We start from the raw sequence: 72,089 nt of genomic DNA on the forward strand, positions 1-72,089 counted from the left end.
AATTTACACTCTAATCTCAACCCCAGCCCAGAAATGTCTTCCCTTAAAATCATCTCCCCTAAGAATCTACCAGTTCCCTCAGGAACCCATCCCTCACAGACTATCTGCCCTCAGAAGTTGGAGGATTTAACAATTCACCTTAAGTGGTTACAACTTCAATATTCTTGGAAAAGGAATGTCATACTACATTGTATTTTTTTCCAAGAAATTGTTTAATCTATATAAGTTATTTGACTCGGTCATTAGCGATCTTTGTGCCAAGATAGCTCCTAATCAAATTCTGGCAGAATATAAGTACCATTGAAAAGAAAGCATACAGATCTTTCTTCTGAGAAGTACGTATTTTTCTTTCTGGTTGAGCAATGTTATGCAACAAATGCTTCCAACTGGCTTTCTATCAAGGAAAATCATTAAAGATGAAATGCTCTAAGGGACATGATCATAGGAGCCTGAGATGCTTGTAAGTAATTACATTCATGCTGATAATTAGAAGAAATAGTCTGTGTAGTGGATATAGTACAATCACCTTTCACCACTGGTCTTGGATTTGATTTCTCCAAGGAATGCCAAGAAAAGCCTTTATTTAGCTGCAGTTTATGCTTCACTCAATCCACTTATTTTGTAATGTAAAAAGGAGAGTCTGAAAAAAGAGAATGGGCACCTTGACATTTTAACTGCTTTGTTTTTAATGAAAATTTTCTTCTTTGAAGTGAATATAAAGCAGGTTTGGGCAATAAGCCAGTAGGTGCTTATTTATCACCTCATAGCCTTCCATGTCCTGATACGCCTTAACCCAGTCTTTAAAATGCTAGCCTATACACCATCCATAGACAATGAGAGCATTTCTCAATGGCCAAAACAGCAGCATATGTACACAGGAGAGTATGTGCCCACACCATTGGGACCAGGTCCCTGTGCTCAGAATTGAAGAAAATTTGTCTCCAATGCCATCACCAGGTCAATGTGCATACATAGATAAAGCAATTTATCAGAATTGGTGTTTCTCCCTCAACAGCACATTGACTGCAGTGAACTTGGAATAAAATTGACAGTAATTCTCCTTTTTATTTTACAATGAATCTGTTGCCTGTAATCACTGTGGACGAAAATTTGTTATAATTTCACTTCTTAATCAAATGGACGTCCAAAGAGCAGAGAGGGCACTAAACCAAAGAGACACTTCTAGGTCCTTAGCCTGTCGAAAATAGCTAATACTGTTGCTCTCCCCTCTGCTCCTTGAATCTCTACTTTGGATTTCCAGTGGTTATCTTCGCGGTCTTTCCTAGTTCTTGTTTCTCTTTCTCCCCTTCACTACCTCCCACTGCCTGACCCTGACGCACAAAAGTTCCTTGAAGGTTTTCCACTTTAGTCCTTCTCTTATGCTATACTCTCTTCCCAGGAGGAGGCAGCATCTTCCACTGAAATCAAATACACGTAGGTGCAAATCACCATGCATCTCAGAGGTGACCTTGGGCCTCAATTTCCACTCAAAACTTTGCTCCCTGGGTCTATGTGAGGCTTAAGTGACAGATTGGATATTTAAACACTGAGAAGAAAGCCTTGCTCATGAAGAGGTCGTAGGAGAAATGTCTTCCCATCATAGGTTCATAGCTGAGTCCCTTATGACAACAGAATATAACAAGAGAAAAGCATACAAATATATTTAATATAAGTTTTATGTGACTTCAGAGCCTTCATAAATGAAGATCAAAAATAACAAGTATATTTTTATGCTTAGGATAGATGAAGAAGTGGATAGTCATGGATAAATACGATAGGACAGAGGGGATAGGATCTAAAGGTGATAAAGTCAGGGCAATTTAGCAAGCCCTGATGTTCAGACTCCTCTTGCCACCTCTGTGTCTTTTCCTGTATTGGAAATGAGGATCTTGTGACCTGCTTTCCGGTAGAAAGATGAGTGGAAGGAAGAGTGCACTTCCTGCTTCTGCTTTGTCCTCAGATGCCAATGTGTCATGTGTTGGATGGTGTGTCCTGAATCTTATCATAGTACTTGATAAATTTACACTATTCCTTTTTCTCTTCTTTCCCAAATATTTCCAGAACTCCAAAAGAATTCCAGAGAAAATTCTTCAATACACGGGTGTTCTCTATAAGTAGATGATGACCAAATCTAAGCATTCAGTTCAAATCCCCATGGCCATCCGTCTGCTGGGATTAGACCCACGGGAACCTAAAACTTGGCGTATCCAAAATCGACCGTTATCATCTCACCCACCCTACTGTTATGAGTTAAATTGTTGCTCCTCTTCCCCCAACCCAGATTCATATGCTGAAGTCCAAACCTTCAGTATCTCAGAATGTGACCTTATTTGGACACAGGATCATTGCAGATGTAATTATGAGATCATACAGGAATAGGGTTAGCCCTAATACAATATGATAGGCATTCTTATAAAAAGGGGAAAATTACACACACACACACACACACACACACACACACACACACACACACACACGGAAGAACACTATATGAAGATAAGGGTTATATTGCCACAAGGAAATTCCAGAAGCTCTGAGTCAGTCTTGGAACCATATCTTCCCTAGCACTCTTAGAAGGAACAAACCATATCTGGCACCTTGATAATGAACTTCTAGCCTCCAGAACAGGTTGATGATAAATTTAAACCACTCAGTTTGTGGTACTTCATTATAACAGCATGTATGTACAATACTGGGTACTGAGCCCAGGAGCACTCCTCCACTGAGCTACACCCAGCCCTTTTTATTTTTTGAGACAGGGTCTCTCTAAGTTGTCCAGGCTGTCCTCAAACTTACAATCCTCTTGCCTCAGTCTCCTGAGTAGCTGGGCGCCACCTCACCCTACAAGTTCCTCACTTAAGTGACAAAACATAATGTCATTTCCCCAGTCACCTAAACTTGAGTCACCTTTGACTCATTTTTCTGCCTCTATCACCTCATCCATCTTGTACCAAATCTTTTCAAATCTACTCAGGAAATAATTTTATTAGCCTCTTCCCTATTCCTATTGACATGGACAGTCTGTCTTGTCATCTCTCATCAGTCAAAACATCAGTTTTCTGACCTTATTGTACTTTCTCCTCTTTAATTCCACTTCCATACTGCCACCAGAGTCACTTTTCAAAATCACAAATGCAGATCATTAGGGCCTTTTACAATTTGACTCAATCTATCTCACAATGTCCTCTTTCTAATCTCTCCTCTCACCTTGTAGTCCCCACTTAAACATGACATCACATCTCCAGACACTCTGGGTAACTCTGCTTTATTGGAATATCCTGGGTCTTTCTTCTTCAAAAGTCAAAATATTATCCAATTCTATCAAGAATAGGGACAAGAAAAGAAGTAAAGGTTGGACATTAGGGAAAATCCATCAGTGAGCAACAGTTAGAAGTAAAAGATGGTTGAGAGGTTTTCATTTTGATTGTGTCATGGAGTGTCTTTTAAACACTTAAATCTCTACTATCACTGGGATATTGTCCTTGTATATTACACTCTATACATTAGCCATCTGTGATAGTATGTCTTAGTTCATACTTAGATGACACTCACTGAAATATTAAGTATAAGATGTCTCTGCTCATCCATTGGCAAAACCAAGAAGGGAGAATTCTAATATGGCTAGCACTTAACAAATGCCTGGAGTGAAATACACCTCCTAGTTAGCAGGGCAGAAGTCTATTTGTCTAATTACAAAATAGCAAGTTTACTCTAATCTAAGAATATTTCATTATCATAAAAATATAAAATCCCATCAGACACAGTGGCCACCTGCCTGTCGTCCCAGCAAAACTCAGAAGGCTGAGACACGAGGATTACAAATTTGAGGTCAGTGCAGGTAACTTAGAAAGATCCTTTCTCAAAAAGAAGGGGTGGGGATGTAGCTTATGATACAGTGTCCTTGATTTCAATCCTCAGTACCACAAAAGAAAAAAATTATAAACAGTTATGTGTGTGTGCATGTGTGTGTGTGTAATTAATCACTCTTTATGTTTCATTTTCATAGGAGTCCTTCATTTTTAGTGTTAATTTTTTTGTTACTATAACAAAATACTTGAAGTGAGAAAACTTTATAAGGAAAAGAGGTATATTTAGCTCATAGTTTTGGAGATTTGAAAGTTCAAACAGCAATAATGCCAATTCCATTGAGGGCCCCCCTGGAAGCATCACATCACGATGGATGACATCATGGTAGGACCATATATAAGAAAAAGAGGTCACATGACAATATAAGAAAACAAAGCATGGGGAAGGGCTCTTTTAATAAAAACTCACTCTCATGAGAATTAACTTAGTGTCACATAAGAATTACATTAATCCCTTCCAAGGGCAGCACCCCCAACAACTTAATCAACTTTCATTAAGCCCTTCCTCTTAAAAGTTCTACCACCTCCCAACATCACCAGACTGGGAACCAGTCTTCCAACACATGAACCCCTGAAGGACAAACCATGTCCAAACCATAGCAGGTTTCATCCTCATATTTATGACATTTCCCCCAAACTCTGCCAATTACAAGGTTTTAGCACATTCTCTTTTAGGAACATCTGGAAGTTGTTTTGCCAAGGACTCTTTTACTCCCACTGTCAACAACTCCATCTCTCTCTTGACATTAATAAAAAGTATAAATGTGCCTGAGGTGGTGGCTCACACCCAGAAAACCCAACTACCTGGGAGACTGAGGTAGAAGGATCACAAATTTGAGACCAACTTGAACAATTTAGCCAGACCCTGTGTGAAAAATTAAAAAGGTTAGGGATGTACCTCCATGAAACAGCACTTGCCTAGCACGAATGAGGCCCTGGTTCAATCCCTACTACAAAAAAAAAAAAAAAAAAAAAAAACCCTGCTATATCTAAAATCCAGACTAGTTTATTAACTTAAGTCCCAATTTATGCTATAGAACCCAGGTGGACTTCTTCCTAATACTGAGCAATTTCATGTCATGGATTCAAATTATGTTAACTCTAGAGTCATTGAAAAATATCTATGAATATGCACCTGACATGAACACACACCAAAAAAAGATTTGACACTCACATTCCACAAGCAGCATGACCGAGTTCCAGATTCAGCTCTAAACCCTCCAAATTGAAATATAATCATTTTCCACTGGAAAAAAAAAATGAAACCACTGATATTGTCTTGCTCTTCACTAACCTCCTCCCCAGCACATGCACCTTATGTGGCCTTTGCCCATCTACTTCTGTATACTCCTGATTCCCTGCATGATTCAGTGCCAGTAATTCCCTTTTGCCACTCTGATAAGAGAGGGGGTAAGGACTAAAAAAAAACTATTTTCAAAAGTAATTTTTCAAAGTGGCACAGGCAAAGTGGCAAAAGGTAACTATTTATTATAATTATGGTAATAAAGAGCATTATTACACTGTTGACCTTTGAGAAGCTTTCAGCCTACAAACATGAACTAATGAACAATGAATTTCAAAACCATGTGTTCTTCTCACACTCCTATCCCTGGACCCCATGCCAACGCTCGTTTTCCTCTTATTTGTTAAAGTTCAAGTGGGGGTAGCATTGTCGGCTTAGATTTGGTGCAAAATAAAACAGACATTCTATTAATTGCAAAATTAAAAGCTCTTCACTGAAGAGGAGTCCACCATTTTCACTCCCACCATCCTCCTCACTTCCCATAATGCAGAGCCTGTTAATGTGGCTCCACAATCTTTCCCTCTCTTCCTTCGTCACTTAACCTAGAGTGCAAATCAGGAGGAATACTTTTCAATTCAATAAATTTCAATCATTTAATTTTTTAATTCAAGTGTTTTAACTTTCAAAATCGATTTTAAAAGGTTTTTTTTTCCTGAGTTTTGAATACAGGTTTTATCATATTTTTAAGCAGATCTTGCTTTCTAAATTGTATAATATCAGCTCATTTGCATACAGGCCACCACAGAGCCACCAAGAGAAACAAACCTGAAATGCACAATCACCTCACCATGAGGTAGTGAGCATGAGTACTTTGGATGTATATCCACACACATGTGCACACACATATACTCATCTCAGTGGCATGTTTAGATGCCCCAGAGTTTTTTTAAAAATTTGCTTAGGACTCAAAAGGTACTAGACTTCACACCTAACACTTAAATTTCTAATGTTGAAGACACAAATCCAAATACAACAATTTTTAAATTGCTAGGATTTAAACATATGCTTACGTCAGACCTCTTATTACCTCAATAGGCCTCTGTTGATCTGTAAAGCTATTTTCCCTTTCTCCATTTCTCTTCCTACCTGCTGATGGGTGGAAATTAAATACAAGTACTCTGTTTAAAAAGACAACTATGCCATTGTGCTAAAGTACTCAGAAATGGTTGATTCCTTTTACTTCAATCTTTCCTTCAAATTTACTTTCTCCTGTATGGTGAGACATGGTTTTTTATTTCTCTCAGCCCTAGACTGCAGGGACCTAAATTGCAAGAATTAGTTATAAGAGGGCATTTAACAGTATTGAAGTTTGCTTTCATACCACACTCTACATCAAAGCACCAATCTTCAAGGGCCGGCTATATTCCTATTATATAAGTTTATGAATTGTTCTACATTTTGTTATATCTTCAGTTTTAAATGCAACAATTTCCTCATATAAAAACACTGAGTGGTCTGTGAAAAATGTTGAAATATTCAAGGTATGATTGTTCGTTGCCAAGCATGAGACTTGTGTATACTTTGAACTTATTAATATTTTTTTTCTTCCAACAGAAAATGGGATTTTTCTTTCTTAGTATAAAATAAAATAAACAGACCCATATGAGCACCATGTGATAATATATGTCTGAAAAAGAGACAAATACAAAATGATAAAACATTTTAATGTCAAACATTAAAGGCAACAATTTAAAGTGAGACCAATGAAAACTAATGATACATATTATTATCTCCTTCTCCAATGAACAGTAAGCCAAGTACAGGGTCCTTTGTACCCACAGAGGTTACACATATGTGAGGATGTTCCTATTAGAAAAGTTAAAAACTAAGATCAAGAACTAACAGGTAACTGGAATTTGAACCTTGACATTTTGACTTCAAAATTCAGAACTCTATTAGCCACAAACAATAAATACCCTTTATTGTTTTCTGTGACCCAAACCAAGATTATCTCACATAATCCATACAATAATCTAATTATATAGTTATCATTATCCCCATTTTGCAGATAAGGAAAAATGAGACTTAAGATAGTTTGGGTAACTACTCAGCATCCACAACTCTTTCCGAATAGCATATCAGTGCCTTTTTGAAGAATTACATTTGCAGAATGTAAGCACCCTGGGGGCAAGAATGTTTTCTTGTTCTTCAACATATTCCCAGTGCCTAGAACAGAGGTAGATAAAGGATAATCAATGTTTGCTGACATGAGGTGTATACACTGTTCTTAAAACAGCAAAGGTCCTAGAGCCTCGCTTGCTCACCCTCAAGTCCTTCCTCCACCACCAGCGCAAGAAGACAGGCAAGCAGCACACCACCTAAGTTGGTACGCTCCTGGAACTTTGAGTCTTACATAGGATGCCACAACACTGAAAAACCAGGCCTGACCATATCCATGTTGTCAGCCTGACAAAAAGTATAATGGCCATGATTTTTGTATAGGTTCTATTTTGATTACAAGCTTCTGTCTTAATTTTAAGCCTTTTATTACCTCTATGAGCTTAGATTGTGGTATGGTTTATATATGAGGTATCCCCCAAATACTCAAGTATAAGACAATACAAGAAAATTCAGAGGTAAGATGATTTGATTATGAGAGTTGTGAACTAATCAGTGGATTGAACCCCAGAATGGACTCACGGGGTGGTAACTATAAGCAGCTGGAGAATGGCTAGAGGAGATAGGTCACTGGGGGCATGTTTTGGGGGTTTATATTTTGTCCCTGGTGAGTAGAGCACTATCCTGGCTTTCTGGTTGCCATATCCTGAGCTACTTTCTTCTCTCATGCCTTCGGCCATGATGTGCCTTCTACTTCAACTGGGACCCAGAGCTATGGAATTGGCTGACCATGAATTGAACCTCTGAAATCATGGGCCAAAATAAACTTTTCCTCCTCTAAATTATTCTTGTTAGTTATTTTTGTCACAATGACACAAATCTAAGCTTTAATAGATAGATAGATAGACAGGTCAAGGGTTCCCAAGACCATCTTCAAGTCTAATGATTTGCTAGAACTCAGAAAAGCTGTTATACTCATGGTTATATTGGTTTTTTTTGTTTTGTTTTTTTTTTCTTCTTTTTTTTATTGGTTGTTCACAACATTACAAAGCTCTTGACATATCATATTTCATACATTAGATTCTCATGGTTATATTGTATTGTAGCAAAAGGATACAGATTGAAATCAGCAAGGGAAAAATGCATACAAGACAGATATCCAAGAAGAATCAGGCACACAAACTTTAAGCTGCTCTCTCCCTCAGTGGAGTTGCATGGACATAACTTAGTTCCCCTATTCAGGATGTGACAACATATGAGAATTGCTGCCAAACAGGGAAGCTTGCCCATGTCTTGGGGACCAGGTTTTTTACTAAGGATAGGTCACATAGATATGTGGCACCTGCATGGCCAATCTTAGCTACCAAATCTCCAGATGCCCAGAGGGATAGTGGTACCAAGGCCTCAGGAATAAGACACACTCTCATCAGGCAGGATATTCCAAGGTCTCCAAGGTTATATCTCAGGACCCTGTCAAAGGCCAGTCCCCTAAAGATAGCCTTTCTTTGTAGTATTCAGGGCTCAAGCATCTTGGGTTTGCTGAGTTAACCTTTTACCGAATAACATCAAATAAATCTCTTTAAATTCAGTAGAATTTATTCTTGATTCTTTCACCTGAAGAATCTACACAATCACACAGTAATTGCAAAAAAAAAAAATTCAGATTTCCTGATTCTAAAATCTATGGCTCTAAAAACTGGTTGTTAATGAGGCATCATATAGGGTAGGAATATATCAGACTGAACCCTAGTGGCCTATGAAAGTTAAGGCAACACTCAGCATTTCCACCGCTCATAATTAATCCTAAAGAGGAGTGAATACACTACGATGACAAACACATTTGTTGCACTATTATTTGTATGGCACAAAATTAAAAATGATCTACATTCCCAACCAAAATGATTGGTTAAATCATAAGTCAGCAAACTTTCTGTAAAGGGCAATATATCAAGTACTTTTAGCTTTGCGGGTTATATAGTCTGTTAGAGCTGCCCAACTCTGCCATTGTAAGGCTAAAGGAGCCACAGACAACATGTAAATAATGAGTGTGTCTGTGTTCCAATAAAACTTTATTCACATGAATAGGTGAGGGAAGGGGGCAGAATTTGGCTTCCAGGCAATAGTTTGCCATTATATTATAATAACTGCTGTCATTCTCTCCTTTCTTCTTCTCTTCTCCCCCCACCCGCCCCCACCCTTAATCTCAGTACTGGGAATCAAAACCAGGGCCTTGTGCATACTTGACAAATGTTCTACCACTGAGCTATACCTTCAGCCCATAACAGGAAATTTTCAGAATATTTACAAGTAAGTGAATAAAACATGTGAAATTATACTATGTATATAATCTCCAAAGAAAAGATTTCTGTGTACACAGAAAAAAAATGTTGAAATGATATGTGTAAGACTGTCAATGGTGATTTTTTCTCGAAGGTTGAAATTATGGGGGATTTTCACTTGCTACTTCATACATTTCTATATTGTTCAAAGGTTTTTATTATAAACATGTATGATATTTACAATCAAACAGAAAAATCTATTTCAGGGGGAAAAAAAAGGTATAGCTACAGTCAGACAGACCCTACTTAATCCCCTACTAAATTATTCAAGCTTCAAGTAAGTAAGAAATCTTGAATACAAGATGGCATCTGTTTGAGGTAGCTCTCCCAATGTAGGCATTAGTGGCAAGACTCCTTAAACTTCCTTCCATGCCAGGGTTCTAGAGGATTCTTTTAGAATCTTAAACCCAATCATCTTTTTCCTCTTCCAATCACAAATAAATATCCCACCAATAGCGTAACAGTCTTTTCTCAAATGAATAGTGTTTTAACAACTCCAGAAATACATGCACGCTTACAGGAGAAGTATTGTTTTGTGAACGTGAGGAATACTTTTTGCTTACAGCTTTGTCACCCTACCAATTCTAGGAATTCCAGTTAAATACTTATATTCCATTTCTAAAATATTATGCAGATGCCTGAAACCAACTTATTAGACATTAACAGACAAGCAGCACTGAGACATTCAGAGGCTTTAGAAGATAACAATTATAATACTTTCTTGAGTTGAATATATATGCTCCATAAATGTAACCATATGGTACAATACACAAATTTTCCAATGTTAGGTTTCTTGGGATAAACAAAGACAGATACAAACACACACAATCTTGTCTATTTCTCACTTTTACTATTACTTTTTTTTTTCTTTTTGAATGACTGCTAACTTGGTTAATAGCTTATAGAGAAGGACCATCAAAACCCTAGCCTTTCACAGACCTTGTTTATTTCCAAGGGGTTGCTTTGCATCAGTAGTATCTTTCATAAACTCTTGTCAGTCACTGCTCACAGGAGCCTGAGTTTCTTTTAACCACACTATCATATAATTTTATACTAATAAACCATGTTCTAGAATTACCTGCATTAGATATTCTATCAGGAAATGGTCTTATATTGAAGTGTTTTTTCAAAGATTGTTCCTAACTTTATTATGTGTCAAAAGATGACAGCTTAGTTTCTCTATGTTATTAACATAAGAAAACTGATTTTTAGATAGGTTGCTCAGATCCAATCAAAGGAAAACTCCCTTTCTGTTAATTGGATAATTAATAGCATTTCTAAAACTAGCGCTGATCCAAGTACCTTTTATGCTCATTGGCAGATTGATTATCCATGAAGAAGTTCTCTGTTATCTTTATTATCCATTTGGATGGGAAGGAAGGCCTTGGGGAAGGGACAAAAGGATTAGCTTTGTTTACTCCCCACTCTACCCTTTCACATTCAGCCTCCTTTGTGAGTTGGCTGTGATTTGAGTCTTAGGGAGAAGGGATGAATCTTGATAAAAATCTTTAACAGAATTAAAATCTATTTCAGGCATCAAAAATAGAATTTTGATTATGTCTGTGCATTCATGGTTTCTTGGTGGGAGGGGGAATATAAAACTCTTTGCCCATTTGCCTGTATTTATCTGCCAAGCCTTTTTTCTATATCCCTATCTCCTCACCCCCGCCTCCATAGCTCTCATATTTCCAGGACTAAAAGACAAAACCAGGGGCTGGTTACTGCAACAGTATCATTTATTTGTGTTCTTCAAGCAGCCTGCAACACAGCCAGAAGATAATGGACACCTCATTTATTCAAGCTCTGAATGATCATATTTAATTCCCTGTGACAGCTGTCTTCCCCACATTAGCATTGCAAATAAGTTTGGTTTTGTAATGGCCTTCTATTGAACATGATTCAATTATGTGTGGTCCGTATCGAGGCAGGATACGGTCTTAGTATCTATAGCAATATTTCTGCAAGCTGCTGCTCTTTACACTGCTCACATTTAATCTGGCTGTTTACCACAATGCTTTCCTTGAACTATATTGAACTCCCTACACTTTCAAATAAAATAAAGAGGAATGAATGTAATTTGAAAAAGCAGTTACTGGGCATATAGATATTGCATATCTCCTCCCCTTTACATATGTAATCAACCTGGAAGCACTTTGAAAAAATTGCCCGATTGTCCCATTTTAAAACCCAGATAATAAAATCATTATGGCCAATTAAACGATTAAACAATGCTAGACACACTGGGGTTCAATGCCTGGTTTTGCATATCACTAACAACACACTGTCAAGCATTGAGGCAATCAGTCTGAATTCAGAGTCGTTTTTATGCAATGGAGGTGAGAAACCTATGCTTGGAAGAAAAGCAGTTTCTCCATGGACTGAAGGAAGATTCCAAGGCAACCTGATCTGAGTGAAGGCTGGAAAGGCAGCCCTCTCTGCTCAAAAATGTACTACTCACCAATTGGCTCCTGCCTCCAGAAGTTCATCTGCAGATGTAGCACCACCTGCATTTCCAAGAGGTTCCTCAAACTTGGCAGCTGTGGAACCAGCATGTTTTGTAAAAACAAAAGAAGCAGCTGGGTAGAACAGAGGGATATCCATCCAGAGTCCACAAGATGTCATTGCAGACCCTATGTCCCAATGACCTGAGGTCATCTTGGCTGGCTGGGGACAGTTTTGTCCAGTGTGACTTCTGGACAAAAGCTCTGAGGTTTTTTATAACTGATGTTATAAAGGAGCACTACCTCCTGACACTTAAAATTTCCAGGTGGTGTTACCAGACTCCACCAGGTGTAACGATCAGGGCTAGTCACAGGGCTAGTTTTCCTCAGCAAGAATGAGTAAGTGGCAGGTAGGGTTAGAAGCAGAATCTGACAGTCTTGGCTCATTCCTTTCCCCCCCCTTTGGCTCTGCCTGCTTGCAGGGAGGGTGCATTAGGGTCTGATGTCCTGGTCATGTATGGAACTTAGTTCAGCAGAGCTGCCAAGGAGGCCTGACATTTATGAGGTTATGTTCAATTCAGGGAAGGGTTAATAAGCACGCTTGACACCACCTGGTCATGTCCAGCTTTTCTCAGTTTAAAACACAAACAGCAACAATAATAAAAAAAAGTTGGTGCAGTATTCTTTCAGGAAGGAGAAGAGGAAGGAAGAGAAGGTAACCAACAGGGAACCTCTTACACCTGGCAGGTAAATCCTTCACCTGGTATTTGACATTAACTTCATGTGGAATAATACTTCTCAGATTTCAGCATGTATGCATATCCCCTGGAGAGCTTGTAAAAATGTAGATTTTTTAATTAATAATCTTGGATGCAGCCTGAGAATCTACATTTCTAACAAGTGCTTAGGTGATGCCAATAGTACTGTCCTTGGACCACACTTTGGTAGCAAGAATTTAAAATGTGGTATTCAGAATTGGGAGAACTCAGGACAGACCCAGGTGCAATAGAGGGGGAGGTAGAATATTCTATACCTTATTCCTTTTCCTCTTAATGTGGGGCTCTTCAATTTTTAGTATGGATTAGAATCACTTGCAAAGTTCATAAACTCCTTACTGAGACTTACTACCAGAAATTTCTCTTCATCAGGTCTAGGATAACACCCAGAGATCTGCATTTTTAAGAAGACTTTTAACATATAGTTTAGCATGTTATTCTCATGCATATAGTTTTCCAATTACATTATGCACTGGCTAAGCAGTCAGAGGATTCTTGTCTAGAAATATTCAACAATAATGCTACCCTTGCTTTCATATAGCCCCTTACATGTTACTAAGTACTTTCACATCAATGATTTGACTTGATCTTTAAATAGCAAGTGTGCCTCTAGTTAAAAGACACAGCAGGTTTAATACATGTTTAAGGCCACATGGCTACTTACTAGGTTCAACCAGCTCAATACAAGAACTGGTTCAGTTTTAGCACTAAAAATCATGTGTCCTGGAAATGCCTTCAGTCCCAGCAAACTGGGACTGTTAGTCACCTTATTCCTTAGTCACATGGCTAAAAGAAAAACCCAGGTTCTTCTCAATTCAATGTGGTAAACATGCCAGACACAAACACAATAGTAACAGAAGATGACTGGTTTGAACAGAAATGGAATTTATTGGAAGACACTGGATAGTTCACAAAGTTCCAGGGAAGACTACAAAACCAAGATCCGAAAATGAGCAGGAATAAGGATGACCAGGAAACCAGAACCACTGCTACATAAACCCTTACAACAAAACTCACCAATGACAGCATACTAAGCCATAAATGCCCCAGGTTACTCCACCCAAGGCCCTACTGTCCCTATAAAGCAGATCTTACTATCACTGTTCCTGTTGACCCATGGAACATCACTTTCCCTGATTCTCTTTTGTTTGTTGCCCAATTTGAATGAAGATCAGGGCAAGTGCACCTGATTGGCCAAGCCTCAGTCACAAGTCTGTATCATATTGGCATGAAAAGCTGAGAAATTAAGTATCAATCATTTTCAACTTTGAGAAACCTCCTATAATATAGGAAAGGGACTCCAATAGTAGAAGCCAAAAAAGAAAACAACAGATATATTCTCTGGCATTAGAAAGTCAATCTAATGATGAAAAGAATACTATGATTCTCAAAATTTACCTTTAAAGGTACACCTTTTATATATCCAAATGAAATGAAATTAGGATGTCAAAGAAATATTTGCACTGCTGTATTTATTGTAGTACTATTCACAACAGCAAAGATACAGAATCAACCTAAGAATCCATCCATGGATGAATGAATAAAGAAAATATGGAGTATAAACACAATAGGATGGTATTTGGCCTCAAAAATGAAGGGAATTCTGTCATTTGTGATAATGTGAATGAACCTGGAGGACATTATGCTAAGTAAAATAACCCAGGCACAGAAAGACAAATATGTGCATGATTGCACTTGTATGCAGAATCTAAAAATGTCACTCTCATGAAAGCAGAGTAGAATGGTGGTTGCAAAAAAACTGTATACATCAAAACTTCACACTGCACACTGAAAATACATGTAATTTTTATATCATTTATACTTTAGTAAAGCTGGGGGTGGGAGAGGAAAGGAAGCAAAGAAGCAAGCTGGGTACGGTGGCACACGCCTATAATCTCCACTATTCAGGAGGCTAAGGCAGGAGGATCATGAGTTCACAGCTAGCCTGGGCAACTTTGGGAGATCCTACACCAAAAAATAAAAAGGGCTACAGAGGTAGCTCAGTGCTAGAGCACTCCTGGAAGCAATGCTTAGAACTAGAAAAAGAAGAGAGAGAGAGAGAGAGAGAGAGAGAGAGAGAGAGAGAAAGAGAGAGAGAATAAGAACGAGGAGGAGGAGGAGGAAGAGGAGGAGGAAGAGGAGGAGGAGGAGAAAAAAAAAGAAAACCACCTATTATTTTTAAATCCGCAAATTTGACATCAATGAAAAAGTTCTATAATAGTTTTCCCAAATTGCTACTTATGTTCTCCAAAGACATCAGACAAAAACCATGGCCATAGATTTTCTTTTCTGCCTTTGACTAGAGAAGCTCACTAGGGAGGGAAGGATACTGGTATCTTAAAAAGAACAGTTTACAGGCTGGGGGTGTGGCTCAGTCATAGAGCACTTGCTTGGCTTGTGTGAGGCACTGGGCTCAATCCTCAGCACCACATATCAATAAATAAAATAAAGGTCCATTAACAACTAAAAAAGTATTTTTTTTAAAAAAAACAGGTTATAGTTCAACCCACAAAGAATTACAGAGATGGAGGCATCATAAAACAGAAAAATGAGTGAGAATGTGAGCCCCTTCTCTTTAATCATAGAGCAAGGATAAATAAGAAAACAGCATACTCACTGAGATGAACTTAATGTTGATAGTTCACTAAACACTATACTCACTGAGGGAATTTTTCATCTAAAACACCAAGTCTATCATAACAGATGTAATAGCTCTCTTGTTGCCTCTTAGGCTTGAGGAATCCTTTGGCAGATGCCTCCCCATTGTATCTCAATTCTTCACTGGTCCCTTTGTTGATTCTCTGTAGCCATTTTCTCAGGAATATGAAGTAAATCATTCTAGTTTCTTCCTCCAGGCATCTGCTGATAGGTCTACTCCAACTCATTCATTTTCCCAAAGCTTTACTACAATTCTTAAAAGAATATTTGATTTTCTTTCCCTTCTTTGTTTTTATTTTGTTTTGGCTTGTATCTCCCAAGTGGCACTCTTGGGATTCTAATGACACGCTCTCTTGTTAGCTTCAATGACACCCCTGAGCTCAACCCACCCTGTACTTTCATCTCTGAGTTTTTCACATGCCAGGATGATATCACTCCAGTGCCTGGAAAGATACATAAACTAGTCTCTTCTTCCTTTGGAGAAAAAAACTTCTTGTTCTTTTTTTTTTTTTAATTGACACAATATCTTTATGCTTGTTTGTTTATTTTTTTAGGCGGTGCTGAGGATCGAACCCAGGGCCTCACACATGTGAGGCAAGCACTTTACCACTGAGCTATAACCCTGGCCCCAAAAAGAGACTCGAAAGAAAATTAAACATAGTTCCAACATGAATTAAGGCAGGATAAACCCAAAATATTGTTACCATGTCCTTCACCACAGTGTCTTAATCTGTGCAGCTATAACAAAATACCTGATGCTGGGTAATTTATAAATAGCATGAAATTATTTCTGATAGTTCTGGAAGACAAGAAGTCTAAGATTAAGACACCAGTAGATTCATTTGCTTCCTTTGCCCAATATGGTACCTTTTTTGCTATATCCTCACATGGAAGGCAGAAGATCAAGAGGGTTTATTAAAAAAAAAAAAAAAAAAAACACTTAACTCCCTCCCATAAGCACCTTTATAATGACACCTAATCCCATTCATGATGGCTTGGCATCGTGACTTAATCTACTTCTGCAGACCCTACTTTTTAATTCTATAACCTAGTTGATTGGGTTCAACATCAAGAAACTAGGAGAATGCATACATTCAGACCACAGTACATATCTGGGACACCCATATTCTCCAATAGCTACTATGGTCCAGTCATCCAGAGTCCCTACTCTCCACCTGGTCTTAGTGAATTAAGCTGTTAGCCAAATCAAAGACTCAAGATAAATATAGTCACTTCTTAAGTGTAGCTTAGTAAAAAGCATCCCTTTTGTCCATTTTCATTAGCAAACAGAAAGCACAATACCAAAAAGCAGTTTGTCAAGTAAAAAATGCAGAAGTCATCACAGAGAAAGTTCTAAAATCCTGCATTGTGTGGATAACCCTCACTCTGTAAATACAAAGGCACTTTGATTTTACCCCACCCAGTCAACCCTTCCCCCAGCTGGCTGCAGCAAACCCTGGCAACTTTACCACATCTCCCGTTCCTTTTAATTCTTTACACTCTCCCAAGATACCTGAACTCCATTTCTGTGGCTTGCAATTATGGATTTTTGTGCCCTGGAAGTGACCTGACTAGATTGTTTTCCAGATTCATCTCCAGACTTTGCACTTTCCTTACTGAAACCCCTTTTCCCAGGGCCCCCATTCCTCCTTCACAGTTCTCTCTCAGCCACAGGAGGTGAGCTGCACCTCCTCTTCCCACACAAAAGCCATCTGCAACAGAACCTGGCATGAGCACAAAGTCTCACTTCAGAAACTTCTGCAGAGGCCAGAGGAGGCCCTGACCGTGACTGTGAGTCTCTGGGGACCCCCAAACCACTTCAGAATACTCCAAACCAATCTTTCAGGCACTTCTCAGGAGGCTGGCTCCACTTCAGAAAAGTACCCTGCACTGAAAGACATATTTTCCATTGGTAACTAGTGCCGTTAATGAGAGAGCTGGACACACTGGCACTACAGAAATTAGCCAGAATTTAATTCTGCCAATAAATTGCCTTGGGCTTGATGGTGCACCATGTGTATCCCTTAGGGGCTACTTTAAATTGTAGGTATGTTTTTAAGTCTTCAGAAATCAGACTGAATTGGTTGGAAGGCTGCAATAAAATGTCTTTGCTATAATAAAGCTAAATCTGTTCAGCACTTGGCATCTCTTCTGCAACAATTTGACACACCCCAACACATGCCTGTTTGTAAGGGAAGTAAGATGAGCCACACAATGGCAATCTGTGCTGCATACTCCTTTCTTTCTTGTACATTCTGCATTTTTATTTCTTACATTGCCATCTTTAGAATTACCTATTAATATGAGTAAATGTGATTTGTTTGACTTAAAATCAAGTAGATTTTTCCAGAGATTAACAAATCATTGTTTATATTCATCACTTAAATTCTCTTGTTTTGAATAGTTTTTTTCTGATTAAGTGCATTTTATCCAGGCTTCAAACATATAGTGTTGACAATGTAAACAACTAGGAATAAGTGAATGTACAGCATTTACTTTTTTAATTTTGAGGAAAAAAAATTGCAATTATTTCATGCTCCCAATTTTGCAATGTTATATCCCCACTGGAAAATAATGTGGCCTTTCTCAGTGCTTTAACTTTACCAGGATGCCTCAGTCACCTCCCTCCTATAAGATGCACTGTGTTCTTTATTTCTAACAACCTACTCTCATCTGCTCACATATGAGAAAGACCTCCATTCCAGAAACAGTAGCTACAATAAAAAATTAAATCAAAATGTCAACATTCCTTCCAATTATGTTTAAACATTTATATACATACAAATGCATCTATTTAAAATCTGTATATACACACATTACTTTTTGTTTTATAAGTTTGAGAATCATACTATATATATTATTTCATAACTTTCAATTTTTCACTTACCAACATCAATGAGCAAATTTTCTATGCATGCTTATGTTTGTCCATACCTAAAAAATAGATTTATAAAGTTTATTTTACATGAACAAAATAAATACTAAATACAAAATAAATACAAAACTACTTTATCTAGAAATACATGAAAAATCTAAAGGACTAGGTTATTCCATTAACTAAGTTTTAATTTGCTTCTTTCTGTTTAACAAACAATTAGATAATCAAATTTGTCTTTTCTGCTAAAAAATAAACAGCATTCAGAACAAAGTAATTTTATTCCCAGAGTTGGGGGGAAGACAAGAATTTATATTAAATTATTTAATGTATTTATGTCATCAAAAATGATTAAATGTCTAGTAATTCATTCATCATATTATATTGTTTTATGCTGATATAAGTGAAACCTGTGAAAAAACATTAAATGCTTCTAAACACATCCTCCACCTATATACAACATGATACTCCAACAGAAAAGGAAGAAATGGTTCTATACAAAAGTACAAACTCTATCCTGTAAAGCTGAATCAGAAACTACATAGAAATCAAGAGTTATATGTCCCTGTTCTTTTTTATTTTAACCGTACAAACAATTTAGCACTGGAAAAGAGATCCCAGATCCATTCAAGCATGGATGAAAAAATCCATTGTCTCTAAAAAATAAATCATTTTCTTAAAACAGCTGCCAAAGAGAAGCCACCAGCTGGCCTGATGGTTTGGCCAGCAAAGCCAGCTAATGTGGAGATGATTATAAATGGCAGCATCCCAGAGACCTGGGCATCCCCTACCAGAGTGTGCTGAGTAAGTGGCAAGCAACTTCAGGCCCCCTGGGCAAATCTCCATCTTTTCAGGCTATCTTGCACACAATGCACAGAACTGTTGGCAGTCAACTCTGGTTATAGCACCTTCCAACCATTTTCCCACATGTGAATTCTGAGCATGGGTTTGAATACATGAGGCTAAAGCAGTCTGCTCTATTGTACCATAGTCTCATTCTCTGAAAGCAACCAGGTGAATACATGGTCTCAAGCCCTGGGTCCAAGGTGCAACTTTGACCAAAAGAGGTACGATAATGAAATTTTACTGCCTCAAATGTTATGTGGTAGTTCAAGGTAGGTTGCCACTGTCCAGATTCAATCCGAGGAAATTCCCTACCAAACTGTAGCATAGGAGATTCCTCACCAGAAACCATGACTTCCTACAAGAGTGGTTTTCCAACTTGACCACCTTGTACCCAGGAACGAGGTAGAGAGACTTAAAACAATAGAAATTTTCAAGCTACACAGGTCCTCCACCATAGCTATTCACTGTCTTCTTCCCCCACTCCCAACTCATATAAAGTTTACTGAGTCTGTTGCATTAAATGGCTCCTTCTACTTCAGAACAACCCCCCCCTCCTACTTCACAAAGAAGGTATAAACTTCCTCAAGCCTAATCTCTCCCCTCAACCCTCGCCACACACCACAGATTGACCACATCTTTGCCTCCTTCCTCTCTCCCCAAGCCCACGCTTTTATTCTTCCCCTCTCACCTCATTCAGAATCCCAGCAATTAAACTCCTTTAACTTCAGTCTTTTCCATTTTACAGGTACCTTCGCCACAGCCCACCAATATATTCAGGCTCTTGGCTCCCAGACTACTTTTAGCTTCCAGTTGTTTTCCTTGTCTTTACAACCAAACTTCTTAAAAAAGGACCCTACCCTAGCCCTCTATCCTTAACCTTGCCCACATATCTTTTTATTAAAAATTCTTTATACAAATCATCCAAGTTGAACCCTATTTTCTACCAGAGATCTGATGGTACACTTACTATATCTCTTTCATCTTTAAAATCAGAACTGCAACACTGCATTACAAAGGATGATGGGTAAGCCACTGTAACAGAGAACCCTAACTATGGTGGTTTACCATAGATGATCATTCCATTCTTGCTCTAACAGTCCTGAGATCACAGGATCAGTTATCAGGGCAGCCGTGTTTCATGTGATCCCTTGGAGAACCAAGATTTTTCTGTAATGTTGGTTCATCAGAACTTGATATACATGAAAATCACCTGAACTCTTGCTAAAAATTAAGATTCTGATTCTCAGGGATAGGGCCTGAGATTCTGCATTTCTAGCAAGTTCCCAGATGATGCCAGGCTGCTAGACTATGAATCATACTTTGAATAGCAAGACTTTAGGGTGTTGTATGATCTCCTTGATCAAACCTGGGCCCCAGGAACCTCCATATTGCAGACCTCAGAAGGGGGAAGAGAACATGTAAAAGACTGCACATGTCCAGTGTTGTAGGACCCAGACTCAGAAGTAGCCCCCATCTGCTCACATTTCACTGGCAAACATTAATCATATGGCCACATTTGGATGCAAACAAGAGTGGGGACCAAGATATCTTGATCAATAATAGTATTTTCTGAGAGGGACTGAGAATAGAGATCAGACATATTTGAGTATGAAGCACTCTCCAAAACCAAGACAATTATTGGAAAATAGTCAGATATTTCAACTACATTGAAGTTAAAGGTATAACATGGTAATGGCTAAAAGTGGTTGTTTTTAGGAACCTCAGGAGGCTGGCTTGAATCGCACAAACATGACCCTAGGAAGGCAAGTACATCCCTAACAGAAATAATAGTCCAGGACATTTGGGATTCAGAAGTAGGCATAGGAATCCCTTGCCCTTGCTGGGACTTGCCCTACTTTTGGCTGTGTTGGAGTTCCATACATTCGTATACAATTCAGAACATAGTGCAAGACTTGGTCCCAAGATGCCTGAGCTGAAGGCAACCAGAGTACCACTATGACGTTTATCTAAAAGTTTTATCTGAGCTAAAGCACAGGATTTGAAGCAAGACCTTTTGATTTTAAATCCCAGTACTGCTACTTTCTGTGTGAGCTGAGGCAAACTATTTAATCTCTCTGTGCCTCAATTTCTTCAGCTGCAAAATGAGGATAAACACAGTGCTTACTTCATAGTGAATTTTGAAGATTAGGTGATGCATTTAAAAATTATACAATGTGTGATGTTAAATCTCTACCAATTTATTTCCTTAAAATATTAACCTCACCAACACAGGCTGAGGTTCATTCCTTTTGTCCTCTTTCACCCCAGACATGAAGAACAAGCCAGCTAGATTCTATAGATGACCCTGACAACTTCGCATGCACTAATATGATGGATGTGGATGAAACATCTCTCAAATTACACTTGTAAACAAGGGCCCAAATACAACTTCTCATTAATTTCACCCATGTCCAACTCTAAAAGAGTACAAAGAAAGCATTCCAATCAACACTGAAAACTTTGAGGTTTCTGAGGCATCACTAAGAATTCATGATGAGTTTAAATCATATTATTGTTTTCTCTCTCCCTACACTTGCCCTGGTTAAAAATTTTTTGTGAAATTGGGTTTATATACCAAGAACAATCTTGAAGAGAGAAATAATTAACAAGTATTTAAATAAATGTAGAGGTAGAGTTTGAAAGGATCTCATCCTAGCTGAAGAGTATTGAGGAGGTAAGGCAGACCCATGCTTTTGGGGACAAGGGAAAATACAGGGCTAATGGCTTATTGAAGTATCCTAGCTCTTTCATAAGCATCTTCTGACAAAACCATCTATTCCCCTGAAGGTGTTTTCTTATATCACTGTCATACGCATTCTACCACTCAAAATTAGTGTCCACATCAATCCAATCAATCACAATGCCACATGACAGAGTTACAGCAAATGTCCATTCATTAAGGAACTTCCTCTATTAGAAATGGAAGGCCCAAAATAGGTTAGGATTGGATTATTTCATCCAATCAATCCCTCAATCTAGGCAACAAATATTTATAGCTTCCTATCATGTGCCTGCTACTGAAGAGATAAGGCACTAAGTCCAGAGAATGTAAGGTCACACCGTTACTTTCAAACTCTGGATCAGAGGCCATGTCTGCTGATCCCTGGCCAAGGTATTCTCCATCATACCCTGCTGCTCCTAAAGATCCCCTTAAAGGCTCTAAGAACATGGTTAATTAATATCAGCTGCAGCTTTTAACTTCAGCAAGCAAATTCCTAATTGAAAAGAATACCACATAGAAATACACAAAGAAAATCATCTTTCCTGTGGGTCAGTTAAGCACATAAGAGGCTGATAGAAGCAAGATCACCACCCTTAATGAGTACCACCTATATACTAGGGCCTATTCTAACCGCTTTAGCTATACTGTCCCATTTAATCCTCACAACCACTCTCTCAGACAGGAGAGAGATAACATTGTTATTCCCAGGCTAAGATGAGGAAACACGTTTAAAGAGGTTAAACAACAACAACAACAACAAAAAAAAAAAACAGATTCAGGATCTCTGGTCCAGGATCTCATAGCCAGTAAGTAGTAGAACCCCACCTTAAACTCAGCATTTCCCAACAAAAGCCCAAACTGTTTTCTACAGCTCTTATGGCACAGTAATTTAATGAAATAAACAACTCATTGTGCTTCCGTTTCTGAGACCACAAGAGCTTTGGCATATACAAGTCACAGAGGATTATTAAATACTCTAATTATGAAACTGTCAGATGGGGGTTATTTGTCTTGATGCATTATGGACCCCCCTGGGCTCTAGCCACTAAGTTGGTTTTTTTTTTTGGGGGGGGGTGCAAAAATAGGAACAAAAGTGACAATATTTTAAATCAAACAGGACCTGTTAGTTATACTGTGCCTATAACACTATGTAAATCTAAAGAGGTTTCCACTAATTCACAGAGCTGCCTTATACACCAGTTTTTCTCTAAAGTAGAGAAACCATGTTTGAAGCATGTCGGACACTCCAGCATAATAGAGAACCCTACCGTCAAGGGATTTCCCGTGTATCTGTAATGTTCCACTAATTAAGTCTTAGAGGCATTTAAGACTGTCTTCAATGTGTATACCTACAGTGCAGCCATAAAGAAAAAATCCATTTCAGTGAGTCATGTACCAACAATAGTGAGCAAATGGATTTGAATTGTTAGGGTCCATAATGATATGAAATGTAGTTTCCTCTCCATGAAAAAGATTACTTGTTCAGACATGCAGCTTATAGAAGCCAACTTTAGTGAAATATATAATTTTTTCCTTGTGGTGCATCAAATAACTTAACACACATACCATTTGGCTGGCTATGACATTTTTACCAGAAAAATCCAGAAGTGAAAGGAGCAAACTTCTTGGGAATGTGCTCAAGGAAGAGAAAATAGAAGACAATTTTGCTTCCAGACGTAAAAGAAGAAACATAAGGAAAACATTAATAAAAAACACCAGTGCTACATTTTTGCTTCTTCACAGCTGGTTTTATCTGCAAACAAATCTCATTACTCAATAACCCTAAATAAATTAAAACAAATAACCACTATTATGTGTCACTGCCTATGATTTTCTATTCCAAAGTTGCACAAATTGCTTTTAAGACTCGGGCTTACGCATGCCTTAATGTAGTAAAGCCAGTATAGCCCAACTTCATATCCATTCATTTAATTAAAGAGCCTACTCTGCAACCAAAATGATCCTGAAACTTATCATGGCCATCTAAGATATGATTTGCAGAAAATGTAAGAATCACAGAGCCTGTAATTTGGTTTAATCTACTTGGATCCAGTTTGCTCATCAGTTAAGCAAGAATATAGATTTTAACCTACAAGTTTACAAAGCAAAAATAAAAATTATTAAAAAGCACTTCTAATAACTGGGGATCAAACTGTTCTGTTTAATATAGACTGAGGCTTGACCATCTCCAGGAATCACAGGGTTCCCAGCTATGCGAAAGCCTCACAGCATCTCTAAAAAGAAGTCATTTCAAATTCTTCCTTTCCAGCCCTTTTCTAGACCCTACAGTGGTCACCTGACTTTTGAGTCAGCCCTCTGAACACTCAATTATGATGTTCTTCACCAAAACTCATAACTTGCAGGAGAAAAATATATTCAAAAACTGAAAATTGGGACTGAGGATGTAGCCCAGAGATATGGTATTTGCTTTGCATGTGCAAGGCCCTGCATTGGATCACCAGCAGCACGAAAACAAGACCCAAAATACCTGAACTTGATAAGAAGAGCAAGATCAGAAAAGGATAAAGTGCTTATGATCAGATAAGGGTTAGAAGCTCATTGAACATAAATCTAAATTGGAGAATTGCCAGGGATTCTTTAAATACTGAAGAGAGGTATTCAAATCACCATTGTACATTTTTCATTCAAGGACACTACTGCCTCCAGGTATCAGGAAGTTCTACTCTATGAGAATATTCTACCATATGCATATCTATTTACTAGTTCATCCACATCCCCCTGCCTTACAGAATTCCTTTCCTCCATGTGTTTATGAAAGCAGAGGCTATAACTGACTGGTTCATTCAAACTTCAGGCAACATACATGGCACACGGTTTGTGCTTATAAATGTTTTCATGATTAACTACTTTATACATTGGTTCATTCATACCTATATCTGAAACTTTGACCTCAAAATATAGACACCTCAAGATTTACTGTCTATTTCACAAACATACTGAGTTTTCCTGAGTCATAAAAATACAAATACAACTCACATGAGTATTACAAGATTCTTCCCTCTATTCTGTTCCATTTTACTTAGCTTTAATGAAACATTAATGATAGGTTTGGTATATGAAAATTTTTTTTAGTTTCATAAAATGGTAGTGGCCTTAGCCTCCCCACCTCCAGGGGAAATTGCCTACCAGTATGAGGAATTAAGTTCTAAATTATATAATCACACATGAATATGGGTCTATTTCAAAGGCCATATTGCAGAGTAACAGAGCAAAAACTATCTGAAACAGATATGTAAAAAGGACTAAGTAAATCACAATATGTTTACTAATATATTTAACAAACCTTCATTATATTTTTTAGATAATGTGTTTTCAAATATATTTTTCTTCTCATTGAACAATAGGCCTTTAGTCTTTTCTACAATGAAATTCTAAGCAAGTGAATCCCCTACTTAAATTACTTTAATGACTTCCCATTGACCTTGCATGCCAGGCCCTCTGCTGGTCCCTGCTTGCCTCCTGAGGGGCATGCCTCACCATTCCTCCATATATTCCAAACTCCAGTTGGACCAGATGACATTCAGTTCTACAAAAATATCAGGTTACTCTCTTCTGAGCTTTCATGATTTCTGGCCTCTGCCCCTGACCTTCCTCTACCTCCTCATTCCCTCTGTCTAAAGCCTGCTTATCTTTCAGATCTCAGTTGAGGTATTACCTCCACCAGAAAGCCTTTTCTGACTGCCCCACTCCTTCCCATCTTGAAACTAGGAGCTACCCCATGCGTCTTTTAATATCCAGATCATACATCTGTACTGTTATAGTCTTACAAAAGTCATTGCTTATCATCCATATGTATTCCTAGATAGCAGCTGCTCCATAAGTAATATTAAATGAGTCCAAGTATGCCTACTAAATGTGAGACAGATGAAGTAAAATCCATGAACTCTCAGAGGGAAAGTAGTACTACTTTCTACCATATGCATTCTATGGAAAATATGGAAAGTAGTACTACTTTCCCTCTGAGAGTTCATGGTTTTTACTTCATCCATGTGCATGAATAATAAAATCACCTTTAGTGGTGTCTACCCTGATGACAGCTAGTTTCTATGAAACTAAAGGCCAAGTTATTGTCTCCATGTAAAGAGCCTTTATAGTCCTTAGTCAACTTTGTATAACAAAGTTGGGAAGATTATAAAAGGACTTACTTTAACCTCATACAAGCAGTCATTGTCCAATACTGTGGTATTAAAATTGTTTTTAAGGTGGGGCTGGGGTGGAAAAAGAAGCAGCTGAGGGAGGAGTTGCTGCTGCCACCACAGCTGCCAAGACTACTGTGACTTGCTGGAGCATGTGAGCTTGGAGGTTGATTTGGCAAAATATTTCATGAAGAGGAAATGAAAAACAACAATGAAAACCAGCAGAGGGAGGTAGCACACTAAAGGAAAAACTAATCAAAGAGGAAAACCAAGTCAAATTAAATAACAAAAATAAACAAATATGGCTGGAAATACAAATCATGTCTCAATAGTAACCCTAAATGTTAATGGCTTAAACTCACCAATCAAAAGACATAGGCTAGTAGATTGGATTTTTAAAAAGATCCAACAATATGCTGCCTCCAGGAGACTTATCTGATAGGAAAAGACATACACAGACTGAAGGTGAAAGGTTGGGACAAATCATACCACTCACATGGACTGCAGAAGCAAGCAGGGGTTTCCATGCTCATATCAAATAGACTTCAAGCGAAAGTTGGACATTACATACAAGGGAACCATACACTAACAAGACATACAATCATAAATATATATGCCCCAAACATTGGTGCAACTATGTTCATCAAACAAACTCTTCTCAAGTTTGAGTCGAACTGACCACAACACAATAATCGTAGGTGACTTTAACACACCTCTCTCACCATTGAAGAGATCTTCCCAACAAAAGTTGAATAAAGAAACTATAGAGCTCAATAACACAATTAATAACTTAGACTTAACTGACATATATAGAATATTTCAACCATCATCAAGTGGAAACACTTTCTTCTCAGCAGCACATGGATCCCTCTCTAAAATAGACCATATAGTATGCCACAAAGCAACTCTTAGCAAATACAAAAAAGTAGAGATACTATCATGAATTTCATCAGATCATGATGGAATGAAATTGGAAATCAACAACAAAATAAAAAATAAAAATTTCTGCATCACATGAAAACTGAACAATATGCTACTAAATGAACAATGGGTTACAGAAGACATCAAGGAGGAGATTAAAAAATTATTAGAAGTAAATGAGAACAAGGACACAACATATTGAAATCTCTGGGACACTGAAAGCAGTACTAAGAGGAAAAATCATTGCATGGAGTTCATTCCTTAAAAGAAGAAAAAGTCAACAAATAAATGACCTCACACTACATCTCATAGCCCTAGAAAAAGAAGAACAAATCACCAGCAAAAGCAGTAGAAGGCAAGAAAAAATTAAAATTAGAGTGGAAATCAATGAAATCGAAACAAAAAGAACAACTGGAAAAACTGACAAAACCAAAAGCTGGTTCTTTGAAAAAATAAATAAAATTTACAGACCCTTAGCCATGCTAACAAAGAAAAGGAGAGAGAGAACTCAAATTACCACCATACGTGATGAAAAAGTCAATATCACAACAGACACTACAGAAATACAGAGGATAATTAGGAATTATTTTGAAACCTTATACTCCAATAAAATAGAAGACATTGAAGGCATTGACAAATTTCTTAAGTCATATGATCTTCCCAGGTTGAGTCAGGAAGATATATACAACTTAAACAGACCAATATCAAGTGAAGAAATAGAAGAAGCCATCAAAAGCTTACCAACCAAGAAAAGCCCAGGACTGGATGGATACACAGCTGAGTTCTACAAGACCTTTAAAGAAAAACTAATACCAATACTCTTTGATTTATTTCAGGAAATAGAAAAAGAGGGAGCACTCCCAAACTCATTCTATGAGGCCAATATCACCCTGATTCCAAAACCAGACAAAGACACTTCAAAGAAAGAAAACTTCAGGCTGATATCTCTAATGAACATAGATGCAAAAATTCTCAATAAAATTCTGGCAAATTGAATACAAAAACATATCAAAAAATTGTGTACCATGATCAAATGGATTCATCCCAAGGATGAAAGGTTGGTTTTAACATACAGAAATCAATAAATGTAATTCATCACATCAATAGACTTAAAGATAAGAATCATATGGTCATCTCGATAGACACAGAAAAAGCATTTGACAAAATACAGCACCCCTTTATGTTCAAAACACTAGAAAAACTAGGGATAACAGGAACATATCTCAACATCATAAAAGCTATCTATACTAAGCCTCAAGCCAACATCATTCTAAACAGAGAAAAAAACGAAAGCATTCCCTCTAAAATCTGGAACAAAACAGGGATGCCTCTTTCACCACTTCTATTCAACATAGTTCTTGAAACACTGGCCAGAGCAATTAGACAGATGAAAGAAATTAAAGGGATATGTATAGGAAAAGAAGAACTTAAATTAGCTCTATTTGCTGATGATATGATTCTATACCTAGAAGACCCAAAAAACTCCACTAGAAAACTTCTAGAACTAGTAAATGAACTCAGCAAAGTAGCAGGATATAAAATCAACACCTATAAATCAAAGGCATTTCTGTATATCAGTGACAAATCCTCTGAAAAGGAAATGAGCAAAACTACCCCATTCACAATATCCTCAAAAAACAAAAATAATAAGATCCTTGGGAATCAACTTAACAAAAGAGGTGAAAGATCTATACAATGAAAACTACAGAACCCTAAAGAAAGAAATCAAAGAAGACCTTAGAAGATGGAAGGATCTACTTTTTTTTTGCTCTTGGATAGGCAGAATTAATATTATCAAAATGACCATACTACCAAAAGCACCATAACAGATTTAATGCAATTCTACTCAAAATCCCAATGGCATTCCTCATAAAAATAGAAAAAAGGAATCACAAAATTCATCTGGAAAAATAAAAGACCCAGATTAGCTAAAGCAATTCTAAGCAGGAAGAGTGAAGCAGGTGGTATCGCTATACCAGACCTTTAATTATACTGCAGAGCAATAGTAACAAAAACAGCATGGCATTGGCACAAAAAAACAGGCCGGTAGACCAATGGTATGGAATAGAGGACACAGAGACTAACTCACAAAATTACAATTATCTTATATTGGACAAAGGTGCCAAAAACTGCACTGGAGAAAAGATAGTATCTTCAACAAATGGTGCTGGGAAAACTGGAAATTCATATGCAACAAAATGAAATTAAACCCCTATCTCTCACCATGCACAAAACTTAACTCAAAATGGATCAAGGACCTAAGAATTAAAACCAGAGACTCTGCATCTAATAGAAGAAAAAGTAGGCCCTGATCTTCATCATGTGGGATTAGGCCCCAACTTCCTTAATAAGACTCCTGTAGTGCAAGAATCAAAACCAAGAATCAATAAATGGGATGGAATAAAACTAAAAAGTTTCTTCTCAGCAAAAGAAACAATCTGTGAGGTGAATAGAGAGCCTACATCCTGGGAGCAAATTTTTACCCCTCACACATCAGATAGAGCACTATAGACCTCACATAAAAAAATATACTTCATATAAAAAATCTCAAACAGCTAAACACCAAAAAAAACAAATAACCCAAACAACAAATGGGCCAAGGGCCTGAACAGACACTTCTCAGAAGAGGATATACAATAAATCAATAAATATATGAAAAAAATGCTCATCATCTCTATCAATCAGAGAAATCCAAATCAAAACTACTCTAAGATATTCATCTCACTCCAGTCAGAATGGCAGCTATTATGAAGACAAACAACAATAAGTGTTGGTGGGGAAAAAGGTACATTCATACATTGCTGGTGGGACTGCAAATTGGTGCAGCCAATATGGAAAGCAGTATGGAGATTCCTTGGAAAACTGGGGATGGAACCACCATTTGACCCAGGTATTCCTCTTCTCAGACTATACCCAAAGGACTTTAAAACAGCATACTACAGGGACATAGCCACATCAATGTTTATAGCAGCACAATTCACAATAGCTAAACTGTGGAGCCAACCTAAATGTCCTTTAGTGGATGAATGAATAAAAAAAATGTGGCATATATACACAATGGAATTTTACTCAGCATTAAAAAAGAACAAAATCATGGCATTTGCAGGTAAATGGATGGCATTGGAGAAGATAATGCTAACTGAAGTCAGCCAATCCCCAAAAAACAAATGCTGAATGTTTTCTCTGATATAAGGAGGCTGACTCATAGTGGGGTAGGGAGGGGGAACATGGGAGGATTAGATGAAGTCTAATTAGGGAAGAGGAGACGGAGGGAAAGGGAGGAGGCAGGGGATTGGCAAGGATGGTGGAATATGATGGACATCATTATACAAAGTACATGTATGAAGACTTGAATTGGGTGCCAACATACTTTATATACAAACAGAGATACAAAAAAAATGTGGTATATACGTGTATTAAGAATTGTAATGTGGCTTTCCAACCCGCCATCTATGGTGGGACCACCGCTACAGTGAGATGCAGATTTTCGTAAAAACCCTTACAGAGAAGACTATTACAATGGAGGTTGAACCAGATACTATAGAAAATGTAAAGGCCAAGATCCAGGATAAGGAAGGAATTCCTCCTAATCATCAAAGACTAATCTTTGCTGATAAGCAACTGGAAGATTGACGTACTGAGTCTGACTACAACATTCAGAAGGAGTCCACCTTTCATCTGGTGCTGAGGCTTAATGGTGGTGCTAAAAAAAAAAAAAAAAAAAGGAAGAAGAAGTCTTACACCACTCCCAAGAAGAATAAGCATAAGAAAAGAAGGTTAAGTTGGCTATCCTGAAATATTATAAGGTGAATGAAAATGGCAAAATTAGCAGCTTTCGATGTGAGTGCCCTTCAGATGAATGTGGTGCTGGAGTTTTATGGCCAGCCACTTTGACAGACACCACTGTGGCAAGTGTTGTCTGACTTACTGCTTCAACAAACCAGAAGACAAGTAATTTGTATGAGATAATAAAATACATGAACTAATAAAAAAAAGAATTGTAATGCAAAAAAAAAAAAAGTACATGTATAAAGGCATAAATTGGCCTGAACATACTTTATATACAGAGATATGAAAAATTGTGCCCTATATGTGTAATAAGAATTATAATGCTTTCCACTGCTGCCGTGTATTTTTAAAAAATAAAATTAATTAAAATTGCTTTTAAGAGTTAATTTTTGGAAAGTTTCCATTGCTTATGCAAGAATTACATAGTTCATCACATACTGACATGTCACATGATTACATGAAACTATATTAAGAGAGCCTTTTATTTGCCATCATTTTAAATGTATAGTGTCTGGTTTTTTAATCTCTGCACATGACAATCAGCAAATGTATAATGATGATAATAATAATCATGATGATAATAGTAATAGAAGTAAAATAATCTATAAGCAAATGACATATATCTAAGAGCTCCAAGTTGCCCTCTAAAGGATTTAAATGTGTTTTATGTGAGGCTTGTTTTCATAGCCGGACAACATCATGAAAGAAATTCCCAGTTTTAAAAAGAAAACCAATTCTGAAAGATGTTGTTGACACTTGTGACCCCATGGAAATTATTTCAATCTGTGGGCAATTTGTTTTCCGTCTTTGTGTATGGCACAGAAAATTCAGTCAGCTCGCTGTCACACAACACCTATCTCTGCAGTCACTCTCTTTTCTTAGCTCATCAAGATACAAAATAATCTAAGCAAAATGACTACACTGACATTTTCTCCAAATACCATAATAATTGCTAAATTGTACTGACCAGAGACAAAAGGAAATTTTATTTTCTGTTGATCACATACATCTTTTTATACATGAAAACCCACAACACTATCATTCTCCACCAGGCTGCTTCTGCCAACAACTGTGACTGATTGGGATTCACATAAAGCCTTCAGTCTTGTATGAACATGACAAGAGTCAAATTAGGTGGGCTGGAAGCAAAACAAAGAGCAGCAGAAAAGAAATCATCTCAAACTCAGCATTTTGACAGAGCTTCCTTCGTGCCAGCATGCATGCAGCCTCATTAAATGATGTATAGAGGTCAGAGGTTAATCAACTTCAATTTGGCATGCATATTGAGTAGTTTTTAGTCATCATTTTACATTTCCAAATGAGAAGAAACAACAAGCACTTCAAGTTACTGGAGCATTTTCTAATGACAATTTTTAACTCTTCAGAGACACACTTTCTCTTTTAACTTTGGGGAATTTTCCCACTTAAAATCACTATTAAAAAAAATAAGACATGAACATCTAAGTCATCCTTTTGCTTTGTTTTGCTTCTTTGAGGTATAATTTGAATTAAATGAGTTGCATTTATTTAACATGTACAATGCGGTAAGTTTTAACACATGTATACATGGGTGAAAAACAATTGTCCATATCAACATAATGAATAAATCATCACTCCCAAAGTTCCCTCCTATACGACTGAAACCCCCATTTCATAGTTCTGCCCCATCCTTTGGTCAGACAACTACTAATGTGCTTTCTTTGTAGATTAGCTTGCATTTTCTATAATTTTCTATGTATAGAAAATACAGCATATATAACCTTTTTATTCTGGCTGTATCTCTCAGCATAATTATTTTCTGATGTATCCATGTTACTCACATATCAGTAGTTAATTTTGTTTATTGCTAAATACTACTCCATTGTTTGGGTATACAACATTGGTTTATTAATTTACCTGTCTATGGACATTTGGATTGTTTGCAAATACTTTTGGTTATTATAAATAAAGCTACTACGAATATTTGTGTAAGTCTTTGTATGGCCACATGCATTCATTTTTTTCTTAAGTAAATACCTAGACAAGAACACCCAGAAGTAAAGAAGTTATGAGTTTTAACTGTTTTCCAAAGTCTTATGCCATATTACATTTCTACCAGCAATGTATGACACTTCCAGTTGCTCCATAACCTCACCGACACTTGGTATGGTCAATTCTTTTAATGTTAGATATTCTAATAAGCATGAATAGCATTCCATTGTGTTTGTTATTTGCATTTCCTTAACATATAATGGTGCTAAGTTTTTCCTATACCAATTTGTTATCATATATATTATTTGAAGACATTATTCAGTGAGTTCAGGCCATAAAGAAACTATTATTAACCAGCAAAGCAATGAAAGAAAATTCTTGAAGGAAATTTTAATAATTTCCATACCAAAAAAAGTTAATGACGTCTATGGAGAGAAAGTTTACAAATTAGTTTTCCTCACTGCTGAGTTTTAATGGTCTTAAAAAAAACTATGAGTATGCTTTATAGTTTCATTCTTTTTTCAGAAGTAACATAAATAATTCTATTGTGACTTAAATCTAGCAACAGCAATCAAGTATAGTTCTGTGACCATGCTAAATTTAATTAATTTTGCTCATTTTGATGTTTCAATCTGCTATATATTAATAGTAATGAGTCAATTAGAGATTAGCCATTTGAACAAAGCAAAATATCATCTTAAAACAACTACAAATGATCATCAACAAAAGAATAATATGTATATTATTCTACTTGCATGTCAACCCACCCACAAAAAGTAACTATAAAATCTCAATAAGCTACCAAAAAAAACATTTCTTGAGACATTAGAGTATAATTAAGGCTGCCAGAATTTGAGGGTTAGTCCTTGAGAGAAGAAACATACATCGAGTTGATTTTGACATGTTTTATCAACTTTTCCTTCAAGACATTTATTAATTCTTAAGAAGTCAAGGAGCAAATAGTGACTCAGTGATGTTGTCAGTCTTCTAAGGATAAGAAGAAAAAAAATGGAATTTAGGATAGCCAAGAATTTTAAAAGCTAGGATCCAGGATAAAAGGGAATCATGAAGAAGAGAGCTGGATATTCCTGGCCACATTTCCCCTTGAGCAGTTTGCCAATTCTTAAACCAAAAAAAGTGAGAGGTAAGTAAGTAAAGAAGAAAGCAACAACTAGGACACCACCGTGTAAGCTGCCTTTCAGCATTAAAGATGTAAACCACTTTTAGAGTCCTGGATTTAGAGTCCACCAAGGAAATAATGATCTATCTGATAAATAACCCAAGATTTCATATTAGACCTCTCAAAAGGTATGTTTTTTGCAGGAAAATAAAACAAAAATAAACTACCGCCTCATAAAGACTTAAATCCAGCCTCAAATTATCTTCATCCCTGATTGAATCAAGATGAATTTGCCTTATTCTATGAACTATTTAAATAAATAAGCAAATAGATAGATTAAAAACTAATATCTATCTGAAATAGGATAACATCATCAAGAGCCTTTTCAATTTTCCTTATACAATGTCTACATTTGATTTTTTTAATTATTAAGCATACCAGGAAATAGCAACAAATGACCAAACTCAAGAGAAAATAAAAAACAGAAAATAAACAATAGACCAAAAGGTAATCCACACATTGAAACTATCAGAGAAAAACTTAAAAAAAATTTTATTAACATTTTCAATAAATTATGTGACAAATAGAGAATTTAATTTCATCAAGCAACTGAAATCCATAAATACTCATAGCTGAAAATAAGAACACAATAAATAGACAGGGTTAAAGGATTATTAGACACAGAAGAAGAAAATATTACAAAAAGTAAACACGGATCAATACAAAATCAACTAGAACATGGAGGAAACACAATGAAAAATATAAAAGAAGGAAAAAGATATGTAGAATACACTAATATTTGTACAAATGTAATTTCAGAGAAGAGATAAAAAAAAAAGAAGCTAGATGAGACTTTTAAAAACCTAACAAAGATACCAACCCAAATTTAAAAAGCTTTTTGAACACAAGCAGGATAAATTCCAAGAAAACTACACTGAAATTCATCATTCCAAACTGCTTAAAACTGAAGTCAAAGGGACAACTTAAAAGCAGCCAGAGAGAAAATACACATTAACTTTAAAGAAACAACAATAAAATAGTTGACTTGTCAATAGAAAAAAAAAGAAACCAAAGAAAATAGATTGAGATCTTTAAAGTGCAGAAATAACTTTCAACCTGGTACCTAGCAAAAATATCCTTCAAATATGAAATAAAAATAAAAATATTGTTTAAGAAAGTAAAAACTATGAGAATTTATTGCCAAATACACATTCTAAAATAAAAATTCAACTGGGCCCAATGGTACATACCTATAGTTCCAACTACTGGAGAGACTGAGGCAGGAGCATCCCATGAGTACAGGGTTTCAAGGCCAGACTGGGCAACAGATTAAGACTCCATCTCTTTTAAACAAACAAACAAACAAAAAACTTTAAATATTTAAGGGAATCTGCGGCAGTCGCAGTCCTGCTACAGCAAAATAACGGGGGGGGGGGGGGGGGGAGGGGGGGTGACGAATAACTTCTGTAGATTGATACAGCAAAAGTAGGAGCCGTTTATTGTAGGACAACAGAGCTATTTATACATTTTGCACAGGCTCGCTTTTGTTACTTCTCAAACCACTCCCTCTGACATTTTGCCAGGCAGGAACTCTACATTCCCCAGGTGTTATTTTGACTTGTCTACAGACCTTAACAGGAATCCTTCAGGCAAAATAAAATTATTCTAGACATAGACACCAAAATACAGGACAGAATGAAGAGCAAGGAAAAAATAAATACGTGGCCAAATTCAAACCATTATCAACTTTATAAAGCAAAAATAATTGTAGATTTAAAATATATGTAGAAATAAAATAAATAATAACAACAGCACAAGAGAGGGGGGCTTACGTAAATGTTCTAGGGACCTTGTGCTGATTGGGAAGTGGTAAAAGTACTAACTAATAAATGTAATTTTAGTTAAGGATACATGTTATAATCTCAATAATAACCATGAAAAGAATAGTGCAAGGCAGGAAACCCAATGAGTTCATGAAGGAAACAATATCATTAAAATGTTTAATTCATAAAAATCCAAAAATAAGGAGAGGAAAAAAGGGAACAAAGAACATGGGACAAATATAAGACAGTATATATAATCCAAATATATTAGTAATTACATTAAATTTGTGAATATACAATAACGCATCTGTTCAGTCCACTTCTCAAGGAAGTTTCAGGTATTACAAGTACTTGCTATTACAAAAATGCACCAGTAAAAATTTTATACATGTGTGAAAATTTCTCCCGGTTTTAATATAAAAGTAGAATCACTAAAACCATCTTCTGTTCTCTCAGGTCTTCTGAAAGTGCTTTTCAACACATGACAGCTCCTCTTTCACCATATTCTCACCAATATTTCATATTACCAGACTTTTAAAAAAAATCTCCCCATCTGATGGGCAAGAAGTAATAATGTGTTATTGTTTCAATTCATTCTTACTTTATCACTGATAGGGGAAGGTATTTTTCATACATTAACTATTACATGAAATATTGTAGTTTCTTCTTCTATGATTTTTTTTAAAGAGAGAGAGGAGAGAGAGAAAGAGAGAGAGAGAGAGAGAGAGAGAGAGAGAGAGAGAGAATTTTTAATATTTATTTTTTAGTTCTCGGCGGACACAACATCTTTGTTGGTATGTGGTGCTGAGGATCGAACCTGGGCCGCACGCATGCCAGGTGAGCGCGCTACCGCTTGAGCCACATCCCCAGCCCCCTTCTGCTATGATTTGATTGTTTATATAATTTGACCTTTTTATTAAGCTGTTTTTATTTTTTGCATTGATTTTCTCTTAATTTGTTGAATATATAGTTGTCAGTGGCTTGCATTACTGGGTAGATAGTGGTGCTCTTCATCCAGAGAGGAAATAAAGAAATTCAGGCACCTTTTTCAGTAACAATTAATGATTTCAGTTTCAGATAAATTCTCAAAATACAAATATCTTCTCAAAATGACTAACTTTGGGATACTCTGTCATGCAAATTAAAATATGGTTAATATATTCATTTTTCTTATCTGGATTATTTTGGTTATTAGGAATTTTTTCATAAATTATGTATTCAATGTGCCCTTGAGTTTCTTTCTTTTCTTAAATTTACTTTTTGATATATAAAATTATAAAAATCATACATATCAAAGAGATCCCTGTGATGTTTCAATACATATATTCATTGCATAATGCTTACATCAGGTTTAACATATCTATTTTCTCAAACATTATTTTTTATGGGGAAATATTCAAACTCCTCTCTTCTAGCTTTTTGAAATATACAGAACATTATTATTATCTCTAGTCACCCTACTGTGTAATAGCATCAGAGCTTCTTACTCCTGTCTAACTGTACCTTAGTACGCATTAATCAACCTTTTCCTACCGCTCCCCACCCCTACGGTCCCTAGCCTCTGGTAACCATAATTCTGCTCTCACTTGTATAAGATTAATGTCTTCAAATTCCACATATGTGTGAGATCACATGGTAGTCTTATTTCAATGCCTGAGTTTGTTTTTTTAATCACTTAACATAACAATCTCCAGACCATTTGTATTATCTCAGCCCTCAAGTTATACAGTTCCAATTTTCCCCGTTATGTCTTTAATCTCTCTTGAATTTAGTTTTGTGTGGAACATTGCTTCTTATATTTTCTAATCCTTTTTCTGTATATTGAACTTATATCTAGTAACATTGCTGAAGTCTCTTGCAAGTCCTAATAATTTATCTGTAAATCTTCTCTTCTTTTTAGGAGAATATTTTTTTAAAGGTAAAAGAATTTCCAAAGCAAGTATTTGAATCCATTATTTTTCAGACCAGGAAATTAACGATGAAATTTTCAAACAGAAAGGGAATTTTTTTTCCGATCTTTTTTAATAAAAACTATCTAGTGATTTTCCCCAACTAAGAGATCCTGCATAAATGAGAGTAATTTTCAGCAGTGGGTTTGGAAGGTGATTCACTCTTTAGTCAGTCTTTATGTTACCATAGCAAAAAAAGAGAGAGAGACTGAAGACAGGGGTAGGAACATAACCATAAGTTAAATGCACCAGACTAAGGAGTTTACATTTTGTCCTGAAAGCAAAGAACTTAAATCAAATTTATATTTTGGATTTTCATTTTCAAAAAGCTTAAATAGAACCATGAAGGATGGGCTAAGTATACATTTTAGAGCAAGTTGATCAGTTGAGATGCATTGCAGTAACTCCCTAGACCATAAGCCTCACAAGGGCTAGGACAGTTGCTTTTGCTTACCTCTGAATCCTCAGAGCCTGTACAATGCTCAACATATAATACTCAACAAATACTTGCTGAATTAATTAATCAATCCTATGAGAAATAATTAGAGCAGAACCCAAAATTGAGATTATAGAAATGAAAAGGAAAAGATAAAAATCTATAAATATTTAAAGCAAGGAGGCAATTGCACGTCATAAATAAGTGAAAGGGAGAGATTAAGAATGACTCCCAGATTATTGGCTTGGGTAACTCAATAGATAGAAGTATCCTACAACCAGAAGGGGAATAAGGAAACACAAGACATGTTTTCAGGAATACATAATGAATTTAGTTTCAGTTATGCTGACTTTGAAGTATTTGCAAGCAGATTTGTCCAAAAAACAGCTGGATCTGTGGATGTGTAGTTGCATGGGGAAATTGTTGAGGTAATAGGTATCAGAGAGTCATACTGAAAAAGTATAGCATTCAAATCTCTATCTCCTCTGATGTAGTGTATCCATCTTAAGCTACCCTAAGGTCTCAGAAAAATACTTCAAAAAGACTTGAGCAGACAGGAAGTTGCCTCTTGAAGAAAAATTTGGCCCCACTTGTACGGAATTCAGTGACCCACCTCCATTTGCAAGCTAGGTGACCCTTCATTCAGGTATAAGCACAATCAAGCATATATTCTTTCATAAAACAAAGTCACCCTTGCCATCTGTTCATCTGCAATCCAAAGCATATCACTGTGTCTTCAACAGTATATCCATATTGACTTCTTCTCAGAAAAGTTCACCTGAAATTGTTTGCTCTCCAATTCAGGTCAAAGGACCTTAGGTCAAAAGACTGATAGTCTAAGATTTGGTCTCTGTCCACTCCTTTAAGTATTCTACAATCTATTCTAGTGTAAATGTACAGTGCCACATTATCCTACTTCCTTCACTGAGTACCACTTCAGTGTTATTCTCAGATTTTACCAAAGCCCAATACATGTAAGAAAGAGACACATGAATACAGCCCTGGTGTGCTTGCTTTAAAGTTTACTCTGGAGATCTTGTCCATTATCTTGTTCAATGTCCCTTATACAAATTTTCTTATGAAATCTGCTTGCTGTCATTTCTTTGGATATTTTTATCATAAAAGTAATACATACTTGTTTGTAAAAATGTTTTCAAGCAATATAGAAGCTCCCATATGTATTCTCTTTCCAGTCCACACAATTCTAAGTCCCAAAGATATATGGGTAGTCAGGATTCTTTCTATTGTAAACGACAGACCTATAATTTGAAGTAAGTTAAATGCAAGACAGGAGTTGGAAGGCCTTTAGGGAACGATAAAGAATCAAAGCATCTACTTCAGAATCCAGGGCAGTCCCAAGGATCCCAGCAGATAAATCCTGGAGTGTGAACCACCTGTCTCTGTTTCTGCATGCATATTCACATTATTCTCTCTCAGTGACTGAAGGATCAGATCTTGGCATCACTGCCGTCCAATAGGAAAAGTTCCCCCCTACACTTTAAAAAAATTCCAGGGTCGTGGGACAGACTGTCATTGACTTAGCTTTGGATAAAGGAATACTATGATTAGCAGGGGCCATAAACTCATGTCTAAAATAGAAGAGGAGTAATTTCCTTGAGGAAGGGGAACAAAGTCATTGAAAGAAGGGAAAAGTTGGCTACAAAGCAAAAGGTACTATCAATAGTTTCCTGAGTTCTGGACATTTTCTCTACATTTACAAGTATATAAAATATATTATTTTATATTTTAGATTAATAGCATCACACTATGGCAAATTTCTTTTAGACATTTATCAAGGAGAAAATGTTCTTTTAAAAGTGCTGGTATACTTTCTTTTGATCAGATAATGAGAATTCTTTAATCCACTATTCCTTTTTCTTGACTGTCAGGAAGCTCAGAAGTAAATTTAATGTTCAGTGACCATAACCATATTAAATCTTTTCCCTTCTTCTTTTCATAATTTTAGTTTTCTAATTCCTAGCTTGTCTAGCTTTATGGTACAAATGTCTTTTATTGTAAACCACCTCAAATTCTTCTTGAAAAATAAGACAGAGTTTTATAAGTTCTTCTAAGATCTGGTATTTTTTAACTTTATTATTTTTCCACTATGTGAGTAATGAGTGCTTATTATAGAAAATTTAGAAAATAAATGGAAAAGTAAGGAGAAAAAAATCACCCATGTTCCCACCAGAGTTCTTACCACCCATTAATGTTTTGTTGTATTGCCTAATTTTAAGGGTAGGAGAAACAGCCACGCCATCTAACTAGCCAGTCTGAATGGTTTCCTTCTAATCAGAAAATCCCTGAAGACTTTAAATTACAGAGGAACGAGACTTTAAAATTCTTAACAAGAATAAAGGAAGACTTGGAAACTTTGACAATGATTGTCCAGAATTTATTATTAAAAATTAATACTTAATCTATTAGTTCATCATTCCCAAATGTTGTTTACTCACAACTAAATTAAAATTAAAGCTCAAAAACAAAATATTACCCTTTGTTAAGCTCTCATAATTTTATTTAATTATTAATTCAATGGGGAATTATTCCAATAAATAACAAAAGTTGTATTGTTTAGGTATTATTCATAATGATTTTTTGTTTGTTTATTTTACTGGGGATTGAACCCAAGGATACTCAACCACTGAACAACATCCCAGCCCTTTTTTACATCTTATTTAGAGACAGAGTCTTGCTGAGTTGCTTAAGGCCTTTCTAAGTTGCTGAGGCTGGTTTTGAACACACGATTCTCCTCCTGCCTCAGCCTCCCAAGCCGCTGAGATTATAGACGTGCACTACTGCACCCTGCCACAGATAATGTTTTTGAAACACACATTTGGTAATTGTAATAGTGATCATTAGACCCCAGTTGTGTAAAGTTGCATCTTAGAAAAGCTTCTTAAGACTTACATGCGTGTTCCAAACAGAGCTTCACTTTGATTTTGAAGGAAAATTAAGAGAATAATAATACCAAATCTAATCAAATTTTAATCCCTGTATTAGTTGGCTCAGGTTGCCATAACAAAAGATCATATACTGAGTGGCTTAAACAACAGAAATTAACTTTCTCACTGTTCTGGAGGCTGGAAGTCTAAGATCCAAGTGCCAGCATGGTCAATTTCCAGTAAAGACCCTCTCCCTGATTGGTAAATGATCACCTTCTCCATGTGGCCTCACATGGCCTTCCTTGAAACACAGGGAGAGAAAGAAAGCTCTGGACTATCTTCTTTCTTCTTATAAGACATCAATCCTATGGGATCAGGAACCTAGCCTTAGGATCTCAATTAACATTAATTACTTCCATAAAGCCTATAAGTCCAAATAGCGTCACAATTGGGGGTAGAGCTTCAATATATAAATTTTGAGAAGACATAATTCAATCTATAGAAATCCCTTTGTTCTAATAATCATATCTCTGGCAATAATTAAATTTATATCTGAATATTTTGAAAATGAGAGGTGAGGTTTTCATCTCTGCTTATCAGTTCACCAATAACTTCTTGTAGCAAAAATATGTTTATTTAAAACCAAACATGCTATAAAGATACATGTGGGAAGGTTGTGGGGAGGTTGTGTGTGTGTGTGTGTGTGTGTGTGTGTGTGTGTGTGTGTGTTGAGAAATTCAAAGTTCTCCCATTTCTATATCAATTGAATTGTTTAGTTAATATTTGAGCCCTGAAGTTCACAACATAAGTAGTTGAAGCATATGCCTTGTTCCAAAACACAGCTAGTTTGGTAGGTAGACAGCCATGTTGAAGCCACTAGGATGAGAACTCAGTGACCAAAGTAGAGATACATGACATAACTAGATTCAGAATAGATAATGCCAGATGAAATTAGAAACTGTGTTTTGTCCTACCTTTTATGTAAAGTGGGCTTATGGTTAAACATGGAGCCAGGAAACTATTTTGGATCAGAATTTTAAATGGTCCTATTCTTTGTATGTCAGATTAACACATTTGTCTTTGAGTTCTTTCATCTGAACTAAAACACTAAACAGAAAAAATACATAAATCAAATGTTTTGGCCCTTCTCAGATCTTCCTAACATGGGCTAACTCTATTCAGAAAGCATGTATTTTTTCCCCATGACATCTGAAGTACAATATAGAAATTCATCCTTTTAGTGAACTGTGCCTTTCCCCAAGATTTTTATTTTGCATTTAACAAAATAACAGCAAATTTCAGGTATTAGAAGGATCGAAACAACCTCTTCTATTCTGTTGTCCTTAGAACACCATCTTTTATTCATAGCTTCTCTTGTGGTGCTGGGAGGCAGATTCTGTTGCTATAGCAACGCCCTGCATATCCTTGGGGATAGCTTACAGTTTTACTTTTTTTTTTTAAACAACAAAGAGCCATTGATACTACATGTTGCCAAAGGTTATAAAAGTTGAATTCTAAAATGAAAATATTTCTTCTATAGAAGTGGTACACCATATGCGTCCCACAAATTCAAAGAGATATGTAAGGATATGACCTTTGTGTGAACACTGATGAATCTAGTATAATACTGTTTGGCTTCAATGGATTATTCACAGCAGAAGTAGTTTAAGTGTATGCCTTGTTTTCTAAGACCACTATGGGGGATAAGGGGTTTATTCCCAGTATCTGTAAAGATCCAGAAGCAAGAAAAGAAAATAAATAAATAAATGGTCCCATCACTTATTACATTTTGTTTGTTACTTTTGTAATCACCTTCCTATTCCCCACCCCCGCCAAATGAACTGCTATATCAAAATCCAATTACACTTTGACAGTAAATAGAACCTCAAAGAGCGGTTGTGACTGAATCCTTGTTCCTCGGAATAGATATTAAATGTACAAGATTCTCAAGAGCTCTGAAATCCGTATTCCTTCCTTCATTTTAACTAGATTCTCTTCATCTATGGAGGAAAAAAAATTCCTTAGCTAGCTGCTTTGTAAAACTAGGAAAAGAATTTATTTTCAAGTATTCCTTTCAAGATAAGTTATCTCATTCCCCTAGAAATCAAAGGGGATGCACTAAGACATACAGATGAGAAGTTAGAGGCGCCACAAAATCACTTCCTAGGAAAATAGTCTTAAGAGCTTACAGAAGGTCAGGAGGTGGGAATCTGTATTTTTCTTCTCAAGGAGAGAGAGAGAGAGAGAGAGAGAGAGAGAGGGAGGGAGGGAGGGAGGGAGGGAGGGAGGGAGGGAGGGAGAGAGAGATATACAGACTGAAAATGTAGATTAAAAATATAAGTACTCATTCCAATTTCCTCCACTCACTATAGCAAGAGAAAATTCACTTGGGTTAGAAGACCCTCCCAGCAGACCAAGCAAACCCCTGATTCCAGGCCATTTATTCGTTCATCAATATTTACTAAGTACATGTTATGTTTTAAGCCACTCAAATGCTTACTAAGTGTGTCTGATTGTACTCTTAAAGAGTTAGTGTCTAATTCAATAAAGACTTCATTGGTACATCTTCTATAGATATAATATGAAAAAAAACTATTTAACATAACAGATCAAAAGGGAGGGGGAATGGGAATACAAAAGACAACAGAATGAATCAGACATAACGTTCCTTTGCTCATAAATAAATACGCAACCAGTATAACCCCACATTATGTACAACTACAAGAATGGGATTCTAATTGGAATGGGTTATACTGCATGTATGTGTACGTCAAAATATACTCTACTGTTATGTATATCTAAAAACAATAAATAAAAAAATAACAGATCCAGAAGGCAATCATAGCTACTAATATCAAATACACAGATTGTGTTTCTGAATACCATTTTGGGCTAGAAGGAACCAGGGTTCCTTGCAGAAATGGCTGATTCTAGAAATGGTTGCAATAGAAAAATCATGCCAGAGTCTGGAATATCTGGTTGTTCAAGAAAGTGATTAATAGAGTCCTGTCAAAAGGATACTGGAGCCGGGTGCAGTGCCTCACATCTGTAACCCCAGTAGCTCAGGAGGCTGAGGCAGGAGAATCCTAAGTTCAAAGCCAGTCTCAGCAACTCAGCAAGAGCCTGTCTCTAAATAAAATATAAAAAAGTGCTGGGGGATATGCCTCAGTGGTTAAGCACACCTGGGTTTCAATCCCCAGTACCAAAAAAAGGGATACTGGAGCTGATTTGAAAGAACATCCATTGGCCACATCTTGGATAATTTTACCATTGAAATGAATAATGGCAGAAATAGGTCATAACACATTAAATGAAAAATAAATACATGAGCCCATAGTGATACCCAGAAGAAAGGGGAGAAGAGAAGAAGAATAGAGAAAGGGAAGAATAAAAGTGGAAAGTTATTCTTTATAGAAAACCAACTCTTATGAGATGAATTACATCCCCACCAAATTCATATGTTTAAGCCTAACACCTGAAGTGACTTTATTTGGAGATAACTGTAGGGAGGTAATGAAAGTTAAATGAGGTCATAAAGACTGAGGCCTAATCCAAAGAGGAAGAGTCACCACAGAGTGTGTTCTCTCTCTCTCTCTTCCCTCCCTCCCCACCGCCTTCCACCCCCCCACCCCCACCCCCACCCCGCCATCCCCATCTTCTTTATCTCTCTCCCCTCCAGTCCATATACACAGAGAAGACTCTGTGTGAAGACATAATTAGAAGTTAACTGTGTACAAGCCATTTACCAGAAACTAACTCTAACAGTACCTTGAGTTCTTTCTAGCCACTAGAACTATGAGAAAATAAATTTCTGTTGTTGATACCACCCATTTTTTGTGGCATTTTTTTAATGGAAGCCAAAGAGTAATATACCAATTGATAAATGTTGAAGAAATGATAGAACTAGAAAAATCCCCATTACTCCCCACTGTAAGAATCATCAGTGAATATCAATATCACTGGGTAGAATATTCATTGGCTCTAAAATACAACCACACAGGTAACCTTTACAATAGGGAAATTAGTCATGCCATCACTATCTTAACCAAGAGAGCAAACTTAGCATTATCACTAGTACAACAACCTGATGTGTACCTCCTAATAGATCCATTAAGAAAAATATTCATCACCTTGCCAAGAATGTTTAATCAGAACCTAATCATGAGAAAATAACCAGACAGAGCTCCACAGGAGATTCACTTTTGCAAGTAACTGGCCCAGATTCTAAAAACAGAGTTAATGTCATTAAAAAAAGTAGGAGATCCCTTCTAGACTAAGTGTCTCTAAACATTACAACTACAGAATTAACAAAGTTTGATTGGATCTTGGATCAACAAAAGCAACTAAATAGCATATTGAGTATAATTGCAAAAATTTTAAATTGTCTCTGTATATTAGATGACAAAACTGAATGAATGTTAATTTTCTTAAGTATGGATAATATAGTGGTTATTTAGGAGACTGTTCTTATACCTAGGCAGTATATACCAAAGTGTTCATGGGTAAACTATCATGATGTCTGAAGCTTCCTTTCAAATGGTTGAATAGCAACAAAAAAGGATACATTTACAACACATGGAAACAAACAGCAAAGAAAACAGGTAATAAAATGTTATTAATTGATGGATATAGGTAAAGGGTAAAGTAGTAGTATTCAATGTAGTATTCTTTCAGCCTTTCCGTGATTTTACATTTTTCAAATTCAAAGTTTGAAAAAATAATTAAGAAATGAAAGTATATTAAAATGTTCACAAACATTTTATGGCCTAAAGCTCACCTCAACTACTACTGACCATGCAGCTACTAAGACCAAATGGCAAAATTTAATGATTGGAGAGTATAGATGCTGTTTCCAAACAGACCTGATTTTAAAGCCTGTCTTTCAGACTATAGGAAAATAATAATATTTCAGATTTAAGTTTCTGCATTAAAATGAGAGTAATACCTGAGTAACAGTTGAGAAAATTAAATTAGATATATAAAATGTCTGGCACACAGTAATAAGCAGTAATAATAGCAATTATTATTTCGTGAAGGAGAAGGGATTGGAGCCTTCACATTTTCTGGCAAGCATTCTCCACTAAAACTATGACATCACTTACTAACAATGAGTGACTGTGCTATACCATTAGTGACCATTTTATGGCAACAGTCTTTCCAACTGAATCAATGGCAGGGACCATGCCTTCTCTAATTTCTGTGTCTCCTAAAGAGCTTTGTGCAAGGTTATAGATGTTAATATTTTATTTATAATATGTTATGCTAGATCAGTGCTTTTTTAAAACTGATGCCTGGACCTCACCCCCAGATCATTTTTATTTGTTTTGTCTGGGATGGGACTTGAACCTCAAGATTTTTAAAAACTCCCAGGGAGATTGTAAAAAGCTTGTTTTGTGTTTCTCCTTAGCGCAATGGCACCATTTATTGCTGCCAGTTTTCACCCCCCTTGGAGCAACCTGGAGCAACAGATATAAGTGGATTTGGATCTTAACATGACAGCCCTCTCCTATAAGCAGCTCTTGACCTTCTTTCTGTCTCTTGAGAAAGGGTAGAAGCAAATTTCAGATAATTCATAAGACCATCATGTAGGTTAACATAAAATATGCAAGATTTACTCTTTGACTTATCACAAATCATAATTATAACTAATGCTGTTCTTCCTTCAGTTGATGAAAACTGAAAATATGCCTGTTCCCAAACCACAAGTTTGGGTAAGTTTTCACAACAAAACAAGTATCCAAACAGCAGAAATGAAGCTGTAATACTACATTATTAACAATTTGGATTCTTGAAATTCAGAAAATGTTTTCATTTTGTCCCAGAGAAATCCAACCATAAGGTAGATAACATGAATGATAAAAGAAATGGAGATGTGTGGGAGCAGAAATCAGAATCAGTGAGCTTTACAAGAATATCAGAAAAAGAGCATTTTTATCATAGCCCATCTAGTAAGCTGCCAATGTTGGCAAACAAGTTCCCAATACAAAGTATGTAGGCACTGGTCTGACTCCTGAGTATGTCTCTCCCTACATCCTCCACCAGGGCCTCTATGACCAGAACACTATGCCTGATGGTCTGACATATCTATGTACATTTTCCCTGCTCCTGACTGAGTGTACACTTATGGACCTTTAACTGCTTAGAAAGCATGAGTGTCTTTAACAGAATAAGAGGCACTCACAGATAAGGTTATTTACAAAGTTCTGTTATGTAGACTCATCTCTCCAAGTCTTCCTGATATGGGCAAGAAGAAAGTTTTACAGATGGAAATTTGTGTCACCCTTAAAGGGAAATTTGTGCCCTGCTTTGGGGCAGAGAGGAGAGAAGAGAATTTTTTCTGTGACTATTATTTCTCAGCTGACTTCAGTTTAAAGTAATCCTTATGCCAATGTCTCATATTTTGGGGTGGCATATTTCAGACACCATCACTAGAAAGTGACTTGAGGACTCAAGATATTCCAGAAATATTCTGAATTATATAGGTAGATAAAAATTGTTTTAGCTATACATTTTGAAATAACTTAAAGGAGAATTATTAAAAGTACACTGAATACGATATACCAAAAGAAAGTTTAAAAGTTTACATGAAGATGAAAGAAAGAGAACTGATCTTTTTTTAATGCTAAGAAAAGCAAAGCTAGATTATATCGATGGCTGATTGTCCAGGAAAGCCAAGTTTGATGTTGTTATATTTTATTATAACTTTAAAAGTTGAGGAAGTATTATAACAAAGATTTGTATGTAGCATGTAAATCAATTTTACATTTATCACGTTCAACCTGCAGCAGATTGCCTAAATTTTAGGAGTGTAGTCCCTACCAAGGAAAGATGTATCACTACTCTAGTGAAATAATCCTTATAACATGAGTAAATGTTACTTTTAATTCCAAGCACTAGGTCACCATTGGAAACCTGCTAAACCTCTGTAGCTTTAGTCACACTATGGATACAATAGAAAACTAGACTTGAAGCTTCCTGGTGAAATTCTGTTTCAATATAAATGGATATGATATTGAGATGTGTCTATTCCCTCTTTACCCTCAGCCATACTTTTTAAATTAAATCTCTTCCTCATAAAAACAGTTGAATTATTTATGAGATAAGAAAACATACTTTGTTCTCTGTTCCTTTTGTAAAAGAGTAGATTCCCCAAATCTCATAAAATCAAAATTTAGAACACTTTAAAATACATCACCAAAAAAATTTAAAAATTTTTAAAAAGTAAAATAAAATGCATTACTATCTCATGAAGTTGTAAAATTTGTAACTGAGTTTTAGTAAATAAACTTGGTTTGGAGTTAATTATTAATATAACAATTAAAATATCCTTTTGAAAAAGTATACAATGCTTTTCAGATTTCACCTGCATCTGAATATTAGCTAACTAGAGATAGAGAGCTTACATAGATATATTTAAGAACTAAGGAACCAATATTTTTCCTATAGAAACTTATATAGCAAGAAAGAACTATGTGGGGCTGGGGGTTGTAGCTCAATGGTAGAGCACTTGCCTAGCATGTGTGAGGCACTGGGTTTAATCCTCAGCACCATATGAAAATAAATAATGTTCAATTCTTCTCTCCCTAATCCAAAGAATATTATTAGCCTATGTACATATATGATTACACATCCAGTGTGATTCTACATCATGTACAACCAGAAGAATGAGAAGTTACACTCCATTTATGTATGATGTATCAAAATGAATTCTACTGTCCTGTATAACCAATTAAAACGAGAGAGAGAGAGAGAGAGAGAGAGAGAGAGAGAGAGAGAGAGAGAGAAATAAATGAAATGAAGGTATTGTGTCCACCTACCACTAAAAAAATATATATTAAAAAAAGAAAGAACTATGTGGGACTAATCAGAATTAATCATGCTATTATTGACTGTGTTCATGGATCAAAAGTAGTTCCATAAACTTTTTCCAGCTACTCTTTTTATCTTTTTTACAGATTTCTATATCTGTATTTTTTATCCTATGCCTCAGAGAAAAATGTTTTGAAAGTATGCTTATGTATTAAACCAAAAATCTTAAGCATGCAAAAATTCTGGTTCTCAAAGCACATTTTCTAATGCCTAAAAGACTAAAAAATAACTCAGTACCAGCCATATGAGGAATGTTGCCCATGATCACCTTTCACTTTTAAGCATGCTTTTTCCAGTTCAATTTTGTGATTCTTTCTTTTCATTCTAGTTATTTGGGGCCTTTCCTAAGTACTGCCAAATAGGAAATTACCACAAAGACAAGTGGAAGGAAAAAACATTTTAAAAATAACTTCACACACCACCTGCAATTCTGGTAAATGCCTGGCTCTCGGAGTGTGCGGGCATTTTGAGATCTCCCTCAAATCAGTCACGCTGCCCCCCCACGGGGATTGGTGTTCCCTTTTCAGCTCAGTAATCAAATAGCTTTGACTGGTCCATGTCTGCTTTTGTCCACTTCTGACCTACATGTTCCTGTGAGGGACATCTTTGTCTCACTTCTCTTTGGTCACTGAGTTCATGTACCTCAATAGCCTAAGTCTTGCAGTCCATTAATGAGAATTCTCAGCTCAGCCCTAGGCCACCCAGAAACCCCGGTTGCATGTTCTTCTTGAATGGCTTCACTGGTGGCCCATTCAAATGTGCTAATGTCAGAAAAAAGGATTGAATGGGGCGCCAATGTACACCATTGCTGAGGCAAAGTGACTGCGGCTTCCAACAAAGCTTCCCCTGTGGTGATGTTAAGCAGAGTTATCAATGGTGCAGAGGCTGAGCAAGGACTAATGCTCCAATCATGCCATCAACAGGTGGCACAGATGCAGCCACTTCAATATGAAATCACAGTGCAAAGTTCACTGCAATTCATTCCTCTCTTCAGCTTCCAAACTCCAGATAAATGTGTAGATATGCCTCCTTTTCTCTCTCATTCTGGGCAGGCCCCTTTGAATTGGCTTGCAGAAGGAAGACATTTTGGGTAGGAGAGGAAGCCAGTGTTATTTGTTTCCAATTTTTGTTAGGGTTACATCTGCACTGGATAAGCATTCTCAAAACCTTTTTATTCCCTCATGGTTAAACAAAACATAAAAAATTTTCACAAGGCTTATCCCAAAAGCACCAAAAGGGCATTTTAGTTCAGCAAAGGAATGTTTTGATTATGCAAAACAGATGTCATATTATGGCTCCATGTTGCTACTTCTCATGAAAGAACGTATTGAATTGCAACTAAATTGTAAAGGTATGATGAGCAAACCAATTCTGCGGCCCCTCCTCCTGGAAACAGAGCAAATGAAAGGGAAAGGAAGAGAATGGAGCAGCCCCCAATTTTTCCTCCTAAATAGATACTTCTGGAAAGAAACATAAAAGGAACTGAAGAGTCAGGACTTTCATAATTATCTTTAAATTCCTTTAAGACCTTCGGATTTCTGAACAATTCACAAATATATAGCATATCCTAATATTAACCTAGAAGAATAGCCAAAATTATAGTCACACTGCCTTAGTCTCATTTCTGTTGCCTCTACTGAATACCACAGACTGGGTAACATATGAAGGATAGAATTTTACTTAGCACACAGTTCTAGAGTCTTTGGCAGCCAAGAGCATGGCATTGGCATCTGCTTAGCACCCCACCAGGGCATCACATGGTGAGACAAAGCAAGTATGCCAGCTCAGATCTCTTTTCCTCTTCCCGTAAAGTCACTAATGCCACCATGATAAAATTGACTAAGGCCTGGAAACACTCAAACAAATTTGTTAAATAACCAAGTTTTTTTTTGTTTTGTTTTGTTTTCCAAGAGAGAGAGAGAGAGGAGAGAGAGAGAGAATTTTTTAATATTTATTTTTTAGTTTTCGGAGGACACAACATCTTTATTTAATTTTTATGTGGTACTGAGGATCGAACCCAGTGCCCCGCGCATGCCAAGCAAGCTCACTACCGCTTGAGCCACATCCCCAGCCCAGTAACCAAGTTTTTTTTGTCTTTCAGGAAAAGCCTCCAGAATCCACTCAAGGATTTTCAAGAACGGACATGCACAGAAGCTAGCTCATCCAGTCAATGACTTCTTGATATCACAAGCTCAAAATTTCCCCAGAATATGATAATTCACCACCCCACTTTCCCCCCACCAAAAAGAAATATGTGACCTGTGAAAAGGCATGATGACTGTTTATGTCTGACCAAAAGAACCATAAAACTTCCCCTCCTCATCATTCAAATAATCAGCTTTTCTCCCCTCTCCCTCCCTCCCTCTATACTGCCCTGATCAGGGAGGCAGATTTGAGCTCTTTTTTCAGTTCCTAGACTCTACTGGTTGGCCACACAATGTAACCTTTTCTTTTTGCAAACATGAGTTACCATAGTATTGGCATCTTAGGTTTCAGGTTGCAAGCCCTTGCTATCCCACCCTCCTGACCTCATCTAATCCCATTTACCTCCCAAAAGGCTATCTTCAAATATCATGATCATATAACTTTGGAAATTCCATTTTCATCACCTGAATTCTGAGGGACACGCCCAAACTATAGCATACACCATCACTCAAACTTGACACAAAGATAAACCAGTGAACTGCTTTCAAGGCTCCTCCTAATCCTTAATCGCTGGTGAAAGTCTGCAGAGCCATATCATGTTCATGAGAACCTCAACCTTCTCAGAAGGCCCAAGATTCTGCTTGGCTGCTCATATATGATGTATATGTCAACATATACAAAAACTACTGTAGACCTTCAGCTCTCTCCAAGCTACTTTTTCACTCCTGAATGAAAAATAATAATATAAAAAAAGAATGTAAGGTATCTTCCATCTCAGCTAATTTTTGAAAACTGACATTTTGTTGGAAGACAGACTCCAAAGCAAACGGTGCGTGCACTCATATCCACACACATATACACAAAACAGAATGCTATCCATATGGAAATGATTTTTAAGTATTCTAGAGCGCTAAAATTGAGGAGCTCTCAACTAAAGAGTAGGCCTCAAGAACTTGTTTAAATCTAGTTTAAAGAAGAATGATTTTTGCAGAGGGAATTCTCTGGGGGCCCACATGGTCTCTCTAGTCCCTACAAAAGAACCTTCCTAATGCCTTATTACATCTGGTCACCAAGCTGTAGGTTCATGCTCAGCAACTCTCCTAGAGTAGCCTCCTTTGAGCACTTCAGCTCCAATGTGACTCTGCTCACAATTCTTTTGCTCCATCTTAAAAGCTTATGATAAGTAATATTCAAGGTCAGCAGTTCTCAAACCTAAGAAGGAACGTGACAGGTGTCCCAGAGCCATTAGAATCCTTTTTCATTTTCTACCACAGGCATTTAAGAAGGTTTCCCCCCTCACTCTCTGACTTTAATAAGTTTTTCCCACTTTTTTCCTCAGGCTAGACTAATTATAAAGAAAATAATAGAGTGTTTGCAAATTATTTATGATTCTTATGTCATGTTAAATTCATATATTTTGCTTAACATTCCATAATGAACATAAACATTTTTATACACAGAAAAAGAGTTATTTTAAAAAATAATAAAATTAGGACTGGGGATGTGGCTCAGTGTTTAAGTGCCCCTGGGCTCAATCCTCGACACCAAAAAAAAAATAAAAGATAAAAAATAAAGTTAATTAATCCTCAATCTTCAATTACTCAGAACTGCAATTTTGCTCTTAATTTCCTTTAAAAATGAAGTATTTACATGACATGTTAAAGAAATAATTACCTACATGAGAAATGGTGAATTTTTTCCCCAAGAATGCAAATATCAGCATTTTCATCAATTTCATCACTGACTAAGGTTAGAATTCTAAATCTGTGCCTTCAAATAAGCATAAAATAAGTTTATCAAAAAAGTTCTTTTGGGTTTTTGCTAATAATTATTTGCTTTATTAAATCATCTTGTAATAATCAATGTTATATTTTATCATTTTTATAAATAAATAATTCTTGTAGCCTGCAAAAAAAAATTAATCAGAAAAAAATTCCCTCTCCATATTTCTCTCTTAATTAATCATACTTTACCCCAAACTATTTAAGATATAAACTTAAATTTTAACAATCAATGGCCTCTTGTGGAGACTGATATCTGTTAAGTCCTCACACCTTTGACTAGAAACATTTGTAGATAGTTAGGTCTTGACCCAGGAAACTACCACTACATGATGCCATAAATTACCCACTTTGGTTCTTCTTATATTTTGCTGAAAGGCGCAAGAAATATATTTCATCACAAGTCCTGTGTTCATAGTGGAAGTTCCTATAACAAAATATAAGAAAAAGGCATAAAATTAATATACGTTTTACATGACACAAGAAATGTTATAAGGAAACAAAGACCCCAAGCAACAAGTAAACCTGTGTATTTTTTATGCTGCTAGATTTGAAGAAGTGGGTAGTTGTGGAGAAGTATAATTGGATTAAAAAAAAAAGTGTGATCTAATGGTAGTAAATTAAGGATGGTACTGAGCCTGTCCTATTTGTTCACACTTTTCTCCAACTTTCTAAAAATGTTTCTTCATTCAGGTACAGAAACACCCCTCAAATAAGAGTCTTATGACCTGCTTCAGGAAGAGGTCAGAAAATCTTTCTAGGTTTTATAATTTGCTTTCAGGGAAGAAGGGCCAAGGAAAGGTGAAAATGACCTTCTTGTCTCTGCTGTTATCTCAAATGCCAAGGGGTAGCATATCCTATTCAGCATATCCCATCATTGCTGAATACAGAAAGTAGAAAAGTAGAGGTCCCTTTTAAACACAAGTGAAAACTGAATTAGACCAGATACAGTGGCACATGCCTATAACACTAGCTACATGGGAAGCTGAGACAGGAGGATCTCAAGGTTGAGGCTAGCCTTAGCAACTGAGCAAAACCCTGTCTCAAAAGGGAAAAAAGGGTGGAGGCGAGGATGTATCTGCCTAGTATGTATATGTACTGAGCCCCATAAACCACCTCCACCCCCCAAAAAAAAACTGGATTAGGTTGGTACCTAGCTGCCCAGCTTTCATTATTTCTCTTACCTTTATTTTTATGTAGGTTAGCTTAAGAAGTTAGAACCCTAAAAGGTGTTTTTAAAAGGATGTACTGGATTTTTCTCCAAACTGGCTTTAAAGCTGCCCCACAGAATGCCCAGGAAGCATGGGCCAATCTGCAGCTGTCCCTTTGTTTACAATTCCTTCCCTCCTCCCTATTGTCTCCTTTCCTGCTCTCCCTCCCTCAACTGCCCAAACTCTGCTTTTGAAGGCATCCTTGACTTCAGAAAAGTTAGACCATGTCACGGATGGTCACTAAAGTCTCTTCTTTCTTAAGACAGGCTAATAGAGATAATGGGCCCTGTGGGAGAGAGGAAGCCAAAGAAAGAGAGGGATTCCTTTGGATACTTAAAGGAATTATTGACAAGGCTCACCAGACTCAGGCTAACAAAATAAAAAAATTGAAAAGCAGCTGAGGCCGTTCTGCTAGATCCTTTAGGCAATCAAGAGAAGTAAAGTCTGCTTCTTGGAGGATTTCAGAGGGTAGAGGTTGGAGAGGGAGGTAATTCTTTAAATCTTTGTTAGGATGCTTTTTGAAGATTTTAAATAAATTTTTATAATTAAAACTATTAATTGCGACTAAACCCAGGAAATGCATTACTACATGCAGGAAAGTTCATTAGCATTTTTTTTTTTTTGCTGGACAAAAATGGAACAATAAATGAATTTTAGTGAAGTGAGAAAAAGTCAATATCCATCATTTCATAAATGGGTAGAAAACCAAGCATTAAAATACTGCTGTAGAAGAAATCTGAAAAGTTCTAGCAGAAATCCTTTTCTATCATCAGCCTGCATGTTTCACTAGAGAGACAAAGGACAAAGTTACTCTCTCAATTTCCCCAATTTCAGTTAAAAAAAAAAATAGAAACAAAAGGGGGAAAAAAACCTCTTTTCAAGATTCTTTTGGAAGACTCTTAAAAGCCCTTTCTATGCATGGAGTATCATATACAGAGACTTTAGGATGGAAATATATCTCACAACCCTTCCCCTCAGAGCAAAATCTCTCTTCAGTAACTTTAAGGCTAAAACTCAATGACTCTTGTTTTCATTGGATCCCAACTCCAAAAATTCACTGAAATCAACCACCTCCTTTCTGAAGGATGACTGAATAAGAAAGTTGGGACATAGATACATTTCAAGTAAGAATTAACTATTACATTGGCTCTCATTCTTCATCTACAGTTAGAATGAAAGGAAGATATTGAAGATAACTCTGGAAGACTGTGTGACCATCCTTGCCATAAGCAGCCCAGTTCAGAAGACAGAGGGATCAGATATTTGTTCCAAAGGACAAAAAGCCTTTGAGGCACTAATGCAAGTATACATAATGAATATAATTTGTCACTGTTGGGATTGTTACCACACACAATTATTCCTTATATGGAAAAAAGGATGTATTTCCATGTATTATTTTTATTTCTTTTTACCATTTTTCCTTTTGACTCTAGAGCAGAATTAGTTTGGCTTTGTGTAAGCTCTACTTCTTAGAAGCAAATCCCTTCATTGAAAGAAAATCTTGCTCCAAGTGGCCCACGATCAGCTGCTGGATAATGAGAAAGAGTTGGAAAAAAAAAAAAAAAGCAAAGACGATATTTTAGTTCAGTGCATCTAATTCCAGATATGTACATGGGTGAATCTATATCACAGAGCAGCAACATTCCATAGAAAATCCTACTCTTTTCCAGAATAACATTTTTCCCTCCTGCCTACAATGCTTCCGAACAAGACCTCGCTTGGTTTTTCTCCAACAAATGATATTTACATAGTAGAATCACGTTTTAGAAAGATACACACAGTGTGATTTTTAAAAGCAAATGTCCAATGAAGCAGATTTTGTCTTTAAGGGCAATTATGCCAAGATCCCTAGCAAACCTACCATCTAATGACATGCTGTATATTTGTCTCTACCTCCAAAGCTTGCCATAAGCTGCAGTTGCCATCTTCCTGGACTGCCTTTGAAGTTGTAATGTTTTTACACTTCAAAGAGGTACCAACACAATAGTAGGGATGGAGAGTGGGTCTTATTCCCCAATCCAGAAAATGTATCACATATTTTATGAGCCTAAATGGCTTTCTGTTTCATCATAAAAATTTTCCTTCACCAAAGGATTAAAACTCGATAGAACACAAATGATATTAAGTAATATAGTCTGTTAGGCATAAAATAATTAGCAATGAAGTCTCTATGCCAATGGCTAGTGTGTGCCTTTTTAATGGATGTGGTGTGGCAAAAATAAACAGTAGGACTCTTGGCAAAATTATTTCAAATTTACTGTCAACTCCCTTTCTTGATCATTTTTAAGACTCTTTACCATCATCAAATGACTGTTTGCAGGAGTTGCATAACTCCTGGGTTAACTCTGTAATAAATCAACGTTTCTCAATAAAATTTGTATATTAAAAATCAACAACTTGATGTCAACATTCAATACAATTTTCTATATAAAAAAGGCTGGATAAAGGTTTTCAATCTTTTAACAGCTTAAAAAGTAAGCAGTGAATGGCATCCAAACCTAAAATAATACCAACAACAAGTCTTAAGAAAATCATGCAGAAAGCCCATTAGACATTAAGTAAATACTTTGCTTCTGTTTTCTAGTCCCTTTTTGTTTGGTTACCATGGTAACCTGTTTTGTGGGGGTAACTTGGAATGTATAAGAATTTGTTGCAATTAGATGCTTGTGTCCTATTGGCCAGTATGGTAGAGAGTGGTAAAACTAAAAAGAAATAAAAGAGGAGAAAAGGCACTGGGGAATGTGAACAAAGCCAACATGCACTTTGGGAACCAAAGAAAAATTCTGTAAGCCTAATTATCTTTTAGAACAATTTGCAAAGTTGTTTTTAGAAAAATTTCCATATCTTCCTGCCTTTGATTACTTTCCATATTCTCTATTCTGTGATTTCTCACTTTCTTGACCTTCTTTAAACTACTCTTAGCTGTAACACACATATTGCATTTCATTTTATTTTTGTTGTTCTCTAATTATTGTGTGGATATGTCTTGTCCTTTTGTGAGACTGCAAAAGTCTTTCAAGGCAGGGGCAAATTCTCCTACTTTTGAGGCAATGTAGTTGAGTTGAGAAACCTGGAAGTGGAATTAGATGTAATTAATTGTTGTCTAGGTTCTGAAACCCATTAGTTTCATGGCATTTAGATAACCCTTTAACCCCCCTGAGCCTCCATTTCCAAATTATAAGATTCACGCCCACTTAGAGATGTTATAATCAGATTATGTTATACTCTCTACAGGGTTCAACCTATGGCACACATTTACAATTAACATCATGAATTAAGTATAACTGACTCAATATTTTACTTTGAAATTCTATCTCAGGCAGCCCTAAGTATAGAGAAGATTAAGAAAACACCAGTGTGCTGGGGCTGTAACTCAGTGGCAGAGCTACCAACACATGTGAGGCATTGGGTTCAATCCTCAGCACCACATAAAAATAAACAAATCAAATAAAGACATGCTATCCATCTACAACTATAAAAGATTTTTTTTAAAAAAAATAACACCAGTACTAAGGAGATATTATCACTTTCATTATGGACTCACAGACACAAATTTTAAATCCATTCTCAGGGTGAAGGCAGCCTACTTCTAAGATGAACAGAGGAAGCAAGTAGTCATACTCACAAAAAAATAAAATAAAATAACAGTATCAGTTCATGTTTGTTGAGGGCCACGGCCGAGTCGGGATGACGCATGGCATTTTTGCCAGAAGTAGTGGTTGAGAGGTGACGCCAGCGAGTTCTCGCGGAGTTCCCATGGAATTCCAGTTGAGATCTCGCAGGGATTCCCGAAGAGTTCCCATTGGTTGGGGAAATGCCGGAGGAGGGATATTTCCGGTTGCTGGTTCCTGGAAGAGCCGCGTGGAGTTCGGGAGAATTCCCGGGGAGCGTGTGTGGAGTGTGCTGGTGGAGTTCAGAAATAAAATTTGTTCCTGCTTCAGTGGCTCGTGATTTGTGCCCAGCCAGACTGCGGCCCATGTTCAAAAACTTGCTTATCCTTTAATATCACATGACTCATGAGAAAGCTAAGCAGCTTTACTTTCATGTCTCACCTAGATCCAGAGACTCAGAATTATAGAGAAATTGTTTACTTAAAACATCCTCACTGCTTCTCTTTTAACAATATCTATTAAAGTGTAGACCTATCACTAGACATATCAAATGGGTTCAAATCTCAGCTCAATTGTTTACCATCCAAAGATTATCTAAATTCTCCTTCACTCACGGTCATCACTCCAGATGCTTTAAGCCCTTGTTCAGCCTGCTCAAGGAGGTTATCCATTCAGGCTATTTCAACACCTCTAGTAGCAAGAAACTCGACATACTCTAAGGTCATTCGTTCCATGTTCACACAACTCTTAATTGTTAGGTAATTCTTCTTTATATTAAAACCAAATCCCTCTTTTCTATTATTCTAAACATTGGTCCCAGGATAGAATTACTCTCTTGACATTGTTTGGGATCTTTCCCTCTGGGTACACATCGGCTTTCTTTCTTCAAGAGGGCCCCAGAACTAAACACAATCCTTATCCTGGCTGATCAATGCAGTATCACCTCGACAGTTAATTCAACAAGCTTGCTAATGTTCCTGATTAGGGCTATGCTGGAGATACAAAGATATATTAGACAACATCTTTGATTTCAAGGATACAGCAGTCTACAGGAGGAGCCAAGAATGTTAGCAAATACATTCCACAAAAGGGCCAAGGACTAAGTCTGAGCATGCGGTAGTGTTCCAAAGAGGGTGCTTTCAATTCTTCCTGGGGAATGGAAAGGGGTCAGAATAAGTTTTATATAAGTGTCACCTGATAGTGAGAAACCGGACTCTGGAAAGAAGCAACAGTGTGTGTAAAGCTCTGACATATCATTCAACATAACAAATCCAGGCGACTTTAAAACGTTCATTGTGACTGAAATGCAAGGTCTGAGGCATGACCAGACAAGAACTGAAGCAGAAGATGCAGGTAAGGGCCATATAAAATAAGGCATCTGAAGTTCGTCCTGTAGTCTAGTGATCTCCAAATTGGGGTGCATTTTACCACAGTGGGTATATAAGGTGATCAAGTGGGGTAAAATGTTAAAGCTTCCATTTTATTTTATTTTTACCCGAGAACTAAGAAAAAAAAAAACTTTTCTAATATGTCATTTGAACTGACACTGGCACCCTCAATAAGGTCTGAATGTAAACTGTCACTTGATACAGAAAGCAAAGCATCCTGCAGGAAAAATAGGAATTCTACAATGTGGAGGGCTAGACAGTTGTCCATCACGGTGTCATTCATTTATTGTTATTATTATTATTATTATTATTATTATTATTATTATTATTATTATTATTATTATGTGTTGCATTTTATGGTGTCCAATTGAATAGAATTATGGATTTATTATGTAGTTTTTAACTAGATCATTCTTCTAAAACAGATAAGTAACTTTAAAAGATTGCTTCAAAGAAATACCAGATGCAAGATGATTCAAATAGGGTAAGTACAATAGGAACAAACAGAAAAGCAGAGCTGAGCCTTCTACTCCTGAGTCATTTCTTTGCCAGGGAAAAATACCAATAATTCAAATCTATAAATTACTGACTACAACTGTATATGAGAAGAAGACTATTTAAGATAAGGATTTACAACTAGCCTCCAAAGACCTTACAAAATTCTACTGAATTTGATAAAGATTAAGAAGCCTCAAAAAAAAAGAAAATGCTCATAACTTTGGTTAAATATACTTGTTTTTTTCTGCCTTAGGAAACATGGCCATGTACTATGGTGACCCTAATACAATGATTCAAAGGCCCTGCCCATATTCCTTCTGTACACATTGGCCATGTCTAGGGCACCGCATCTTGCTGCAACCCATGTATCCCTCAGTCAGGGGCCTCTCTCTTTATGTCCACAAATAGGAAGGACAGAGGTGGTGGTCACTGATAAGAGTTGAAAGACTTAGAAAAAATCTGAACTGGTTCCAGAGTTCCCTCATGGGAGTAGCTCTAATTACCCATAGCAGAGACTCATTCTCTTGATAACCTTCCCTTTACTGGTTTTATTCCCTTCCTTTTCTCACTTCTATTATGCTTTCTTTTTCTTTTTTTTTTTTCTTTTAAGAAGGTATAGCTTTGGTTTTTTGGGGGGGGTTTTATATATTTTTTTAAATTGTTGATGGACCTTTACTGTATTTATTCATTTATTTATATGTGGTGCTGAGAGTTGAACCCAGTGCCTCATACATGCTAGGCAAGTGCTCTACCACTGAGCTACAACCCCAGCCCCTGTCACGCCTTCTTTTTGTTTTCTGGGACTTCCTCCTCCAAAATTAAACTACTATCACTCAAATCCTTGCATAGAGAGAGATCTGCTTGCAACCCAAGACAGCAACTAGATAAAATGTATTATTAGATTGAAGAAAGAGAGTAGAGGGGGAAGAGGAGAAACAAAGCTAAATACTTGGAGAAACAAATATAGAAAATTTGCTAAACATTTGGATAAAACTATTAATGCTTCTAACATGTTTCTATTCTCAGTATTTGTTAGAGTCTATCTCAGTAATGAAAGATATGAAGAACAACATTTTGTACAAGCCAACAAAGGGAAACACAATGGAGAATATATATTCTTATCAGTATTAGTATCTATTGAAACATGGTGTTAAGGAAATACTGAGTATAAATACTAACTTAACTAAAAAAGGAAAAAAAGAGATCCTAGGATAAAGAGATAAAGTTAACACCATAGAGAAATTCATAATCCACATCATTATAGGCAAGACATGCATGCAAAAATGGTGATATCAAATGGACATTTCATTGATGGGATTGATTGCATAAAAACAAAATCTTTTTAAGTGTAGACAATCTTTATAAAATGTTTAAATTGCCTTTTAATGAGATAAAAAGCTACCATGAAACTTTTATGTATTACTCAAGAGATTTGTTGATTATCTCAGCAAAGAACTTAAGAAGAACTTTCATATTTAAAGATGAGTTGTGCCAGACATGGTGACACATATTTGTAATCCCGGTGGCTCCAGGGGCTGAGGCAGTAGAATCCCAAATTCCAAGCCAGCCTCAGCAATTTAGCAAGGCCCTAAGCAAGTTAGTGAGACGCTGTCTCCAAATAAAATTCAAAAAGGACTGGTGATGTAGCTCAGTGGTAGAATGCCCCTAGGTTCAATCCCCAGTACTGTCTAAGAAAATTTTTTTTCTTTTTTTACTTACCTGTTTTACCAGCAGAATAGAGATGATTAGGTCTGAACCAACAATAGTGATAGAGAAACAACATGAACAGTCAGAAAAGTGAAAAGAACTTGGAAAACTAGCTGTATGTGAGGGTCAGGGAAAGACTTGAAGTGCAGGTAATTTGACTCCTACTTTGGGGCAAAAGTAACATCATTTATAATGGTACCTCTGCCAACCCAGAACCTCTGAGGACATACAAGGAAAACAATAGATTTAGGAGAAAAAGCTAATATATCTGATTAATCTGAGAGCTTATAAAAGATAAATATTGATGTCAGAATGTTGGGCTCATAATAGAAAGTTGAGAGTTATTAACCTTATAATGGTACTTTTTTTAATACAATCTAAAAATTATCTGAAAAAATGACAATATTATCTCTTCCTTTCAAGTCTTTGCATTTTCTTAATTTTTTTCAGTTGCAGATGCACACAATATCTTTATTTTTATTTGTTTAATTTTTTAAAATATTTTATTTTTTTAATTTTAGGTGAACACAATATCTTTATTTTATTTTTATGTGGTGTTGAGGATCAAACCCAGCACCCCGAACACGCCAGGCAAGCATGCTACCACTTAAGCCACACCCCCAGCCCTATTTGTTTATTTTTATGTGGTGCAGAGGATCGAACCCAGGGCCTCACACATAAGAGGCAAGCGGTGTACCACTGAGCTACAACCCAAGCCCATAGTCTTTGCATTTTTTATAACTTTTCTTGCTTTACTTCATTGGCAGAGACAATTATTTTTGCAAGGATTCACAAACTACCCTCTCAATAATTTAATCTAAATTGGAAATGAGACAACCAATCTACAGTTAGCTACTTTTCTCTCTTTGGCAAAAAAAATCTGTAGAGTAGAGTTTTCTAGAGTCTCTTCTTCTTCTCAATATCTTTAAAAAAAAAAAAAACTTTTCAGTCTAAACATTTTCAGATTTTTTTTCTGAAAAAATGTATTGAATGAAAATTAATCCTGAAGATGAAAAGAACTTAATGTTGCAAAGAGTCCAGTGTAATTTCATTTAAAAGAGCAAACCAACCTCATGCATTTAAACAAATTATTTGATTGATACAATATTATGCAACCACTTAAAATAAGGTCCACAACAAATTAATAAAGGCCTGGAAAGTTGTCATGTTACAACATAAAATTACATGTAAAAATTTAAATGCAGTGTGACCACAAACATTTACAAACCAATAACATGAATTCAGAAAAGAGCAGATGCAAATTCGCCAACGTTGAAGCATTATTGGTCTTTGGGTGCTTGGATTATGGATGGTTTCTCCTTTCCTATAGGGTGTGTGTAATGTTCACAGTGGAGAGGCAAAAAAGTCTTTGTTTCTCAACAAAGTATCATTTTAGCCAACTCTTTTCTTCTACCCATCCTTTAAAAATACTTGACTGTTAAATTAAATTAGATTAATGATTTGGACTACTACTCAAGTGCCATAAATTATTATTTAGTTATAAATTTAGAGTAAAAAAATAATATAAAAATAACAAATGTCCTACTTCTGCTTCCCAGGATAAAATTATATATTCCCATTTATTTTTCAACAGAGGAAAAATCTTATTGGTAGTTAAGCTCATGTGTAAGAGAATGCAAGAAGGTTCAGAGGGTAACAGATCTGAATTGCACATTCACTATCGAAAAACTTCCTATCTGGGTTACTGTATTAAATGTCTACCTCATAGACTGAAGAAACAAATTCAGCCAGTGTAAGTACAATAAAGATCTAAGACCACAACAATATCAACAGAACCCCAAATGCTACTTGCTGCTGGCCAGCTAATTTCTAGGTAATTTCTATGCACTCAATGACACAAAAATATTTTTTCTATATTGTTCCCATTTTGTTGTCAGGAAGATAGAATCATAGTATACAACTCATCAGGCTTCCAGAAAAATTCCATTTATAATCGAATATCAATTTTTTTTCTAAATAATGTGTGTGAGTGTAATTCAAACATACATTGTTATTAAACTATAGAAGCAGAGGATATTTGACTTTAATAAGCAATAACATTAAACAAAAATTGTGAGTCAAATTGATTAAGAAGTAGAGGTGCACAGGAAGGCTGCAAGTGTCCAACAAGATCTGGGATATTTTGAGCAACTTATCCACACAAAGAATGAGGCCTTTCCACACACTCATACATTGCTGGTGGGACTGCAAATTGGTGCAACCATTCTGGAAAGCATTATGGAGATTCCTTAGAAAACTTGGAATGGAACCACCATTTGACCAAGCTATCCTACTCCTTGGTCTATACCCAAAGGATTTAAAATCTGCATACTATATTAGTATATAGCGCAGCCACATCAATGTTTATAGCAGCTCAATTCACAATAGTTGTGGAAGCAACCTAGACACCCTTCAATAGATGAATGGATAAAGAAACCGTGGTATATATACACAATGGAATATTACTCAGCATTAAAAGAGAAGAAAATTATGGCATTTGCTGGTAAATGGATGGAATTGGAGAATATCATGCTAAGCAAAGTAAGCCAATCCCAAAAAACCAAAGGCCAAATGTTTTCTCTGATAAATGGATGCTGATAAATAATGGGAGGTGGGAGGGGGAATGGGAAAAATGGAGGAACTTTGGGCAAAGGGGAGGGCGGGAAAGGGAAGGGGTAAGGGAGCTGGAAAGATGGTGGAGTGTGATGGACATTATTACTCTAGGTACATGTATGACTGCACATATGGTGCGATGCTACTTAGTCTACAATCAGAGAAATGAAAAGTTGTGCTACAACTGTGTACAATGAATCAAAATACATTCTGCTGTCATATATACCTAGTTAAAATAAATAAATAAATTTATTGAAAAAAAATAAAAGAGAATGAGACCTTTCCAAACTTGGTTCATTTTATGTAGCTGAAATTTTTTCTTTCACACTTGGCTCATTTTAGTGTGTGTGTGTGTGTGTGTGTGTGTGTGTGTGTATGTGTGTGTGTGTGTGTGTGTGTGTTTACAAAACATTCCCTGAGGCACTTTTTTCAATGGACAAATGTTATGTTTTGAGTTGTCATATAGTGAGACTCATTTGAGACCTAGATAATGCTAGAGAAAAATAATGAAGTTTTATTAGAATCCCAAGATCACATGTAGTAGCAGCTGTTAATGTGGATTAAATATATTTACTTCATTTCTAATATATATTTATTCTCATTATACTTATTATAAATTCAGAATTGGCCCCTCAAAAAATTATGAGTGGAAAAGAATGAAACGCATCATATGGACTACAGGAGTAACAACAATTCTAGGAACACACCAAATGTTTCAGTTAGCTTTCTGTTGCTGTGACAAAATACCTGAGATAATCAATGTATAGGGAGGAAGTATTTATTTTGCCTCATGGTTTCAGAGGTTTCAGTCCACAGTCAGTTGACCCCAGTGCCTTCGTGTCTGTGGCAAGGCAGAACATCATAGTCGCAAGTACCTAGTGGAGCAAAGCTGCTCACCTCATGACAGCCAGGAAGGAGAGAGAGAAGAGGGTCCAGGGTCTCAAGATCCCCTTCTATAGCATGCTGCCACTGACCTAATTTTCTTCCACTAAGCCTTACATCTTACAGGTTTCTCCAGCTTCTGAAAAGCATCATCATCTGAGTCTTAGGGGAACATTTAAGATCCAAATCATAACATCAAGTGTTATAGTTTAGATGTAGGTGTCCCCCAGAAGCTCCTGTGTAAGAGAATGCAAGAAGGTTCAGAGATGAAATGGTTGGGTTATGAAAGCCTTAACCTAATCAGTGCATTAATCCCCTGATTGGGATTAACTGGGTGGTAACGATAGGCAGATAGGGTGTAGATAGAGAAGTTGGGCCATGCCCTTGGAGTATATATTTTGTCCATGGTGAGGGGGCTCTCTCTGCTTCCTGGGGCCATGTTCTCAGCTGCTTTATTTTCCACCACATCCTTCTGCCACTGGGGATCACCTTGAGCCCCAAAGAATGGGGTCAGCCATCTACAAACTGAGACCTCTGAAACCATGAGCCCCAGTTCCATTTCCACACTCATTTAAACTTCCCCTCTTTTAAAACTGTTCTTGTCAGGTCTTTTAGTCACAGTAGCAAAAAAAAAAAAAAAAAAAAAAAGCCAACTAAGACACCAAGTAACATCATATAAGGATGAACAACCTTGAAGCTCAAGTTCATTTAATATGTCATGGTTAGTGAAGAGTAAAAGTAGGAGTTGATGACTCATTTATACCGGTTGTATGAGAAAAGAGACATCTTCACTTTGCTGTATGATCATTTTCTCACTTTTCAAAAGCATTTAATTCCTGTCCAATTAAAAATGTTTCCCAAGCAAACCTATTTGGCCATTCCATGGACATGACACATTTGTTTATGAATCAATTATTGCAAATTACTTGTATGTGCTTCTCTTCATTATGTTAATTACGTGTATCATTACACTTTTTGTTTTGCTTGGCTGTATTTTAATGTCTAGCTAGTTAGGGACACTGACACGGAAACAAAGATTTGGCACATGGTTGGAATGGACTATAGCTCAGAATCAAATTTAAATAGTCTGTTGTGAAAACAAGAAAATTGTAACACTAAACAGAGACCAATATATTTACTCAGCTAATACATGTTAATATCCATTTGTGTGGGTAAAGAAATTTACTAACAAATATATACGTATATACCATGAGAGGATGTTAAGATAAAAATGACAGAAATGGAGGTGAGAAAGGCATGGGCTACACTTAAAATGTGTTCAATGAGATCATATTTCATTTTATTTATTTAGTTGGTTAGTTATTCTTGGACCTTTATTTTCTTTTATTTTTATGTGGTACTGAGGATCAAACCCAGTACCTCACATGTGCTAGGAAGCATTCTACCACTGAGCCACAACCCCAGCCCCATATTTCATTTTTAAGTGATAATATTGTCCTTTTTCTCTTTCACAAGTTTTATTCGTTTACCCTCAACTGCCACTTCCACACTCATTCAAAACCAATAATTACAACAAAATAGAAGCAAATAATACAGCTTATTTAACTTATTTATCCTGCGATGTGTGAACTACTTAGCTTAAGCTATTTCTGTTGGTTGAATCTAATTAATAATTTGAAGCATTAACTAATTTTTCTATGAAAAGCCACAATGTGACCATAAGAACAAAATGAACTCACATTAAGAAGAGAGCAACAGACATATAGTAATAGGGTAGAGTTGGTTTAAAGCACTAAAGCAGAAATATTTATTGATCACTCATCTTCAGCCTTTTCTAGCCCAACAAATCCAAATAGTATCATGCCTTATGTTGCTTTCTTTCAGTTTACAGATGCTGAAAACTTTCATTTTAAGTTTCTATCTCCTAGAAGTGGGGTGGTGGGGGGGGAGCTGGTTATTATTCCTAAACCCATTGAAATTGCATTTGTGGCATCAAAATGGATTTTTTTTAAAGCAGGATGTTGGATTGATAGTAAAGCAGCTGCTCTGCAACAAACGAAAGCAAAAATTAATAAGAGACCTTAGCAAAAGAAAGACTATTGGTTTTGCACACCCAGAGCAAATTGGCTGGATTTAGAAGAGCACACTTTGATCTTTTCCAGACTAATTACTGCTCTGTGGTTTGACTGTTTTGTGCATTAGTTGCCCTTCATACAAAACCGAAACTGCCATGGTACACAGCTGTAATACAAAATGAAAATTTGACATTCAGTAAACAAAGAATGGCAAGGGTCATTCTTTCAGCACAATAACTGCATAATACAATTTTAGAATGCCTTTTGTATACAAAAAAAATGACACATTTTAAGGCAGTTTTGAACTCAGAGTAGGCAGTCAAGGCTGTTTGTAAAAGATAGAGAAATTGCTCCCAACTCTGATCTATAAATATAGATTGAAAACAGTTTATTTCAACATTGTCAAAATGCTGAGGAATTTACATATTTAGAGAAATCAACGTGTTCATTTTTAGAAGATGGTTTTTCATTTGTCTATCAGGTTAATTGGGAGCAAATTTCCTAAGTAGCTATTTGCAGTAGCAATAATGGTCTTTACTCACCAATATGATTTTGGATTTGCTTCTAGAAAGGAATTCATATTATTTCATATGACTTTATATAAAAGTGTAAATACATTCTTTTTCAGTGCTGGGGATTGAACACAGAACCTTACACATGCTAAACAAGCACTCTACCACAGATGTACGGTCTACCCCCAAATACATTATTTTACATTAAAATGGTATATTTATTTTTCTGAAAATATAATGAGTTAAACAATATTTTTAACAATTACCAGTTAAAGAATTACTTAAAGATCACCATAATTATTAAAGCATAAATCCTTCTATACATAGGAAACAGTCATCCTTTTAAATAGCATGATTTTAAATAGTTTGCACAGTTCTTTCCCCCAACCCATGGTTTCTCTTTTTGCTGTTTTATTTTCCCATAGTCAACTGCACTCCAAAATATTAAATCAAAAATTCCAGAAATAAACAATTCAAGTTTTAAGTTGTGTGCCATTTTGAATAGTATGATAATTTCACACCATCCTGCTCCATCCTGACCAAGAAGTGAATTAACCCTTTGTCCAGCATGTCCACATTAGTAGCCATCTGGGTTTTCAGATCCACTGTAATGGTTGGTAATGCTTGTGTTTGACCAATCTTTATTTTACTTAATAATGATTCCAAAGTGCAAGAATAATTATGTAAAATAGGTGTTAGAGAATAAAGCATGGAAAGACAGATTAGCTGTGTTGCTATGTGGCAATGCTGCAGAGCATATAGGGGGGAAAATATAAATATAAATATATATATTTAATTTCGGGTTTGGGTCCTCTACCAGAGATCTTGAACATACCCCCTGCTGTATTTTTATTTTTTGTTTTTGTTTTTTGGTATCACGGATTGAACACAGGGGCTCTTAATCACTGAGCCACATCCCTAGTTCTTTTTAGTTTTTATTTTGAGTCAGGGTCTCACTAAGTTGCTTAGGGCCTTGCTAAGTTGCTGAGGCTAGCTTCAAACTTCCAATCCTCCTGTCTCAGCCTCTTGAGTCGCTAGGATTACAGGCGTCATGTCCCGACCCCATGTCCCCGTCCAGTTCCCCCACCTTCTGCTGTATTTCTAACATGGTTTTGACAATCACTCTAACAAGCTGTAAAATAAGTTAACATCAAATGGCTAAAACATAGATCGAGTACATTGGGAGGTTTTTATATTATAGTATTTAATTCATTCCACAATTTATCCATCTTAATCTTTGAATCTATACAGCTCCCCAATTTTTCAAAAATGTACATTCATGCACCTTCAAATATACCTAAAATATATATACTTTAAAAGCTAAAAGGCTTACAATAATTCTACCATTTAATGCTGAAATATTTCACGTGTAGAGAAATATTTGGTAAAAAAAAAAAAGAAAGAAAGAATTTGTCAAAAACCCTCCCAGCTAGACTGGACATATACACAAAAAAAAAATACACATGCACACACACACACACACACACACACACACTCTCTCTCTCTCTCTCTCTCTCTCTCTCTCTCTCTCTCTCTCTCTCTCCATGTTTTATTTCTATCTCAAACTTTTGAAAAGAGGTGATTCAAATAATACTGATAATATGGTTCGTCTAATTATTCATTAGAAATTGGAACAAAAAAAGTTTACCCAGGATTGATTGATGTCCGACAACCATAACCAAGTCAGTATATCATTGAGTGTTTAAGATTAGAAATGCCAAACTTTTCCTTTCAACTATTTTAGAATACTACACATTACATGTTGAACACACTTTCTGTCATTATTTCTTTAATTGCTATATGAATCATATAAATTTTTGAACTTCAATGCCTTGCCTTTTTGCTTTCAAAACTTAGGTGGATACATTGTTCACATACACACAAAGCTGTTGTCTAAATGCCTGTTTTTGTCTGGCTTATTTACCTTTACCCATCACAGCAGCTCTCCTGAGGAGGCAGGGGTAATAGTTACCTATTCACAGAAAAAGACTTCAAAGTTCAGCACAATAGATTTTCACACTATGTTTAAGAAAGGCTCAGAGCTACAGTACTAAGCACCATGTAGAAAGGTAGATAAATATACAGAGATAAACCACAGGGCTTGGGGCTGGGGCTCAGTGATAGAGTGGTTGCCTCACATATATGAGACACTGGGTTCGATTCTCAGCACCACATAAAAATAAATAAGTAAAATAAAGGTATTGTGTCCATCTACAACTTAAAAAAAAATAGACCTCAGCCAAGTGGGTTGGAGAGTAACAGAGAATCTATAAAGCTTTCTATTTCAGCAGCAATCAAAGCCAACCTCTGCAAATTAATCAGCCCACAAAACACCAAGAATATTGATTTGAGGAGGAGTAGCCTCTATTTTATTTTCCCATTAAAAATAATCCCAAAATGCTGTTCTAAACTGTGAATGTTTTCCCTATGAGGTATAAAACAACATAGATTCCTTTTTGCTAATAATTATTTTAAAAATTCAGAATGACTCCATGAAACACTTTTGTTTTAAATTCCAATTAGAAAATGGTACGCCCTTCTAAAGCACTATTTGCCAAGCATCTTTTTCTTGAGAGTGTTAGAACTTTAGGATTACAGTAATTCACTGATGACCCAGGTGAGCGCATTTTCTTTCCAACAACCATTAATTATTTAGTTTCCTTTTTATTTTGGGGGGGAAGGGTGGTGGGTAGCAGGGATTGAACTGAGGGCCACTCAACCACTGAGCCACATCCCCAGCCCTATTTTGTATTTTATTTAGAGACAGGGTCTCACTGAGTTGCTTAGCACCTCCATTTTGCTGAGCCACCGGGCATGCATTGTGTCCTTAGTTCTGCCTTCAGATTTGCATACTATCTGCAAAGCAACACAGCATTAAGAAATATTTTTATTTTGCCTCTTCTTTTTCTAAATACCTGAATTCCACCTTACCTTACTCAAAATTTAGGAGGAAATGTGTTCATTGAGGTAGAAGTTTTGACAGCACAAAATCACAATTCTGGAAAACAGAAATTAGATTTTATTTCACAGTAGAAGTTTGTTTTCCGTAACATTTTCTTAATGATCCTATAAAATAATAAAGAATTTTTTCATGTACTGTACAATCAGTCTTGGCCTTGTGATTAAAATGTCTCTGAATTTTCACTCCCAACTTCCCAAAATGGCTAATGTCCCAAATTTGTGCTTTGGGGGATGTTGTAGTCACAGGTTCTGTTTTAAATTAAACACCTAATTAAAAGAAAGCCATTCATAAATAGCAATGTGTACAAATCAGGATGGAATAATAAGGGCTCTACATACATCCCTTTTTCCCCACAAGGCCCTTAGAACATTTTTGGTGGCCGGGAAAAAGCTGAAATTTGTCAATTAGCTCAATTGCCAACTCGTCTTTGCTGAGTATGCAAATTGGTCATCACTATCACAGCCTGTTTTGGTAGGAGGGAATAAAAACAATTGTCGTCTGGGCTGGGGCTGAGGCTCAGCAGTAAAGCACTTGCCTAGCATGTATGAGGCCCTGGGTTCGATCTTCAGTACATAAAAATAAAATAAAGATTATTTTTAAAAAAAGACAATTGTCATCTGCATTCTAGAGATACCTGCTAAAGCAGAGAGTTCTGATAGTCATGTTGAGATTATTACCAACATTACCTTGCTTCCTTTTGGCAATGACCTAACTCCATCCAGACAAGGGGAGGAAAAAAAAAAAAAAAAGTCTTGACCTTTGGGTCAAAAGTGAAATGTGAATGCTTTCAGGAAATCCTATTTTTTAAAAAAAATTAATCAATATACAACTGGGCTTTTAACTGTTCTTCAAACTATTTTTGTTCTTCTTGAGGTTGGAGTTTATTAGGAACTTTCTAAAATGGTTTTAATGCTTGCTGATCACTGAGAAGATTAAAGGCATAAATGGCCAAGGCTGGATGGCAAGGCTGCTGCTACCAAAGGCTTCACACCACCATGGTATCAATGCCTTCTTTTCATTTCTCTGCATTCAAAACTTACACAAGATTTTGAATTTTCAGGATTCATCCAGAGCCAGGACAGAAGACAGCACACTCTTATCATTCCATCAAAAATTGAAGGTTATAGAGCTCCATGCCCTCTGGCCTTAAAAAAGTTATTTCCCATTTCTCTTTCCCATCTGTAAGGTGGGGATAAAAGATAGCTTTGTGGGATAAAGCTTGACAAGGGTGAATAAAGAAAATTGTGTCTTTAAATGATTTGAAGTCAAGTACAATTTAAGTTTTAAAAAAAATACCTTTGACGCATTATGATCTTACATCCAAGCAAAGAGAATAGAATCTCTTTGTCTTTTCATCTGAACACATTCAGTATCAACCATTCATTAAATATGCACACAAGTTCTGTGATACAAGTTATATTGTCATCCAGGAGCTTATTATTTCAAATGAAAGATTGTATGGCAAAGTACTTTATAAAGCACAAAGTACCATGTTAATAATCATAGTAAGAGGTATTAAGCATTTACTCTGTACCAGGCAGTTGAAACAAGTGTGAATTTAAAATCTTCGGGAGTAGATGACATTATTCCCATTCTATAAATGATAAACTTGAGATTAGGAGACACTGAGTTTCTTGACTGTGTACACAACAAAGAAGGAAGAACCCAGAAAAGAAGCCTAAATTGGTCTAACGCCAAACTCATTCACATCACTCATATTACATTAAGTAAGGGGTTGTTATGACCATAATGCTGCCTTTTCTCCGTATTAGACTATGGGGGTTTTGTAATAGTTAACCATTATACCTCCAAAAAAAGTACATGTTATTAACTTCAGAAAGTTGAACCACGGCATGTTTTCTTTTCTTTTTTTTTTTTTTAATTATTGGTTGTTCAAAACATTACATAGCTCTTGACATATCATATTTCATACATTTGA

The 72,089-nt window shown here is 36.3% G+C and overlaps 1 long non-coding RNA gene and 1 pseudogene across 1 annotated transcript; one reads left to right on the top strand and one right to left on the bottom strand.

Annotated features, from left to right (window-relative positions):
* Window positions 1-18,325: 18,325 nt before the first annotated feature.
* Window positions 18,326-55,463, bottom strand: LOC144377550 (uncharacterized). Its single transcript, XR_013438545.1, has 4 exons — window positions 55,354-55,463; window positions 53,081-53,157; window positions 35,093-35,185; window positions 18,326-18,375 (listed from the first exon to the last, which is right to left on the bottom strand). It is a non-coding gene; the product is annotated as an uncharacterized LOC144377550 (long non-coding RNA).
* On the top strand, window positions 30,440-30,951 carry LOC101968895 (ubiquitin-ribosomal protein eS31 fusion protein pseudogene; annotated as a pseudogene).
* Window positions 55,464-72,089: the final 16,626 nt, after the last annotated feature.

This window comes from Ictidomys tridecemlineatus, chromosome 5, assembly GCF_052094955.1.
Source record: "Ictidomys tridecemlineatus isolate mIctTri1 chromosome 5, mIctTri1.hap1, whole genome shotgun sequence".
Taxonomy (NCBI): Eukaryota; Metazoa; Chordata; class Mammalia; order Rodentia; family Sciuridae; genus Ictidomys; species Ictidomys tridecemlineatus.